The sequence below is a fragment of the Papio anubis genome, chromosome 12 (assembly GCF_008728515.1).
Source record: "Papio anubis isolate 15944 chromosome 12, Panubis1.0, whole genome shotgun sequence".
NCBI classification, from domain to species: Eukaryota; Metazoa; Chordata; class Mammalia; order Primates; family Cercopithecidae; genus Papio; species Papio anubis.
In genome coordinates this window covers 74,863,427-74,935,515 of record NC_044987.1, presented here as the reverse complement: position 1 = coordinate 74,935,515, position 72,089 = coordinate 74,863,427, and positions in this window count along the sequence as shown.

Below are 72,089 nucleotides of genomic sequence, written 5' to 3'. Positions count from 1 at the left end.
AAAGGCTCCTTTATTTTTAGTGCTAAATCAACAAAGCTGTTACTGTCATTTTCCATCAGACCGTCATCTTCCACGGATTCAAAATTACACTCAGCTGCAAACTATTGACACTCCTCTTAACAAAAAAATGGTTTTAATAAATCTTTACATTAGCCTATGAGATAAAAAAAATCTTTACCATGAAATATACAAGTGTATAAGTGTTTTATGAAAGTTTTATTAACTTTACAAAAGAAAAATTGGCAGTGGACCATGAACATCCTGTACTCCTAACACGTGGTTATAAATTACATGTTCTTTCCAATAACATCTGAAAAAGAGACTGTAATTTAAATTTCAAAACCACTTGGCATACCTACTATATAGTGCTGACATGAAGTAAAAGGAGGAACTAGAGAGGCCCAGACAAAGAAGGGAAATATAAAGACGTCCTTAGCTAAAAAGCTGCTGATGGGTACAATCCCCCCTCCAGCTGGACAGGGATCAAGTACTTGCTTGTCATATCATTCAATGCACTGTTCAATCTGGGATTCTTCCTTTCAACAAAAAGAGAACTTAAGTGCTAGTAATCATCGCTTGCAGAACTTTATCTCCCAGATACCTTCTTTATGTCAGGATTTCTCAATGACCGCTGCCGCTGGCAGAGAGATCAAAGTTGTTATTAAACACAAATGCAAACCCCAGCCCATGCAGGAGGTGTGCGCCATGGCGCTCACTCCCTGGGATGTAAGCCTACCACTACCTTAGTGATTTTTCATTTTCTGTCTCTGCTTCTTAGGCTATTAAAGAAACTTCCTGTAGGGTCTGTCCAATACAGGGGTTGGGGTCCAGCTTTTCTTTGCAAGTGAGTGCTTCAGTGTCAACAATATTTTGGGACATTAAGGTTACCTGGTGGGATTTGAAGAAGACCCTCGTAAGTGAGCAGATGGCACAGATCTGACAGTAGCCTGCAAAGTTCACCACTTTGGGGAAATCAGATATCTACCAGGATCTCAGCAGCACTAAGCCTGCCTTCCAGGTAGCAACATTGCAGAAAGGCATAATATAAAGTCATGCAAACCTGGATTCAAAGTCCAATTTTGCTAGTTACTACCTATGTGATTCTGAGCAAGTTACGTAACCTCTCTCTTCTCTTTGAGTCATATTGATAAGGTATCAAAATCTGAAGCAGTTTTCTTTGGCCTTTAAGCTCACCATTTACACAGCTTGAAAATGGGGCCTAGGGCCACCCCTCCCAGATCCAAAAATTTGATATCTGTTGAAAATGGTTAGTGAGAGGTGCGAAGAGTGTCGTGCACACCAAGATGGCCCTGCAAAATACCCTCCCAAGGCCTAAGATTTCGTGGTTCCATTCAAGTGGTGAAATTTCCAGTTTGCCACTGACAAAAAGCTGAGCCTCTAAGACGTGTACCCAGGTTGGGGTGCCATGTCAGACAGCCCAGGCTGGGAACTAGAAAATAATCCTGGGAGACCCTCTTCGTTGGGTGGCGGGTGACACTGCAAAGTTCAGCAGGGATTCTGCATATAGAGCCAGGCCCAAGTCTTAGAAGGAGTGTCTTGGAGTTTTCCCATAGTAGAAAAAACTGAATTTCCACTCAGATAAGGGGTATTTTAATGGTTCTTATAGAAACACCTGAGATGGGAGATTCCTGCTAACATACCTTCCTCTGCTTTCACTTGGCATGGTTAATTTTTGAATGCATTTCCTTAGTTGTTGGATTCATTGATTGATTGAAATCAAATGAAGAAGAAAACCCTGTGCTGGAATGACTTTGGAGATTAGACTATGTGGGATCTAAAAGGCCCCATTTCCCATTACAAAAGGGGAATATGTGCCCTTAATGGAAAAGCACAACAACTTTTGACCAAATAAATTATTTTCTTCCAGTTCAAAATAAGTGACGGTCCTTACAAAGCAGAACTTGCCCTCCTTCCAAATGTGTTGAAGGAAAGTGACATGTGTCTTGGATGCAGAATTACAAGGACATCATGCTAATCTGCTGGGGTCACATCACCCCAGATAAGAAGGCAGCCAGACGATGGGGAGTGGGGGACTTGAAGCTCAGTGCCTGAGAACAGCTGTGACTGCATGGAGGTCACAGTTAGGAACTAGGCAGGAGCTGGCAATGGCCAGCCAGCACCGCCCAAACTTCATTATGTAGAAAAAATGCACCCAGTAGCAAGATGCTGAAGATCTGAGAATCGGTGAGAAAAGTTCATTTGGACTGAAGGGAACTTGATTAATTTTAAGCCTGGTGTGTTGCTACTGCCTCCCTGACTTAGTCTTCAGAATATTAATGAGTGGTTTGAGGAAAAGAAACAGCACGGAAGATGTACCTGAGGATGCAGCCCACTCTTCTTAATGACAATAGCAGCAACAACGGCAATAATGACAACAGCTATAGTGACATGGAAAAAGGCTCAGGTTTATTGAGGGCTCATGATGTACCAGGCCCTGAGGTTGATATGCATTATCCTATTTATTCTTCACAACAGTCCTCTGAGGTAGCTATTATATGTTCTTATCTCCAATTTGCAAATGAAAACTCTTTGGCACAGAGAGATAAAATGAGTTGTCCAAAGGCACATAGCCTGAGGTTTGCACCACATGTGATCTTTCATTTTCCATGGCCTTGTCAAATCTGAACACCCACCATGTGTGCTCACCTGCAGGCTGGGCCTTCACTGGAAATGATCTCCAGGGCTGACTGCCTTCTCCCAGCCCATCTCAGGATTTGGCTAGGCATGTCCAGATGCTCCCTGGCAGGCAGAAAGGCACTGGACTCTGACCTGGAGCTGTCTGAAGGAATGGGCATATGTCAGGGCATCTGACCCAGGGATAGGAGCTAACTTGAGGGGCTCCCGATATCAGGTAAAGCCTGGCATGTGAGGATGTCAGCCTCTCCCACCCATAATGGGAAGGCTGATGTAGTAAGTGGGTGGGACACAGAAGTGGGGAAACTAGGCTGATAGTTGTAATCTAAGAAGCCCTCATAGGCAGGAGGCAGGCCCTGCCACCAGCCAGGGAAGCAGGTGAGAGGCAGAGGACAGGAGCTGGGGAGAAGAATGGAGTTCCTTGGCCTGGAACAAGCTGGCCAGGGTAAGAGAGGGCCCACATCCTGGATGGGGGCTGGAGGCAGGGCAGAGCCCTGTCACAGAGACTTGGAGCCAAGCTCTAAGCCCAAATTCCAGCATCAGACACAGATTACGTGGTACAGGGCTAAGATGCTAGGGCATAGGGCTATTGACCCCCATGGAGGCACAAAGTCAGCAGTGGAAGAACTGCAAGGATGAATTATTCTTAAGTCATGGACTCTGAAGCTGGGACCAAACAAAACCCTGAACTCATTCAGTGATGCTCTTTCAATCTCCCTTGCTCTCTCTCTTCATTCATTCATTAATGCATTCATTCCATAAGTATTATCTGAGCAATTATTCTCTGATAGACATGGGTAAAAAGATAAATTAGATACATGAGAGCTCCCAGTCTATCTACTAGGAGACAGTCCTATAATCAAATGTATATACCAGAGAAAAAAGGTCATAGTTGTGGTTTAGATGCAGGGCTATGAAAGCCTAGAGGAGGGAACACCTGATTCTGCCTGGGGTCATCTAGGAAGGCTTTCTGAAGGAGGTGAGGGATGATTGAGTAGAATCTTAGGGTTTAATTCTTAACCAGGTTAACACAGGGCAATGAGGGAGGTGATTGAGGAAGAGGGGACAGCTTGGGCAAAGGTACAGAGGACAGAGAGCATATGGCCCATCTGGAATTGGCCCTGAAACCTGAGTGCAGACATATGGGGTAAGAAGGGAAGGGACTCACCTCATTTTCAGAGGAGGAAATGGGTTCATGCACCATGAACCAATGGTGAGCCAGTGCTAGAATCCAGGTCTCTCCACTCTCAGTGCCCAGTCAGACCACTTCAGAGAACAGTTAATATTGCAGAAGAGTCTTTGGTTGTAGACAGATCTGATGGGATCTCATACCTCAGCTATGTCCCCAACAAGGTGAGGAGTTGAAATTGCTTATTTCTTTGAGCCTGAGATTATCATTACAAGGGGGAGGGAGAGCTATTAACATGTCCTTACAGATTGGTCTGAAATGAAAATGGAGAATTAAATCAGATAATGCTGGAACTGAATAGCTTGTTGTTAGTGGAGCTTTGCCATTTGTCTTGCTTCGTTCATTTGTTTAGGGGAAGATTAGGGTGACTGCACATGCCAGGGAGACAGTAACAGGGCTCTGGGACAGGGGACCCCACTAGAGGGGCTGAGTTAGTAACCCAGGCATGAGGTGATCAGGATGGCAGTTGCTGCAAATATGCTGTGCAGAAGGAGGGAAGCTTGTGGAGAAGATAGCACTTATTAAACACCTATTGTGTGCCAGGAGTTGCATTAGGAATTTGATTTACATCATTTCATTCAATCTTTACCACAACCCAGTGTCTCAATGTATGGTCTGGAAAATATGGCAGCTGGATGGAGAAGGGGGACTGATGTTTATTCAGTGACAGCTAGCAGGCACCAATTGTTTTTCATTCAATATCTCACATATGCTTTTTACATACACGTGATATGCACTCATATTAATCCTGTGACAGCAATACTATTCCCATTCTGTAGACGAGGAAATAAGACTGGAAGGAGTTAATGGTTTGTTCAAGATCACATAGTTACACAGTGGGCAGGCTTAGAATTTGAACTCAGCTTTCTTGGCTCCAAAGTCAACGTGTTCTCCATCTCACTGGGTGTCAGGTAGGAAGAGGAGCATCTCAGAAGATTTCTTTCCTTCCCACAGTCATTCATTTTCAATACTTTTCTCTGCCCTCATTTTGTCATGTTAGGCCCCAAATAACCTTGCTTTCCTGTCTCTAGCCCACATCAGCCAAGACTTCATAGCCAGGTTGAGACAGAAACGGTCCATTTAAAGACTGGAAGCCCAAGTACGTTATAGCTTCTCCAGGCCCTTGTTAACTGGTTTTCCTACTTATGACTGGTCTGCATGTGGGGTTGGGGCAGTGAGCAGGTAGGAGCTGGGCTTTTGTCATTAAGCCTGTCATTAAGGTGACCAGGAGTGGCTGGGCGTGGTGGCTCACACCAGTAATCCCAGCACCTTGGGAGGCTGAGGTGGGCAGATCATAAGGTCAGGAGTTCAAGATCAGCCTGACCAACATGGTGAAACCCCATCTCTACTGAAAATACAAAAATTAGTTGAGCATGGTGGCACGTGCCTGTAATCTCAGCTACTCAGGAGGCTGAGGCAGGAGAATTGCTTGAACTCGGGAGGTGGAGTTTGCAGTGAGCCAAGATGATGCCACTGTACTCCAGCCTAGGCGACAGAGCAAGACTCCTTCTCAAAAAAAAAAAAAAAAAAAAAAAAAAGACCAAGAGGGAAGAGGCATAATGGAGAAAGCAACCTGGTTTGCAATGCAAAGCTCGTACATTAAACTTTCTATTACTCTCCAACAGAGGTTTGCAATTTTCTATTTTCAACACTCAATTTCATTCTTAAAATGAAATTCTATTTGAAAGCCCAACATATAAAAGATATAAAAGAGATTTTGCTTTTGTTGAATTGGGAGGGGGTGGCCTGAGGGCCTGACCACTGACATCCATCACCCTTGAACCGCCCTACAGGACCTCAGTGTTTCTTCGAACCCAGTTTGAGAACTGTGGATCTGCTCTGTGAGTCTGGATCCAGAATGTACAATATATAGTTAATTACTGCACAGGGAAATAAAATCCCTAATTTTGTAGGGATGTTTAGGTCCTGATGGAGTGAGATTAACCCTGGACACAACAGGTACAGCTCTTCAAGGGATAAAGGAAAGTAAACTCACATCTATTGCACACCTAGTAAATACTAGGTATTTTGTGTATCTGGTAAGTGCCGAAACATCGCCCCAGTTATTTTGTACAAAGGTCACGTGAGGTAGGACTTCTCCAACCTTATGCCCCTATTTCTCAGATGACTTAAAGTCTAAAGGGTTAGGTAACTTGGCTCAAGGTCACACAAGTCAGGAGTGGTCAGCACAGGAATTCAAGCCACACCTCTTTATGAAAGAAGTACATTCAATCTCAGTTCTGTGTTAAGTGACATTTTATGTTAAGGAGGATGCAGAAGGTACCCAGGATCTGGAGGACCTTAAGGTACTTCCTTACAGCACCAGAGATATGAAAGGCACAAGATATGTATAACATAGTGTCACTCACAGAGCCCTGCAGTGGGAACCAAGAAATTGAGATTCTGGTCCCCCTGGCTCTGCCCTTGACTTACCAGGCAAGGGACCTTCCTGCTCAAGTTGCAGGGCTGGGCTGAGGAATGGGTAGATGGGATGGCACTTTGAAGACTTGTAGTTTCTTTGAACAGATGAGGGAATTTTTTAGGGTTGACTGTAGATAAGACCCATTGCTAAATCAGTTTCTAATAATTTTACATCATTCTAACCAACTCAAAAACTGCACAGTATGCCACAGATAAACTCCATGAATGTGCAGCTCCTATGGGCTACAGAAGCCAACAGCAGGGAAAGAGCCAGGGAGTTGGAGCCAAAAAAATTGGGATGGATTTCTGACCCCAGCACTTGGTAGCTGTGTGACCCTGAGTAAATTGTTCAGCTTACCCTTTTTGATCCTAAGTTTCCTCCCTGTGAAAACCCCATCTGAGAGGGTTATCATGAGAATTAAATGTGCAAATGGGCAAAGTGTCGAATGCAGCCTGGCAAATAGCATGTAGTGCATACAAGCACCCTTCTTCTTTCTTTTCTCCACTCTATAAATAGAAAAAGAAATCATCAAAAGTAGGTGGTAGTTCCTAAAAACTCCTGTTCATCCTTCAAAACCTAGATTTGTTGATACTTCTTTCAGCAAATCTTCCTTGAGCCTCCACAACAGAGCTGATACCACCTCCAAGTTATCTGGGGACTTTGTATTTGATTCTATTACCTCTTGTTAAAATATTACTTACATGTTGTCATTTCCTGTTTTTATTTCCATTCTCCCCAGGAGACTGTGAGCTCCCTAGTTGGAGCCTGGCACATATGAGTTTGCTAGACTCATCTGGGGAGTTGTCAATAACCCCTGAGTAACCCCCACATCAACCCAGCCAGCATTCCACTGATGATTGGGAAAGTTGGACAGGCCTCCACCCAAAACTGGACAATTCATTTAATCTGCTCTCCAGAAGAGCCCTGTGCTGTTAGCCCTCTTTTGTGAAAAGCAATTCTGCAGGATCCTTAGGAAAAAACTATAACACGGGGTGTGTGTGTGTGTGTGTGTGTGTGTGTTGTGTGTGTGTTTATGGAAAAACTCCACAGTCATTTTTTTGGCACTGAAATTCTTGGATTTTTAAGGAGGAAGATTTTTGCTCTTCTTGATGCCTGCATCCAATATGATCGAAACATAGTGAAATGTCAAGCACTGCTCCAGTGTTTTCTTTTTATTTTTTTCTTTTTAATTCCTGCTTTACTGGAGTAAGAAACTGGCCCTCGTCAAGACTAATCTGCAGAGAATGCTGGCAACCAGTCATACAGTGTCAGGTTGAGCTTGGATCTGGGCCCTGGGGCAAGCTTGTTTATCTGTAAAATGGGATCCTGGGTACTCACCTTGCAGGTTTGCTAAGGGAGGCTGTGGGTACCGCATGCTTAGCAGAGTGCCAGCACGTTGCAGATCCTTTTCCTATTCCCAGGTTACCTCATTACATTCTCACAATGCTCTGTTGTATATACAGAGCCATCTCTAAGTTCTAGGTAGCTTGTGTTAAATTTAACTAAACTTGGCTTGAAGATGCCTCTGTACCTTGAGTATTTACATAACAAACTGCACCTAACTTAGTATATAAACGAATGAAAGCCTAATTTAGGAGTATGTACTTTTTGTGACAAGTAACTGTGTCTCAGCCAATAACAGACGCTGAGGCTCAGCCAATCACGGGCAGTCAACTCATCACACCACATCCAAATAAGGCCAAGGCTGAGCTGTAACCAGTGAAGCTGTTGCTGTGCTTCACTTCCGTTTCTTGGTTCTGAGGGGGCTCAATTTGCGAATTGTTCTTGGCTCAACTAAACTTTGTTATATTTAATTTGCTGAAAAAATTTTTTTCACACCTGGAAGTGTGTGTAAAGTGCCTCTGTAGGTAGGCAGCAGAGCTAAGCCTGGAAGTCAGGATTGCTGGACTCCACAGCCCATGGAAAATGTAGGGACCTCCTTCATAGAGAAGCCTAAGAATTCTCATTGAGATTGTTCTCTTTAGCTGTGTAATGGGCTTGCCACAGTTGTCCTCTTAACTCATGCCCAGGTGCCACCTTTTGGCTCTCCAGTAACTGCCCCTGTTCCCTGGCTGAGTTAGACAGGAAACTCCCTTGGACCAGATGTAGAAGGATCGAAGAAGTGGAAAAATAAAGTAAGCAACAGTGACTTCTGATGGATATGAAGAATGCAGCTGCAGAGCTGCAGAGATGGCCATGCTGGGGCTGGTAGGAAGCTCGGGCTCCTCAAGGAACTCACTGGTCAGTCTCAGGAGCAGCCTCAGCCAGGCGGCCTCCTCCCCAGCAATTTCTTTCCAGGACCCCCTGTGGAGCCAGTGAAATGAATGCCAATACAACTGCTTCCCAGGCACAAGCAGGTCTCCAGGGGGCTGGAGCCGCAGGATGTGGTGGACGCCATGGTGTGCTGCCCGCTTCCCCTGGAGGACCAAGGCACTGTCTCCCTTAGTTGACAGGCTGCTGCATCCCTCCCTGGGGGTTGCTCTCATCTGCAGGGTACTGCCCCACCCAACATCATGTCTTCTTGCTGGAGGCACAAAGCGTCGGCCCATATATTCATTTGGGACAACCTTGAAGGACCCTCTCAGCTCCAGAGCTCCCCATGAGCTCTGCTGAGGCCGCTGTCCCTCTGCTCTGTCCTGCTTTCTTTCCTCAAGTACTCCTCAGTGAACCCTTGCGTGCTAATCCCACAGTCTCGGCCAGCTTCCCAGGAGCTGCACCTAAGACCAGGGAGAATTCTGACCTGGAAGACTGAAAAACTTTGTTCTACACCCTGTTTTGTTACTAACTTGTTTTGTGACCTTAGGCAAGTCCCAGCTTCTCTCTGGGCCTTCAACTGCAAAATGAGGCGATTCTACCTGAAACTTCCTTTCAACTGAGACTGTCCTTGAATTGGGCTGAAACAGGAGCTCAGGGCAAGTCCACATGATCTGGTTTCTCATGAGTAGGGACCATGAATTGCTGCTTGCCTGTGACGATCTCAGGTAATTCAGTGTAATTGTTGTTAATGTCCCTTTCGTTCTCAGAACTGTCTTGGTTTGGATGATTCATTTTTTTTTTTTTTTTGGTTATCCTATTGAAGATACCTGGGAGATGAGGAGGGAGATGCAGCCAGGAGGAGAAAGCAGAGAGTGAAATCAGAGGGTCCAGAGTGCTGTCCTTGTGTCTTCTGCACCCTCTCCCTGGCCCTGTGGCACCAGATAAGCTCCAGGCCTGCAGATTAAGCAGCTCTGCCTGACTCCTCTGTGGCCCTTTTGTTCCCCGGGATCTGCAGATGGAGGGCACACAGTACAGCCAGCCTTTATGGGGGCAGCAAAGAGTTAAAGCAGCTCCCTGAGCGCCAGACAACAGCCTCATCAGCAGGCCCTGATTCTGATTAAACAGCTGTGCAGAGAGGTATAGAATATATGTGTGAGTGAGCCAATGTGTGAGGGTGAGCAGGGTGGGGGAGACTGTTTGTAACGAAGCGTGTCTGAGAATCCATGTGACATGTGTGAGTATGGCTGAGCGAGTGCACACAGGCACATAGGTGCCACTGTGTGCATTTGTATAAATGTGGGAACATGTGCACATAAAAGCATGTGTTTGAAAAGTAAGTATATATGTATGTGTAGGACTGGGAATGCAAGGATGTGTATCTGCAGATGAGTATATGGCCTATGTGAGTATGTGAAGCATTTTGAAAATCATCAAGTATTTAAAAATAATAGTCATGATTAAAATATGTAGTATGGACACAAGAGGGTGCCTGTGCATACATGTGCAAAAGTCTTTGTGGATGAGAAGAGCTGGGAGGGGCGGTCATGTATGTGGGCATCCAGGGCAACTATTTCATTCTCCAGGTAAGGAAACTGGGGTTCATAGAAGTGACCCGAGGTCACAAGATTACCTGTGAGATGGAGTGGATTATTCTCAGTTCCTCACTCCTTCCTGCCATGTGACTTGCAGAAGAGGAGTATGAACAGTCTGTTTTCCTGCCCCATCACTGTTGGCCTTGACTATGAGACTTATTTTGACCAATGGGATGCGAGTTAAGTGAGGGGTTGCCAGCTAAAATCTAAGATCTTAAGGGGCACTTGCACTTCTATCAACACCTTGAAAATTCGTTGCAGGGAAAGATTTTGCTCCCAGAAATATGAGAGATCTGTAGAATTCCCTCAGTGACATGTCTAGAATGCAATGTCTAGAGTCAGCCTAGAGTCAAACCCAGCTGACCCTGAAGCTGGAAGCAGAACTGCCACCAGCATTTACCTGCCAATATCACAGTTGATCTGCATTTCTGTGAGCATGGTAATAAATATTTTTTTGTAAGCCACCAAGAATTTGAAGTGGTCTGCGATGGAAACACCTAGCTAATACATCTGGTGTGGCTGGAGCTTAGGATGTAGGCCCTATACCTGGGTTTCTAGTTTGGGGTCACCTGAGCAATTAGGTCCCATCTCAGAAATGGTGATTTAATTGGTCTGGGTGCTGGGCTGTGCTTTAGACATTCTAAAAGATCTCCAGGTGAATTTGAATGTGCAGACAAGTTTTTGGACCCCTGACCTACACTGTAGAGATGGGATGAGAGAGGTATAAGCACAGGCTTGATGAAGCTTTAAACACCAAGCCAAACAGCTTGGACTTCATTCTGAGAGTGACGTGGAACCAGCAAAGGGTTTTAAGGAGGATGAGGACATGTTTATATTCATGTTTTAAAAGGATCACCCAGGCAGTTCCAGGGCATTCTGGAAGCCAGGCCTTTATCTGGCTGGGCTGCAGGGTTTCCTACTAACTTCTGCCTGACAAGGTATGGGATGTAGACTTCTTTCTGGCTCAGGACCTGTGTCCCAAGTGCTCAGTACACAGTCAGGTGGCCCCACAGCTGCTAATAACTGTCTTTAAAGAGGAGCAAGAAAACAATCTGCAACTTTTTCCAGAAATCCCATGGTTGCTACTAGAATTCAGGCCTCACCACCTCCTACTTGGAATATTACATCCCCTCCACTGGCCCTGTCTGCTCCCCTTCCACCTCTCCTTCCTCTGTGTGAAGCCCAGCTGGTCCTGTTTCTGCCCTACTGGAGAGGCAGCCCTGGCTCCTATTCCTGTAGGATAGATCCACACCCTTTCCCAGGGAGTCACGGCCCCTCCTACTGCAGCCCTGATCTGTCTTTCTAGCTTCATCTTCCATTGTAACCTTCCGGAGCCTTTGCATGAACTGAAACACATCTGCAATTGTCTTCCTCCATGTTTTTGAACACACCAATCTGTACCATGAATGCTCTCCTCTGACTCCTCCACCTGTCAAAGTCATGGTTGACTTTACGGCCTACTTACGGGCCTCATTCTCTAGGAAATAAATATTCCTTGACTCCCACAACCTCAGACAGAATGACTGCCTCCTTCCTCAGAGCACTAAAGCCTGTCCTTTGTCCCCTCTCATTTTCCACACAGGCAATTGATATCCACATCCTCCTCTACCTTTCTGAGTTCCCGCAACCTGGGATCCCTGCCCTCCCATCTCCTCCAGCACTCTGCCCCTAGCAGTGCCAGGCAGGAAAGAGCTTCCAGGTACATGTTTGCTGAGTTGGCCTGAATTTCTTGCTCCATATCTGGGCTGAAGGGTTAGCAAGGGCAATGGGGCTGGCTCCATGCCCTGGAGAGATCCTCCCACCAGCCTCCCCCGTCCTCTCTCCCTGCCAGATTCTCTGGGATGCTCAGTCTTTGAGGGCTTGAGACAAATGCATCTCCTGGAATGTTCCTGCCCTCCCTTATCAGAGCAAGGGCTGGGCCATTGACAGTTCTCTGGTCCACAGGCCAAAGTGTCCTAGAAGGTCGCAGGCTTTATCTTGTTTATGTCTGTGACTTTTCCTGAGGCTCCTCACTTCTTGACAGTGTCACGGAGCAGGCCTGCTGCCTGGGATGTGTCTGGAAAGTGGCCCACTCCTTCAGGGCCAGGGAAGAGGACCTAGTCATTGATGCTGGTAGGGCAATCCAGGACAGCCTGTGGAAGAACATGGTTTCTTCTTTAACTGCCTGTGATGACTAGCTCCTGAATTTTGTAAATATTTGGTGGGGGGTAGGAAGGGAAGGGAACAATAGGAAAAGAAAGGGCACCAAGAACTAAGAATCCCTGTTGTGTGCCCAACAGTAAAGAAAAATAGCAAGTGCAAAGGCCCTGAGGTAGAAATATGCTTAGTGGGTTCTATGAATGCAAGATGGCCAGTGTGGCTGGAATGGGTAGGGCAAGAGGAAGAGTGTTAGGAGTTGAGGTTAAAAAAGGAAGAGGAAGGCAGTTCATGTAATGCCATAGTAGAGACTGTGGCTTTTACTTTGAGTAGGCAATTCCATGACTCTATTGAGTTTCCTAAAGGATCATCCTGGCTGCTTTGGGAATCACAGTTTCCCCTTCCTCCACAGTGGAGTCCTTTCTTCTGTCTTGTTTCCACCAGTTCTCTAGCATCTAGGATGGTGCCTCTCACAGAGTTAGCACTCAATAATTATTTCCTGAATGTGTTGGCCAGAATTCTGTTTCAAGCTTTTTCTTAGGCTCACGACGAGTGTTGAAGTCATTGTGACTCTCACCCAGAGGGATACCATGTCTAGGAGCTTCTTCTCATGTGGGCCCCATTCTCCAGATGTCTGATGGGTAAGAAATTGGATTACAGTATCTTGCAGCTGGCAAAAGCACAGCTGGATGCAATGCTGTGCACATCTGCTACCCACATGTCTAACCATGGACTTGACAGTCAGCCAGATATCTGTGAACATACTGTATACCAGCAGGATAAATGGGAAGTCCTAAGTACTAGCAACAGATGGTGACTACAGGTGGCCTTCAGGATAGCCTGTGGCCATTTTCCAGAGTGACCTTGGTCAACAGGCAGGGTTTCAAGCCCATGGCACCTCAAGTCCCCCAAACTCAAGTTTATCTAGTTAGGAGGATCCTGGGTGACTCCTTTCCTCGGCCTCAATTTCCTCATCTGTAAAATAGGAGATACCTGAGCTGGAACAATTAAAATCAGTGGGCTGGAGGGCCTCATAGGACAATTGGGTATATTTATGGTCTTGGAAGGGTCTTTTTTTTTTCTCTGTGCTTCAGTTCTACACAAAATAAGAATAATTGCAATAAGATCTCTTCCTCTCCCTAGGCAAAAAGGGGGACGGTATCCCTCCCTCAGAAACTCTGCCTGGGAACAGACTGCGCCTTGCACTTCAGTGGTTTGGGGGGAAAAAAAAACTGACTTATTTTTGGTTTTCTTTTTTGTATCTTTCTCACTTTACTTATGAGGAGGCCACTTTCTTAAATGAAAATGGAGACTCAGGCGCAATTAATATGTACCATAATTTTAAAATGCAACATTATTGAAGCTATTTTTCTCTCAAACTGCTATTCAATTATAGGCATGGGTGAATGTGCAGGGACCTATTTTAAGCCTTGGAGTCTCCAGTACATTTTAGGGATGTTCTTTAAAAGACATGGCAACATGCAAAAATCCCAGATGTTTGCTCAATGCTCTGTCTTTGAGCTGAGTGGGGAAAGAAAATGTCAATCAGGCCTGTTTGGGGAAGAGAAATTTAGGTTGAAATGCCTCACATAGCTCTATATCAACAGTCCCAGAAAGAAAGGTGTTTCCTTTCCGGGAAAGGAGACTCTTGAAATCCAAAGATTCCTCAGGGAGGAGACCATCTAGGGAGTAAGAAGAAGGAATTGAAGGCTGGGAGGCATTTTACCTCAAATCCGCTGCGACTGGCCTTTCCTTTAGTCATTTCACGTAATCCTCACATAAACCCTTGACAGGAGATGGTGTCATCCCCGCTTTGCAGATAAGGAAATTGAGACTCAAAGAGGACCCCCATGGAGGAAGTAATGAAGCTTGAATTTGGACCCAGGGTCATGTTCCTTTCACTTCCTCAGCCAGCCCAGGAAGTTTACAGCATGCTCATGCCACAAACCCTGGAGCTGGATGCCCGCTCAATTGGCTTGAAGACGTTGGGTAAGCTACTTACCCTCTATGTTTCTCAGTTTCCTCCTCTAAACTGGGACTTGTAACTGTAGCTACCTCACAGGGCTGTTGCAAAGATTAAAAGAGATAACGCCCCTAGGGTATTAGGTAGGTGCATGCTTGGCACAGGGTAGGAGCTGCACTAAATTGTCTCTTCTTTTGATAACCCTGACACAAGCTGGAGTTGTCAGCTCTAGACTAGGGAGAAGGGGCGGAATTATCCTCACCAACTTCTCTGTGCTCTTCTCATGGTTCCACCATCCAAGCTCCCTAAGTTCCTTCAAAGTCTTCTTTTAAGTGCCTTCAAAGTCGTCTTTTCTGCCGCACCTTTCTCGATTCCACTCCCCTCCTTTACGGCCTGGGGTGTATGACCTGCCTCCCTCCTCTTCACTTGTCCCCTGTATCATTCAAATATTGAGCATAAGCTTGGCGCATCATTGTGGACTCAATCACCAAACTTGCCACTTAACATCTATATATACCGTGAGCAAGTTTCTCAAGATTTCAAAGACTTGGTTTCTCCATCTGTAAAATGGAAATAATAGTATTATATCTTTTGTTTTGTTTTGTTTTGTTTGAGATGGAGTCTCACTCTGTCACCCAGGCTGGAGTGCAGTGGTACCGTGTTGGCTTATTGCAACCTTCGCCTCTTGTGTTCAAGCAATTCTCCTGCCTCAGCCTCTTGAGTAGCTGGGATTATAGGCGCATGCCACCATGCCAGGCTAAGTTTTTTATTTTTAGTAGAGACAGGGTTTCACTGTGTTAGCCAGGATGGTCTTGATCTCCAGACCTTGTGATCTGCCCACCCCATCCTCCCAAAGTGCTAGGATTACAGGCGTCAGCCACTGTGCCCGGCCAATAGTATTATATCTTTTAGAGGACTGCTGTCATAATTAAATGTTATTAGCATACACAAAAGTCTTAGATGATTGATTGTTCAATTTTAGTTGTTATTATTATCTTTCAATGCCTAAAATGCTAAATTTAATTTCCTTTTCTAATTTCTACCCATCATTTTAAGAGCCAGCTAAAATTCTACATTACATATCTATCCCTCATGCAACCTTCCCAGAATTAATCTTCTTTCTCCCATAAATTCCTTGTGGCAACACCTATCAGAGACTGCTGGGCCTTTTGGACTAGTATCTGTGCACCTTTCCACTTCTTGGGGGAGTACAGACAGACCCCCTTTTGTCCATTGGTAAGCTAAAGGCTGGCTTTTCCAGATGTGATTGCTTTGTATTTTATGGGTACAGTGGTCCTGGATCTTCAACCCCAAAGTGATGTAACTTTAGTAGAGAGGGATACTAGAGATGATTGAGCCAATTTCTCCATTGTACTGAGGAGGCCATGGAGGTCCAGAAACAAAAACAATTTCCCCAAAATTACAAAAGCACAGGGAATCAGCATGGTATGTCTTAGAGCAGAGGATTTGGACTCAGAGAAGAAATCCTCAAATTTAAGCTACCCTACTAACCAATTATGACTTTGGGCAAATCACTAAAGCTCTCTGGACCTTGGCTTCTACTTCTGTTGAATGAGTATAAGAATACATGTCTTGCAGACTGTTATATTTAATGAGCTGACATAGAGATTTTATGGCACAGAGCAGGATAATCATTGTTATTACTCCATAGGGTTGTGGTATACTAGATGAGATAATTTCCTTCCACTGTTCCAAGCTAACTTGCTTTTCCCTGAACAATTGGCTTCCAGTAATGCCTTTGAGGGGGCACTGAGAGCCAACCTCCACCCAGAGCCCTGGTGATCATCCAGCACTTGATACCCAAATCCCAGCATCAGCCCTGTGGGTTACAGCATGTGGTACAAAGACCATGCTGGCCCCTTCAGCAATGTTGTCTCTACACTCATCTGATTTGGGTATTGTCTTTTTCACAGAAAGGATGAGATGCTTCTGTCTAACATATTTAAAATTTTTAAAAACAAACAAAAAGTGTGTTTCCCTGGATATTCTATTAGTGCTGATAACAGCCACCATACCACACCCACAGTGGAGGCCAGGGCAGATATTCTCTTGGAAGAGATATGTTTCCAAGCTCCTTTATGGTTAGTGCTTGGCTGGAAAATTAAGTATGTCTGGCTTAAGGAAAATTTCTAGGCTCAGGTTCCTTTTCTTTTCCTGGGTATGTATAGAGGTGAGCACCTCCTCACTCACCACTTTCCTTGTCACCAATACCCATGCTGGGGAAGAGGTGCTGATCACAGGCAGGTCTGTTTGAGCAGCCTGGCATCCTTCCCTTAGCAAAGGCAGAAGAGGCCATCTAAGTTGGCAGGGTCTAGGCACCCCAGAGTTGAAATGTCCACTCAAATATCTCTGGCAAGTTGCAGAACTTATATTTCATTCCTCCTAATCTGGGAGATGCCAAGAGAGAAATTTGGATTTGCTTTCAAACCCTTGAGCTTCTATGACATTTGTGAAAAATAAGTATTTTCAGTGAACATTTCTGAGGGGCAGCTATAAGTGAGGATCTACTAGACATAATTCATTTATTCCACAAAAGGGCCAGGCCCTCAGCTGAGTGTGTATTCATGCTCAGAGATTAATTTGTGACTATGTCAGTAAGAAGTTTTTCACTGTGAGCAGCAAAATTAACTCTGGCTGATGTAAGTATAAGGGAATTTATTGAAAAGATAACAGGAGCTTAATGAATCATTGGAAGAGTTGGAGAACCAGTCTTGGAAGTGGGCTGGAACCAAATAATGCAGAATGAGTAGCTACAGGTATATTTTTATAGCAGGAGTAGTCAGATCATGGAGCTGTGAGAATAAATGAACTCTGACCACCTCTTTGTATTATTCATCTTTGTATTATTTGCTCAGAAATCAGACTCCTCAGAGAGAGCACCAGCTGGCCCCTGGTTCTGGCAGATAAGCCCTCAGTGACCCCTTTGACTTCTACGGTGGGAGAGCAGGTATATGGATTTACCATTGCACCAAGATTGCAAATAACAGGGGAAAATTAATTTCTGCAAAAAAAATTGAGATCTGGTTCAAATGGAAAATAAAAGCTTTTCAGACAAAAAAAATCCTCTATCTATGTTTTCATAATTTAGAACAGATGTGTGAGTGTGTGTGTGTTTGAATACTCAATCATTCAACAAACATTTCTGACCATCTCTATGACAGGCCTGTGCTAACTACTGGAGATACGATGGTTAAAAAAACTGTGTAGTGGGGCAGAGAGACTCCCCAATAGAACTTCCAATACATTATGACAATGTACTACGTACACAGTGCTATGGGGGCACACCCCTCCTCTTCCTGATATGGTCCAGCAAGATTTCCCCAAGGAAGTAACAAAAGCCAAAATTTTAAGCTCTAAAAAAATGGAAATAGAAATGGATTGTTTGTAATGTTAAGTATTCATACATCTTTCCATTCATTCATAAATTCATTCAACAAACACTCATTAGCTACCCTAGAGTGTACAAAGCTTTGGGTTTAGTTGGGTTGAAAAAAATAACTACTAATACCATTGACATAAAAGACAATCATTGGGTGTGGTAGCTCATGCTGGTAATCCTAGCATTTTGGGAGGCTGAGGTGAGAGGATCATTTGAGTCCAGGAATTTGAGGCTATAATGAGCAATGTTTGTGTCACTGTACTCTGGCCTGGGCAACAGCAAGACCCTTTCTCTTAAAAAAAAAAAAAAAAAGAGCCATAAGTAAGAGGTGACAGAGGTTTTTCTTGAGGCATTCCCTCCTGATTCATGTATTTCTCATTTGCTAAGGTCAGACTCCACTCCAACCATAGCTCCTGTTACCCACTCAGAAGCAAACAAACCAGCCCAGAAGTCACAGGTATTTCTTTTGTATCTTGTAACCAGCTGGACTTTGGAATACCTCGTCTTTCTATAAAACTGCCCCCTCCTCTCATCTTGCCCCAGGGCTGGAGTGAGGCCTTTTGAAGCACAGTGAGGTGATGGAGAAGAGGAATTGGGGCCCTGCGTTTCCCCATCTTCCTGTTTTCCTAGCTTCAGCACAAATGGCCTCAGCAGCGTGCTCCATTCGGGGCCTGCTGGATGAATTTGGAAGACCAGACCTCTCACCCAAGCTCCGGTTGTCATCACAGTGTGTGGCTTTGGAGGGGCCACTCCCTCTCTAAGCCCTTCTTCCCCATCTGAGGAATGGAAGATCAGCCCCCCACGGATTGCTATGTGCCTTCCAGTTCTTGGATCCCTTTGGCCCTGCCTTCTCCTCCCTCATGTTTTCCTGGGCTGAGTCTTTGTCTCAGATACCACTGTTCTCTCCACCTTCCTAGGGATCTGATCTAGGTCTCCCTGAGATCACTGAATCTCACGTCTTAGCCTCAGAGTCTCAGCATTAGCAATGTCCCGTGAGGCCCAGGCTTCCCTACGCCTTCACTAAAGGAGCAGAATCAGGGAACGGCATCTCCCAGCCCCGCCTCACCCTACACAAATGTGTCTTTTCTCCACCAGCAGCAAAAACTTTTAGAAAACTTCTAAAGAGGTAGCTTCAAGGATAGGAAGAAGTGATGCAAGGTAGAGGAAGGCCTGCAGAGATGGAGCCTCATTCTCTGCTCCCTGGCCCTGTGAAAACTCCTAAGAGCATTTGGCCCTGTGGGGGATTTCTGAAAGGACCCGGAGCAACCCCACCTTGGCAGAAACCCTCCCCTCTCTGTGCTCTCTTCCTGTGTTGTGACAGATGCTGCTCTGATATCCTTGGTACTCAGCTCCCAAAGAAGAAAACAGATCACCCATCACTGGGTAATTATAGAGCAACTGAAAGGCCATTTAGCTACTGTGTGATAAGCAATAGACTATTTTAATAATAACCAATTACCATACATTATAGTATATCATTTGGCATTTGATGATCTACTGGGGTCTCACCTGTTCCTTCCTTTATGGAGCATTTTGTGGCTGTTCACACTTTCCCCAACAGAAGTTGTGTCACTTTCTAATTGAAGCACTATTTTTAGGAAAGAGTTAGGAAAAGTTTGTAGAGGTGGTGCAAATTATATCATGCCAAGTAGAAGGATGCAGTCTGCCAAGTGTCTTCTCTGACAGCTCTGCCATTATACTGTGCTCAGCAGGATAGAGAGTGAGATTTGTTTCATGATCTGCATTAGCCTTTTGACATTAAGGGAGGTGTAAACCTGGAGACCTGCTGTCCAGGCAGACATGTGGGCAATCCAAACAGACACCCGCTCTCTACTGCTGACCATTCCTTCCTGGCGGAGCTGCATTCTCACTGCCTGTGAGCAGGAAGTCTTGAGGCCTAGCAGCCCACTCCAAGGTCTGCCATGGATGCCAGAGCAGGCCCTGTCCAAGCCACAGAGGTTCTTCAAGGGGCCAGGGAAGATGATCTTCTAATTGCTAAGATCTGCCCAGCCCATTCCCTTAGACTGGGCTCCCCTCTTTTCATTCACTCACTCAGCCACTTCTCTAGGGCACAAGCCTGCCGCCGAATAGATAGCCAGGTTGGTACTGGGTGCAGTGACCACCCTCACGTTTATGTATCCACTGTACTCTTTCCATGATCTCCCTCATCCAGAGGCTTAGCTCTGAATCCTTTCTTCCCAAGAAGATGGTTAGAGTCCTTATGAAAATTGTCAACCCTTTTCACACACACATACTTAAGTTCAACCTCCAGTGAAACCCCCTGTTATGAGTTGCCAGATTTATAAAGCTGTAATGGTTTCTGTTTGGGACAGGCCTTTAGGATATCACAGTTTACTCTTCTGCCCTCATAAAGCAGATATGGTTTAATCCATTAGATGCTGTCATCATTGCCAAGTCCATTCACTTTCCCCACATCCATGTCTACCATTCGGGCTCCCACCACCCCTCACCTTGATTACTGCAGTATTCCCTGCTCCTGCCTTGCCCCCAACGGTCAATTCTCCACACAGCAGCCAGACAGGTTTTGTTAAAAGTATACTCAGATCATGTCACTCTGCTGCTCAGACTGCCCTAATGACTTTCCATCTCACTCAAAATAAACAATAAATAGGTATCTTTTTAAAAACCCACAATAAAAAAAAAAGGCAAAACTTACTAATTACAAAGCCCTATGTAATCTCTCCCTTCCCCAAGCCACCCACTTCCACAGTTACCTTGTTGTCCCTCTCCCTGAATCATCAATCGGTTCACCTTGCTTACTCCATCCAGTCCCACTGACCTATTTGCAACATGATTTGCAATGTCTTTGGACACAATGAGGCAATTTTATTTGAAAAAAAAATCTTTAAATCATTTGTGATGCTTTTAATAAAGAAAATAAAGAAGCTTTATTCTTACTCTTATCATTATTTTCAAAAGTTACCTTAGAACTGAAGTAGAATTTAGAATAACCTTTTGAGTCACTGAGATGTTTCAGATAGGGATCTCTTAGTTGTGGTAACAGAATCTCATTCAAACTAGGACCTAGCAGAAAAAGAAGGTCTTAAAATAAGAAGGCATTTCATGGACTATGAAGACACAAGGTGCGTCCAAACCTATGGTGAACTGAACCCAGGAGCTGAGAGAAATCTAGACCAGAGCTGGGCATTTGGGTTGGGGATGAACAGGGAAAGCACAGGTTGTCTTTCTTGCCCCAATTAGGATGACACTGGAAGGGGTAAAGATGGAGACACAGATAGAGACAAGAATAAGCCTGAAGGAAAATATCCAGGGGGCTAAAGAGCTGGAGAAGATAGAAACTGGAGAAATGAAAGAATGACTGCAAGGTAGGGATTGCAGGGCTGATGACTTCTCCTTCTCTTGGGAAATGGGTCCACTCCAGATGAAGAGCAAAGACATGGTGCATGGTAACTGAGAAATGAAAGTAATACGCCTTGAAACCCCCTCAAAATTCCCTACTCAAGCTCAAATGACACTTGGTCCTTTGCCACAGCCATATTTTTGTTTTTAAAAAATCACAACCAGATACGTCTCCATTTTACCAAGCATTAGTTACCATGTTAAGCTCAGTGAAAGATCCAGAGAAGCGTAAATTACTTTCTGTTAGCAGCCAATCCAATGAGAAAGGGAAAACATCTGTTGGTGGATTACTTAAATAATAATGAGAGAGATAGCTTGGTGTATTGGAAAAAGTATGAGTTTGGGGTCAAGAAGATCTAGATTTGGACCCTGGTTCCCTCGACTACAAAATGTCCCCTAGGTAAAACCCTCAAAGCCTCGGTTTCCTCATCTTTAAAAATGGGAATATATTGGCACACCCTGTGGTTGGGTAAATATAGGTGTTGAATAAATTGTTCTTTTTTTTTTTTGAGATGGAATCTCACTCTGTCACCCAGGCTGGAGTGCAGTGGCACAGTCTTGGCTTCCATGCAACCCTGCCTCCTGGTTCAAGCGATTCTGCCTCAGCTCTCCAAAGCAGCTGTTTAGACTATAGGTGCCACCACCTAGCTGGAAGTGTTGTATTTTTAGTTGAGACAGGGTTTTGCCATGTTGGCTAGGCTGGTCTCGAATGCCTGACCTCAGGTGATCCCCCCCTCCTCAGCCTCCAAAAGTGCTGGGATTACAGGCATTAGCCACCATGCCCAGCCTTAATTGTTCTTCTTTTGTAATGAAGATCATAATGCAACTGATTGGAAAAAAAAAATTAGGACAATCAGAAGTAATCCTCTAGTAGTTTGGAAAAAAAAAAAAAGAGTTCAAGATCCCAGGCAGTGGAAGATGTGAGTGGGTCTCTCAGGAGGAGGGGTCCTTGAGCCACCTGTGATGGTTAATTGTATGTTGCACTGATTCTGGCCATAGCACGCCTGTGACGTCTGGCCACGCACACATTAGTCTGGAGGCTTCTGGGGAAGGTGTTTTGGGTGAGAATCACATTTGACTGAGGAAAGCTGACTGCCCTCCCTAATGTGGTTGGGCACCATCCAGTTAGTTGAAGGCTTGAATAGAACATAGAGGCTAACCCTCCGGGTGTAACAGAATTCCTCCCTCCTGACTGCCTTCAATGTGGGACGCTGACGTTTTCCTGCATTAGGACTTGAATTGAAACATCAGCTCTTCCTGGGTCTCAAGTTTGCTGGCCTTTGGAATAGAACTAAACCATTGGCTCTCGTGGGTGTTCAGCCCGCCTGACTTACCCTGCAGATCTTGGGACTTGGCAGCGCTGTAATCATGTGAGTCACTTTCTTGTAAGGAATTAATTAATTAATTAATCCTATTGGTTCTGTTTCTCTGGAGAAGTTTGACTAATATACTACCTTTGAAGGATAGGTTAGGTTTGGATAGAGGTAGAGAGGAATTGGGGAGAAAAGAGCAAATGAAAATGAGTGAAAATCAATTGGGTGTGTTGACAAAAACTGGAGGATCCTAACTGACAATATTAGCCAATGTTTATCAAGCTCGTATTACAAGCCAGCCTCTGCTTTACCTGCACTGTCTCATGTAACCCTCCTACGAGTCTGATGACAAATGCTATTCGCATTGGATACAAATACTATTTCCTTTTTAGAGATGAAGAAAGCTAGTCATGGAGAAGTCAAGAATGTTTTCCAAGGTCCCGTGTCTAGCAAGTTGCAAGATCAGAGTTCAGACCCCACTAATCTGACTCCAGGGATTATGCTGTTATATTATGCAGATAAGCATTTACTGAGCTTTAGTGGATTAAACTGGATAAAGCTAGCACATACACAGCTAGGTTTTAGATGCTAGACTAAGTGGGAAGAGACCTTAGGCTCAACTTCTGCATTCTGTTGAGAAGGAAATTGAAGTTCATAGATGGGAAGTGACTTATCAGGCTCACACAGGCCAGAACTTGACCTTGGACCTTTGTTCAGCTGTGTCAGCTCCTTGGACTTGCCTCAGTCAGGGTCTCTGCCCATTTTGGGGCCACACTGCAATGTGAACCTCTCCTAGGACCGGGCCTCTCTGGGGGACCTCTCCTGCTGAGGGTCCCTCCAGTCCAGCCTCAGCCTTAGAAAGCCAAGAGGAAGAGGGGCTCTTAATCTCCCACTAACTCAGGCTGTGAGAGGACATTTCAGTCTCTCCTTTCTCCAAACGCCCTTTGTTGCTCATGCACCTCTCCCTCTTGGAGACTCATTGCACACACTGCCTTTTCTTTGCTCCCATGGTCCCAGCTTTTCCACATGATACTAATTAGAGTCAGCTTCAAACAAGCCTCAAGGACCAGTCCTGTCCCCAGCTTGTGGTACTTTAAGTATTATTGGGGACACAGGGTGACTTGGCATGGCCAGCCTGGCTGCAACCTGACACTAACCTCAGGGCCCAGTACCCACTGGTTCCCATTCTCATGACCTGGGCCTGACTGACTGACCATTTCACTGAAGTCTTGGAACAGGTGCCGGTCCCACTGCATGATTTCCTAGGTTGTTTTCAGTCAAGTCAGATTCTACTTCTGTCTGCTCTGAGCCCATCTTGAGGGAGGCTCTTGAGTCCTAATGATAACCCAGATATAGAGTCCGAGTCACTCTGGAAAATAACTAGTCTCAGGACAAAAACATGGAGGCCACTCAATCATTCAGCAATGTGGATTAACCACTTACTGTGTGTCAGGCATTGGTATACAATGATGAGAATGATAAAGTGCCTGCCCTTACGGGGCTGAGAGCAAAGGTCCATCATAGACCAAAATACCATCACAGTCCAGAGAACAAGTGCATGATACGGGAAATACCGGTTGCTAAGAGGAAATACAGCCAGGACATTGAAACGTGGTGTGGTCATTAGGATTGGGGTGGGGTTGGCTAAGAAGGGCTCCCAGCAGCACCGATATCTGAGCCAAAAAATGAATAATTCTCCAGGCAACAGGGCACAGGTGTAAATGTATATAGTGCAGCTGTGGCCAGAGAGGTAGAGATAGTTTCCCAGCAAAGGGAATCACAGGTACCTGATAGAAGAGGATGAGAGGAAACCTACTGTGATGTGGACTGACAGTTGTGTTGTTCTGATAAAACAAAGCTTACAGGAGGAGATGATGGATGATGCCAAAGGTGTCATCCAGGACTGGATTGTTGTGGGGGTCCTTGGAAATTATTTTTAGGTGTTTGGGATTTATCCTGTACCCTTACAGAGCCATTAAATTTTTTTTTTTTTTTTTGAGACGGAGTCTCGCTCTGTCGCCCAGGCTGGAGTGCAGTGGCCGGATCTCAGCTCACTGCAAGATCTGCCTCCTGGGTTCACGCCATTCTCCGGCCTCAGCCTCCCAAGTAGCTGGGACTACAGGCGCCCGCCACCTCGCCCGGCTAGTTTTTTGTATTTCTTAATAGAGACGGGGTTCCACCGTGTTAGCCAGGATGGTCTCGATCTCCTGACCTCGTGATCCGCCCGTCTCGGCCTCCCAAAGTGCTGGGATTACAGGCTTGAGCCACCGCGCCCGGCCTTAAATTTTTTTTAAGCTGAGGAACGACATGGTTAGCTTTGCAACCTAAACAAAGAAGTAAGTGTGACAACAGGGATGTGGTCAAATGCTAGGGAGCCAGAGAAGGGAGTGATTGATTCTGCCTGGTTTGAGAGCCACACCGGAGAGTCATCCTCAGGGCCCGAGGCCCTTCTTCTGAATACATTCCTGATTCTGGTCCCGAAATCGATGCCTCTCAAGCCTGCCCTCCAGCTCCTGGCTGAACTTTCCAGCAGCTTCCAGACCTATTATAGAACCTGGTCCCTGCCCTGATACCTCCCGCTGCTGACAAGGGGCTTGGATGTTGTTCTCTCCTGTTAAGTGAGATGTACTCTCCCTGCCAGCACCAGGTCAGCCCCCAAGCCCAACCCCACCACAAAGCATGTCCAGGCTTCAGGCCCTTCTAAACCTGCTTCACTCCACAGCAATCTGTTCCTTAACTCCTGATACCATAGCTTAAACTGTAGGTGATTTAAGAAGATCAGACCATGGCTGGGCACAGTGGCTCATGCCTGTAATCCTAGCACTTTGGGAGGCCTAGGCAGGTGGATCATGAGGTCAGGAGATTGAGACCATCCTGGCCAACATGGTGAAACCCCATCTCTACTAAAATACAAAGAGAAAAAAATTAGTTGGGCGTGGGTGCCTGTAGTCCCAGCTACTTGGGAAGCTGAGGCAGGAGAACTGCTTGAACCTGGGGAGGCGGAGGTTGCAGTGAGCCAAGATCATGCCACTGCACTCCAGCCTGGTGACAGAAAAAAATAATAATAAAATAGGGTCAGACAACCAGAGGAGCACAGGAATGATGCCCTTAAAGAGATATGCCTCTCACCTCACCCTTTAAGGATTCTAACTTAGCTATGATGACCTTGGGCAAGTTTTTTTTAGCCTCTCTGCCCTCAATTCCCTTATCTGTGAATGCTTATAGGAACAAGACCCACTGCATGGGTTTATTGTAAAGACTCAATGACTTAACACACGTAAAGCTTTAAAAAGCCCTTGGCATATTGAAAAGTTAGACACTGTTGTTACTAAGAGCAGTCTCCTCTGCCCAGAATAAACAGAAACACCATCCTATGAGATAATGCAGAAAGCAGAAAAGGGGAGGGGTCAGTGAGTCAGGGAAGGGAAAAATTAGTGGTGTTCCCCTCCAACAAAACCACAAAATGTCTGCATAACTAAGTCACATTTTTAACAGAAACTGCTTCTGTAAGGTAGGCAGCTGCTCAGTTTATCCATGCCTATTGGTTTCTCAATTTTGCAGAATCCTCGGGCTTCCCTCACTCTGAACAACTGGGGCAGAGGAAGAAGTTTGGCCTTTGGGTTTGGACCAAACTGAATTTAGAAAATGACACTGCCACACCCTGGCTGTGTGATCTTGGGAAGCTCACTCAAATTCCGTGCGCCTCAGATTCCTCCTCATCTGTAAAGTGGGCACGATCCCACCTGCCTGGAAATGCAGAGATGAGAGAGTCTTTCTAAATAGGCTGGCATGATGTAGTCAAGTCAAGGGAGTCTCCTTCCTCCTGGAACTCATATCCTGACATCCTCAGGAGAAACACACTCCAAGCAAAAGGAAGACAGAGATACCCTGTGACATGAGCAGAGACGAGCTCTCAGGAAGTGAAATTTTAGACAGTGGTCACTGAGGATGCCTCCTGTACCCTCTTCCTTGAGGATTTGGGGCATTGTCATTCTCAGAGCCAAGTCTTTTCCAGGACTGTGAGGGTCAGAGGAACTCACAGGAGAAGCACAGACCTCCTTCAGTGTTCCACATCCTGCTGCCCCCAAACTGGGCTGTCAGCCCAGGAGTCATTAGCAGGTAGTAGGGCTGAGCGTGGGGCCATCAGTCAGAGGAGAATGTCTGCTGCCGTTCCTGAGATGCAATGGTGCCCTGAGGAGCCATTGGCAGTAATGATGATGGGTATTTAAGCAAATGAACTGTTAATGACCAGGCAGAGGTGAGCTGCCTCCCAGACCAGCTGGAGCCCAGAGTTGGCAAAGGAGGGTGAGGTAGGAATGAGGAGAGACTGGAGAGGAGAGACTTCATTTTCTTCTCAGAAATTGGTTCCCCTAGGGAGTCTTGGTTAACCATGGGGCAATGCCTGCTTTATGTGCTGTCCCCTACCCTGGGACTCCCCATCACTTCCATGAATTATTTTTTAAAAACTCCTGGCAGTCCTGCCCAGTTATACCCCACACCACCCCTATTCTTCTAGCTCAGTCCTTCCTGACATATAGCAAAAATGAATCTTGCTGAAAGCCCATATCAGCTAGAAGAGAACAGCAGGGATGCTGGCTGGCTGGCTCAGGTCTGATAGATCCTGGGCGCTGAGGACTGAGTGGCTGAGGCAGATGAAAATGGTCATATTAACAATACACCATCTACTGATAATAATACTGCTACCACAGCCGTGTATGAAATGCCAAATGTGTGCCAGACATTGTTCTAAACTATTTTTTTGTTTTTGTTTTTGTTTTTGTGATGGAGTTTTGCTCTGTCACCCAGGCTGGAGTGCAGTGGTGCAATCTCAGCTGACTGTAACCTCTGCCTCATGGGTTCAAGCAATTCTCTCGCTTCAGCCTCCTGAATAACTGGGATTACAGGTGTGTGCCACCACGCCTGGCTAATTTTTGTATTTTTTGTAGAGATGGGGTTTCACCATGCTAGCCAGGCTGGTCTCTAACTCCTGAACTCAAGTGATCTGCCCTCCTCAGCTTCCCAAAGTGCTGGGATTACAGGCATGAGCCACCATGCCCAGCCTGTTATAAACTCTTAATCAACATTGTTTAATTTATTACTCACACAATCCTTGAAGTGAAGATTGATGCTCCCATTTAACAGAGGAGGAAACTGAGACTCAAACAGAAGAAATAACTTGCTCAGAAATTAGGGAGCCAGAAGGTTTGTCTATATAGTCAGCAGAGAGAGTGAAACTAGAGAATTTCAAAATTCCAACCTTTTATTACCCAAAGCACAAGTAGCTAGAGTAAAGAATACTCTGACTTGAAAAGTCTTTGAACTGAGAACAGAAGGTGGAGCCAAGATCAAGACATTGTTCCCTTCAGATTCACACAGATTCAGATGGACAGGAGGCAGGTGGCCTCAACATTCTACAGGTTCATGTGCTTGTTCCAGCCTTCACACCTTTATACTCTCACTTTGTCCATTCCCTTTAGACCCATCCAAATCCACAATGGTAAAGAATGTGTTGTCTGGCAAAAAGCATCAGCTCTGCCCTTAGACAGAACCTGCCACATCCTTGCTGTGTGGCCTTGAGTAAATTACTTAGCCACTCTGAACCTGTTTTGTAATATGTAAAGTGGGATAGTGATTATTTTGTAATTGTTAAGTAAATAAATAAACAGACAAAAACGATCTTGGCGTCAATGTGGTATAGGAAGCAGATCACTTTTTATTTGTTGGCTCTGATTCCTGACAGCAGGGTGGATTGGGTAATTGTTTCGACCTTCTGTTTTCTAGTTTGCAAAATGGAATAATTTTTCATACCTGGCAGGATCATTGTACATTTTAGAGATGATGTAAATAAAATGTCTAATACATTTTATTAGTCACTAAAAATAGTAACTGCAGTTAGCCTTTTTATCAATTAGATGTATATTGTGCCTGACCCATGCCTGGGCTCCACAGTTAGAAGTTCCTTGTCCCTCATTCTTCTCTTCTACTCTATTATTTGAGAAACTTTCTTTGTGCCTTCTCCAGGAAGGCTTCTTCTGTCACCTACAGCACTCTATCTCCTCTGAGCTCAAAAATTTCTTTCACAGTTAGTAATTAACCAAAGTGCTTCTTGTATTGTCCACTGATGCTTCATTTGTCCACTGGAACTTCATAAGAAGCCTTTAATTGGCCATGTGAATTTGGACACATAACTCTTTTCTCTGAAGTTGAGTTTCCTTATGAACAGATGGAGGCTTGGACAAGAACCTGGTCTTCTGTTTCCAAACCACAGGATTTTACAGGACCTCAGGCTGACCCTGAGCACAATCCACTCCTTCTCTCCCCCCAGCCTTTGCTCACAGAATCCATTCTTCCTTAAATGGCCTTACCCCATCTCCATATTCCAGGATGCATCTTAAATACCACTTCTTCCATGAAGCATCCTTAATCCCCTCCAGGCAGAAGTGATTTCCCCTTTGTTTTTTTTTGTTTTTTTGTTTTTTTTTTTTGAGAGAGAGTCTCGCTCTGTCGCCCAGGCTGGAGTGCAGTGGCCGGATCTCAGCTCACTGCAAGCTCCGCCTCCCGGGTCTACGCCATTCTCCTGCCTCAGCCTCCCGAGTAGCTGGGACTACAGGCGCCCGCCACCTCAGCCGGCTAGTTTTTTGTATTTTTTTAGTAGAGACGGGGTTTCACCGTATTAACCAGGCTGGTCTAGATCTCCTGACCTTGTGATCCGCCCGTCTCGGCCTCCCAAAGTGCTGGGATTACAGGCTTGAGCCACCGCGCCCGGCCTCCCCTTTGAAATTACAGAATCTTTAGACCCGCTAGCCCGTGTAGATCTTCCTGACCTTCACCTAGAGCTGCCATTCCTCCTATAGGAACTAAAGTCTCTAATCACAGAAGTGTGAGTCATGCATTCCCATATGTCCTATAGCCTGAGCACTCTAAGCCTTGCTCTATAAGTGTTCCTGAATTTTAGGGCCCTGTTCTCAGGACTACAAAGGGACCCAAAGATTTACTATACAAACCTTATTAAGGAGCTTATATATTCAAGTTACCATCTCTGCTAAAAGGGGACAAATCCTCATGGGATCCCTGGGTATCACTTTCACATAGACGCCTACCTTACTGCACCCCATCTTTCTCTGTTCCCTGATGCCCTTTCTATAGCAAGATTATCTTCATTTCATCATATTTCTTTTGACACCTGTGCTAGGAGCTCCAGACCACAGCGAATTCCCTGATTCCAGACACTATTTTTCTTCTGCTGTAACTGGCATCTGTTCAGGCGGATGAGTGAATATTTATTAGATCTCAGCAGGTTTCGGTCACTTTAATTGTTTTCTAGTGAAACGTGCCCATTGCTGAAACCAGACCTTGTTGGCCATTTATCAGGTCAGCTAAGTGAAAGGGGAGCTGCGTGGAGACGGGAGTTCAGGCAGGTCCAGGAAATTTTGGCTGCAGAAAGAAGTCACGCCAAAGAAAAATGAGTCCCTGGATGGTGATCTGGAACTGATGGATTAAGAGATAAGCACCGGAGTTGTGATCTCAACACACAGAATCACTGGACCAGCCATTCTGATAATTAGATGCAAGTGGCAAGCATTTAGTGTATTTTTTTTTTTTAACTTTAAAAAGTGCATGGAGCAAAAGCCATTGCAAATGGCAATTGCCATTTTTTGAAAAAGAGATTGGGGGAAGGAAGTGAGCAGTATTTATTCAGAGCCTAATATATGCTATGCACTTAACATAAATTGGTGGTTTCCTTATTTGTTTATTTATTTGTTCAGAAAAACTTTTTTTCACATGATATTTCTCCAGAAGTCCAACATGTAAAAAAGAGAAGAGCTGCTCTTGTCGAAGCTTAGGTGAGACATCTGAAGCCCACCTATTCCTTTTGTCCCTTCCTTACTCAAGTTCCCATCCAATTAGTCTTTGAAGCCCATGAGGCCCCTTTCACAAACATTGCTTATCTCAGCCCTGGCAGCAGCTCTGTAATGATGATATTATTTACCGATGGGTTAACTGAGAATGAAAGCAGTATAGTCACATGGCTGGGAAGTGGAGAGGAGTCAGGCTTAGAACTCAGCTATCCTGACTACAACAAGGTGAGTGCTCCTTTCCACACCATCAGGATATCACCTGGTTGGAAGAGGATAGACTGTGGTCTGGCTATGCCTGCATATTAGTCCATTCTTGCACTGCTATAAAGAAGTACCTGAGGCTGGGTAATTTATAAAGAAAAGAGGTTTAATTGGCTCAAGGTTCTGTAGGCTGTACAGGAAGCATGACTGGGGAGGCCTCAGGAAACTTACACTCATGGCAGAAGGCAGAGGAGGGAGGCACATCTTACATGGCCAGAGCAGGAACAAGAGCATAAAGCAGGAGGTGCTACACATTTTTAAACAACCAGATGTCATGAAAACTCACTCACCATCACGAGAAAAGCAAGGGGGAAATCTGCCTCCATGATCCAATCACCTCCCACCAGGGCCCTCCTCCAACATTGGGGATTACAGTTCAACATGAGATGTGGGCAGGGACACAAATCCAAGCCATATCACCCTGTAATCCATGTGAGAGGGGCAAGGGCTGAGAAAAAGAGAGACACTGGAAAAGACTAAGCAATAGATCTTTGGCCTGACCAGAAATGGAGTAGAAAGGGGAGGCAACAGAGATGAAAGCCGATTTTGCTTTTATCCAGATGATACCCCCATGACAGGGGTTCTGTGTTCTACTCTGCCTCCTCTAAAGTAAGAGGGATCCCCTCAAGTTTGCTGCCCTCCATCTTGTCTGACTGTCCCTGTCACCAGCACTGCCTTGTTTGGGTGATACAGCCAGTTGTTTGCTAAGATCCAGTCCTCAAAGTCAAAAGAGGGCTCTGAACCTTAGAGCCTCAACAAGAAAGAAGCTGTTGCAGCACCTGATGGATGGTAAAATCCAATGGTAAAGATGGTTTAATGTCCCCCAAATGCCAATTTGCTTGTGGACATGTTGAGTGTGACCAGACTGAGGGCTGAGATCCAGATACAAGTGTCCAGCAACCCAGCCAAGGTAGGGTTTGGTGGGATGTCTTTCTCCTGTCTAGTCCTCAATAGTCGTCTCTCCCCTTACTCACCAGGTAGTGCTGATTTCCAGACCACCGAGGTCACCTGCATAAGCAAGTCTGGCAACAAATAGTCATTTCCCAGGAAATGACCAGAAACTCAGCCTGCTTTTTGTCATTTCACCAGCCCTATAATCTTTCCTTTACTCTAGAGCTCCTGGCACATTTACATGAATCTCCTGAAAGAAGAGAAATGAGAACATTCATTCCATACTAATATAGTTGTGCCCTATGGAAAGGCTTTTTGCTGGCAGACATAGTAGATTGATCATTTCCCAGCTTCTTTTTCTTTGCCAACTTCTAGCCAGAGGTGTCCGTATGACACAGCTCTGGACAGGATAAGTGGAAGTCTGTTGTGGGATTTCTGAGAAAGTTTTTGATTTTCTGACAGAGGCATTTTTGCTTCCCCTTACCACTTCCTACTGGATTGCATATCTGATGGAAAGAGTTGCAGTAGCCATAATGCAACCATAAAGGAGAGGAGAAGAGAATTGCAAAGGCATCAACCCACATTGAATAGAACTGCTAAGTTAACACTAGCAGTTACTTGCCTCCAGATATCTTTGTGTGTGAGAATATTAAATCTGTATGTATCTAAATCAGTATGGGTGAATATTTCTGTCACTGAAGTCAAAAACATTCCTGAAACAGTGCATGATTCTATATGACCCTTACCACAGCCCTGGTAAATAGGTATTATTATCCTTCATTTAAACATGAGGAAATTAAAGTTGGGAGAAACTGACTATACAAAAGTCATTAATCGTATGAGTGGTAGAATCAGGATTTAATTTCAAGCTTTTCACGCTATACTCACAAACCCATACCAAATAAGCAAGAAGTTAATATATTACATAAATTAAGATAGTATATATCATATCTGTATTATATTTACTTTCTTACATACATTTTATATATTTATATGTACTTTTACATATATACATTTATATATACTTATTCCTTATATGTATGTCTATACACACACACATACTTTTTAATCCTATTGCCTAATTTCCTTGGAGTCCATGGTAACAACACCCCCTTTATCTTGGGCCTGTGATGATTTCTCTCCTAGGCTAACATTACTCTCAGCCCACTAGATACAAGTAAAAATCATCCAGGAGAAAATACAGATGATTTGGAAGTGCCATGCTTCCTAAATATCAAGAAAGAAGAGAGTCTGAGTGTGGGAGGCAGCGTGTAGAGCATAAAGAGCAGAGAATCTGGAGCGGACAGATGTAAGTCATAGCCCAACACTGTCTAACGCTAAGTTGTTGTGAATCCTTTGAAAATGCACTTCCCCCTCCATGCAACTGGGTTTTCCCATCTATCAAATGGAATGAGTATCTGGTGGGGGGAATGGAATTTTTGTGTGTGTATTGGTGGGGGGGTGGTGGAATAGAGGGAGTTGTTAGGTGACACTTAAAATCATTTTAATGTGAAAATGCCATAATGGGGAGATATACAAACATATATGTCTACCGGCCAGCAAACTCACCTCGACCAGTGTTACAGATTCTTTCATAATTTGTTACCTGTGAAGAGGAGATGATGGTGTAGAGGATGGGAATGCACAAGAGACAGCAATCAGCAGAGGGCCAACACCTCCTAAGAGCCACCAGGGCCCAGCTTTGTCACCTTGAGGTCTCTGAGCTATGGCCAGAGACTTGAGTTGGCTCTTTGTTCCCACTGTAGACAGTTTGCTTTCAGAAACCACCTCTTTATGACCCCCACCCCATCAGGGCGTAGCAGGGAATGTATTCCTCCAGGACATCGTCACCATTTTCTTACATCAGCTTTTTCCTTTTCTTCTTTTTGCAATGAGTTCTAATGCCCACTACCCATTTTGTGCTGCTATAACAGAATACCTGAGACTGGATAATTTATAAAGGCCAGAAATTTATTTCTCATAACCCTAGAGGCTGGGAAGTTCAAGGTCAGGGTGCCAGCCTCTGGTGGTGGCCTGCTTGCTGCATCCTCACATGGCAGAAGAGCAGAAGAGAGCAAACCCACTTCCATAACCCTTTCTTATAGTGGCATTAATCTATTCATGAAGGGCTGTGCCCTCGTGACCTAAATACTTCCCATTAGGCCCTACCTCCCAACACAGTTATATTTAGGATTAAACATCCAACACATGAATTTTGGAAGACACATTCCAACTATAGCAACCATGCTCTGAAATCGACAGAGGCAAAGCAGTCACTCTGTACCCCACCACTTGTAGGCTGGGGGTCCCATCCCCTGCACCATAACATCATAATTTGGTGGATAGAATGGGCTTCTGCACATGATCATGCCTGTACTGGACAAACAGTTTCCTCCGCAGACCTCACTTCTATCCCCCTGTATTACTGAGCCATGCCAAGAACAGGCGTCTCACGGAAGCTGCTTGTTCTTGGATTACACTTTCCTGACATCAAAATATTTGCTGAGATTATGCAAAATAGACTGAGATTAACATGTGTTGTTCAACTGAATAGCCTCAGGCTCTTGGCTTTCCTACACCACTTGAGCTGCCAAAATAAATTCCCACCCACGGATATCCTGAGTTTGTCTGGCTTGCTTAGAGTAAAAGCATGGAGACAGAGGAGCTGTTACATAGCAGATTCTCCTACATTCACAAAGGAAGCCTCAACGCAATTTCATACAAAGCAACCCTCAGGCCCTTCCCAGAGTGGAGTTTCTTTCCTTCCTGTCCTAACCAAAAGGACATTTTTGCCTAAAAACCAAAGTGTCATCACCTTCTTTTGTGGGGGACAGACTTCTAGGATCCCCACAGTTTTTACTTACATCACTCCTTTATTCTGCATTCAACAAATATTCAATAAGCAAGCATATTACTTACTTAAACACTCATTATGCCGGGCATGGTGCTAGGCCACAGGGAGCCAATGGCAAAAGAGATCATGTGGTCCTGGCCATCAGTTTACCCTGTACAGTTAACACTATAGTCTCGCTATCTTCCTCTAGAAGGTCATTGCTTTGTCTGCAAAGAAAGAATCATGAAGAAAAACGCTTGATTACTTAACCCACGAGGGTTTCAAATTTCAACTTATCTAATTTTTGGTGAAATTCTATGTGACAGACTCAGCTATAGGTAATTTCTCAAGTGTTTCACGTGCTCAGTAAATAACTGTGGAATTTGATTGTTTGTTAACATCATCACTGCTGTGAGAGAAATACCATTTGCCTCAGTTTTTGGGTAAGATGAGGTATAGAAACTTTTCCAAGATATATAAGTGGTGGAGCATTTCAATGTTCCTTCTATTACTACCATTACCACTGCTAACGCTATTATTACTACCATTACTACCAACACCACCATTACATCATATCCTATATTACCAGTGTCACTATTATTACTGCACTACCATTGCCACTGTGATTACTACATCATCATTACTACTGTCGTACTACTGCTACTACTGCTACTTCTACGAGCAGCTAAAACTTAGTGGGCTGTAAGTGTCAAGCCCTCTACTAATATTTTAAATGCATTAATTGATTTAAACATCACACTAGCCCTTTCAATTAGAGATTATTGTCTCCCATTTACAGATGAGACAATAAAGTGACAGTTAAACATCTAGAAGTGACAAAATTCGGCTCCAACCCCAGGCAGTCTGACTTCCAAGTCCATGACCCTAACCACCATCTTATACTTCCCCTCTAGATCCATGTCTAGCACCCACATGTGTGTGATTCCAAAGCCATGCTCCTAAACAAGGGATTAGTAAACACTCAGAAATCCAGCGAAGTAGGTTTTATGAGACATGCAGGTGTTGAGAGCTGACCCTTACCCTTGTATACCTTCAAGGCTTCAAGTATGGCTCTACGCCAAGCTTGTCCAACCTGCAGCCTGTGGGCCCAGGACATGCGGCCCAGGACAGCTTTGAATGCGGCCCGACACAAATTTGTAAACTTTCTTAATGCATTATGATTTTTTTTTGCGATTATTTTTAGCTCGTCAGTTATCGTTAGTGTTAGTGTATTTTATGTGTGGCCCAAGACAATTTTTCTTCTTTCAGTGTGGTCCAAGGAAACCAAAAGATTGGAGATCCTTACTCTATACCTTTCAGCAGGAACATTCCCGAACAGGGACAAAGTGAACACACACAAAGGTTTGGTTGAGGAAGTAACAGCCTCTGACAAAAAAAGCAGGGCAAAGATTTCTGACAGAGAGCAGAGGCCCACTATGAACCTCAGATCACTGAGTTCTAGGAGGTGCCCAGAGTTCTAATGGCAGCAGCATCTGAGCTAAGGCACTGCTCTAGCCACATCAGGAGAAGCCAGCAAGTTTTTGGCATCTCAGGCCAGGCGGGACTAATAACAGACATTCAGACCAGACTCCTGCCACATACCCGCTTTATCTTCTTATGCCATGTCTCACATCAAATGTCCATTCCAGCACTGCTACTCCTTAACATAATGCCACTGAGGGGTCCAACCTACATCAGTCCTCTCTCCAATCCTGTAACCCTCATTTTCTATTAACAATGGGCCCATGACAGGCCGGGCGCAGTGGCTCACACCTGTAATCCCAGCACTTTGTGAGGCCGAGGTAGGCGAATCACGAGGTGAGGAGATCCAGACCATCCTGGCTAACATGGTGAAACCCCGTCTCTACTAAAAATACAAAAGAATTAGCCAGGCGTGGTGGCAGGTGCCTGTAGTCCCAGCTACTTGGGAGGCTGAGGCAGAAGAATGGCATGAAACTGGGAGGTGGAGCTTGCAGTGAGCCGAGATCACGGCACTGCACTCCAGCCTGGGCGACAGAGTGATACTCTGTCTCAAAAAACAAAACAAAACAAAACAATGGGCCCATGACAGGGTGAGACCAGTGACTCAAGCCAGGTCTGGATTCCTGTCTCCTTTTTTCCACCTACAAGCGTTTTATACAACCTTCATGATCTACCTCCATATGCACCTCCCGCGAAATCTTTGTCTATGTCAGGACCCAAGCACTTTGTACGTCCCAATCATATGGCAACAATCAAGTTGTTTCTTTTATTTTTGGAGGCATATCTCTTTTGGACTAGGCTTGTTGAAGGCCAGGAAGTTACCTTATTCATATTTACATGTCCCATAGTGTCTAGTCCAATGCCTGTCTAATAGTAGGGGCTCTGTAAATGTGGAAGGAAGAAAGAAAGGGAGAAAGGGAGGAAGGAAGGAAAGAAAGAGAAGGAAAGGGAAGGAATGAGGGAGAAAGGAAAGGAAAAAACAAAGAAAGGGAGGAAGAAAAGAACGGAAGCTGGGCATTCAGTATGCCACACCTCTGAGTTTTCCTAAGTCCAGTCCCAAATCATGTAAACATGGGTTTCCAACACAGAGACCACAGGAATTCGTTCTTTGTCACGGGCTTAGTTCATTACCATAGACTTAGAAGCTGAAGTAAGTAGATGTCTCAGGACCTCCTGCCAATCTGGGAGCTGATGGAAGTCACTGGAACAAAAAAGGAGACAGTGGTATGGGGAAGGGCATGGAATTTTACATTCGAGGATTTATTCCATCCCAGCAGGCTTTAGCTTTGGGTGTGTCTTCTGACAACCCTGCACCTCAGCTTCTCCCTCTATGAAACTGAACACTATCACCTCCTTCCAGAGAGTGTTGTGAGGATGTAACGAAAAACACAGAGCATGTGGAGGTGTTTTGTGGATGGCAGCGTGCCTAGTGGATGTTATTTCTTACCCAGATCAGGGTGTCTGTGTTGATGCTATTCTCCTTACTATTTGAGTTTTCCTCTTGCCCTGACCCTGACCTAGGGGTGTTGGTCGCTGCTCTCAGAGAGAGTCTGGCCCTGGGGCTCCACCAGGCCTCGCCACTGCCTGTTTCCTTGTGCGTCCCCATGGTGGCCTTCAATGAGGAAGCCAACCCAGGATGCGTTTTGTGTAGTGTTTGGAATTCACCTCAGCCTACCACTAAGGAGAAAGAGGGAAGGAGAAGAAAAAGGAGATGCAGCAGCCGCCACCACCAAAGCCTCCCAGGGAGAGAGCCACTCTAGAATAGTTCCTCCTGAGCTCTGCAGAGGCCTCACCACTGAGGAAAATGCCAGAAAAATGCCGGCTAATTTCAGAGGCTCCACGTTGGTGGGCCAACATCCCAGGGAGAATGAGCAATTATGATTTCCATCTAAGCAACATATGCTGTTTGCTGGCCTCTTTCGAACAGCTGTAGGTTAGATGCTGTTAAGATTGGTCTCCTTCTCTCCTCCATATTTCAGAATTCAAATTAAACTAAAATAACAGCACCTGCTGAACAAAAACCCCATTGGAAATGTGTCCTCGTACACAATTACTGTAGGGAGGCTGGTCACCATTGTTACCCGCCTATTCTTCCTGAATGGGAACGGCAGCGAAGTTTCCCAGGCAGCTGCAGCAATTCAATTGTATAACTGGAGCTGGCCCCACGCCAACCCTCAAGAACTCAAGTGGCACCAAAAGATACTATATTGATTTGCAATCGAACATAATAGGCCATCAGCTTAATTATTACTGAAGTGACAAGGTTCTGGGTATTTCATATTTATATTTCAGGGCCTGTGAGGGATGAATGTAAATCTTTTAAATGCACGGATTTGCATATCTTCAGAAGGGTTGAGTGCTCTTATTACATTCATAGCCTTTGAAAGACCAAAAGGACTGGCTATTGAACTCAGGTTGCCAGATCCCACCGGCATTTGCTTGGATGAAAAGACAAAAGGCATAAAATGGAAATTGCTTTTAATCCAAAAAAAAAAAAAAAAAGGCCAAAAAAAAAAAAAAAAAGCCCACTACCCAACTCCATCAAGCTCAGGCCTCTTCGGGGGCCTTCTGTGGGAAATTGGTTATAGGTCTTATTGGACAGAGGCATTTGGATATTGGGAAATGAAACCAATGACTCTGACTTGTGATGTCCCCTTTGCTTTCTCCTTCCCAGCCTGCATCCTGGACTCTGCAGAGCTCTGGTCACTAGAACCTTATGAGCTGCTGAGATGTCAGCAAGGAAGGCACAGGGAGAGACAGAGGAGCATTTTCCAAATGTCCACTTCACATATGTATCACACTGAGACCAAAGACGCAAAGACAATGGTCTCATCTTTGTCCACTCATCATCATCAACCCTTCTCTCTACATCCTTTCTAATAGGACCTGTTACCCTAGCAAGAAGTTTTAAAACCATTCCAGATTTCTCCCTATCTCTCACCCTCTAGATCCAGTAAGTCATTGCAAGTTATAGATGCCTCCTCTTCAGGCCCCCATGAGTATTGCTCTCTGGCCTGTCAGTCTTATGTCCTGCCTCTGTCAGGTCTCATTATAAAGCCTAAGTCTGTAAGATTTTCCTGCCACACCTTCCTGCCTCCATCTTCATGGATTGCAGTCCATTTCCTACCCTGCCATCATAGGGCTTTTCTGAAAATGCTGGAAACTCCTGCCTAAAACATTTCCATAGATGCCAGATGATAAAGCTCATCTCTCTTCACAGTCAGGCATCAGCCTTCATGCCAAACCACTATTCCCTAGGTATGTACTTTCACCCTTTACACATGGTGTTTCAATTCTCTTTGCCTGAATGCCTTTTTCTTGTCAATGGAAAGACAAGAATCATCTTTCAAGATTCCCTTTAAAACACTGCATCCTAACTTATACTTTACACAAGTCCCCTCCTCAGCAAGCCATTTCACTTTGTTCATATGTACATTATGAAAACTTGTCATATTGTGCTTTACTTACTGGTTCATACTGGGAAGTAAACTGCTTCCACTAGCAAGGCCTCACAGTCAGAAAATGTGCCTTTATATCAAGACCTGGCTCAGAGCCCAGAATGTAGAAATGTTCAGCAATTGTTAGTTGAGTAAGTCTTCATTCCTAGGAAACATCAACCATGTATTGAATGTCTATAATGCGTGATATTGTTCCAGGTACTGAATGAACCAAAAATAGTTCATATGGGAACCTAAACCCAAGTCCAAGACACTACAATAAGTATAGTAGTCAATGCTAATGACCAAGAGGATGGTTTAGACATCAAACATCCTCCAAACACAGAGAAACAGGAAGTTTGTGGCCTAGAGTGTCTGGGAGAAAGTAGGACTAGAACTAAGCCTGAAATCCTGAAATGCTATAATTTAAGACGTGGCAGGACTATTTTAATTCACCTTCTCCAATCCCCACATTTTATAGATAAGCAAATTGAAGACCAAAAAAGGTAAGATTTACAAGGTTGCAAGAGCAGTAGGAATTCTGGCTTCCAAATCCCCCTTCTTTCCATGATGCAGTGAGATGGGTAGGACTTGATTAGAAATGAATTGTGGAGAATATTCCAGATGATAGCTCTACAGCACTCTCACCATCCTCAGTAACCTCAGGAACCACAGTATTATCACTATTGCCACCACTCCTCTCCCCAATACCACCATCGACACCACCTTCATTGTCTCCACCATTATCAGTACCCACCTGACAGCCACTGTTCCAGCCCCACTCTCACCAACATTCACACCGCCACGATCCATATCAGAGAAGCCTCTCTGTTTAGTGGAGAGAAAAGGTGCTTTGTTCTTGTTTCCATTATCTGTAATGCAATTTCTGCCCCTGTTCTATTCCATTTTCCTACGCCATTTAGATGGCCTCTGTCCTTTCAGATCCTGGGCTCTAGCACAGAGCTGTCTTAGCACTGCCAAAGGGCATTGTGATAATCTCCCCACTCAAGGAAGAATCTTTATTCCCTTGAACTGAGAAGCTATTTCCAAGGATGCTAGATCCATAGGAATACAGGAAAGAAAATAAAAGAGTTAGAAAAAAAGAGAGAGTATTATAAAATTTAGGAAACCAGAATTCTGTCTACAAAGGTAATGGGCAACAAGATTTATGATCTAATTCTTTGGAAGGGGACAGTTCAAAAGTCTGAACAGGGAGATGCCCACTGTTACCTTGATCAGGAAACCTAGCGATATTCTCTAGGACACAGCCGAATCCCCCTTTCCCTGACTCTTGATGTCCTGTCTTATCATCTGGTTCTCCCCCCCACCCACCCTGTTGCCATCTCTGGCTTCTATCTTGTCTGGGGCTGCATTTAGGTCCACTTCCCTGGTTTATGTCCTTTGGGAAGAGCCCAGCACCTCCACTGGAATCACCCAGGAGAGAAATCCGAGGGTTGGCAAAGACTCAATCCCTGGAGTCCTCACGCAGCAGCATCCCCACAAGGGCCTCTCCTGCCAGGCAGAGCACAAAGGAAGGCATTATCCTGCGAGGAGGAGAGGAGCCGAGGAGAACCACCTGCTCAGGCAATTCTATGATAAAAGGAAGTGAGGCTGGAAATTGGACAATTGTTACTAAGTAGCTGAGGACCCAGCTGAGTGGGGTTTTCTCTAATAGAGATGATAGAAACTAGCTTTAAAGGCAGATGGAGATTTTCCAGAACCTAGGGGCTCATCAAGAGAAGCAGAGGAGAGAGCTAGGCCCAGGAAAGGGCATCACATCCTTGTGAGGAGCCAGAGGAGTGGGGTTCTTTCTTACAGGGATAGGAAGCATTTCACATGTGTCAGTATTTATTTCCTGCTCTCCTTTTAAAGGCACAGTCTTTGTGAGCACCTGGGAGGGAGAAAGTGATTCCTAAGACTTGGCGAGGGTTTGCCAAGAATTAGCTACAAAGGACCAAACATTTCTTTCACCGCTTCCTAGGCTGGGAAACTGTGGAAACACTGGAAAGCAAGCAAATCTGGGCTTCAAGCATTTGACAAAGTCTTTATTCTCGTGGAAAAGATAGGCGACAAGGTACTTAAGTGAATATGGAGTTGGTTTGTATCTACAATTGATTGGGTGCTTACCATGTGCCAAACACCATTCTGGATTTTTCACACATCGTATCACTGAATCACCTCATTCCCCTTTCACACCTTTCACAGATGAGGAAAGTGGCTCAGAGAGGTTGACACATTTAGGCCCAGGGGAGCCTGGGAGCATCTCAGCCACCTCTCTATAGCACTTGTCTGCAGGCTACAGTGGAGCATGCCTGTGTATGCTCACGAGGCACACTATTCCATCGTGCACAGACAAACACCAATCAACACGCTCTTGGTTGCAGTCACATAGAGCTCTGACTGCCACTGATGTCATGGATGTGTGAAGGAGCACACACAGCCCTATAGGTACGAACATGCTCCCACACCAGGGATACCTCTCAGAGGTCTTGTCTCTTTCCACCTCCTGTCTCCAACTAATGGATAGCACTCCTCTTTTTCTGCATCTCAAGCTTCAGAAAACAGTGCTGATTATCTGGGGTAACACTCTAAAGTCCAGTGGGCTGAGCAGCATCCTCAGGGAGAGGTTGTGGGAAAGAAAGGCAGAAAGACCCTGAGGGATCCATGGGTCAGATCTGCGTTCATATGCCTAACCTTGCCCCGTGTTAGCAGTATGGCCTCAGGGAGTTCCTGCATGTTTCCAACACTCAGTGGCCCTTCTGTTAAGATGGAGATAGAAATACCCATCACAGACCATTGCTCTGAGGACTGAGAAGTCCTGAGACAGTTGGAACAGAGTGCCTGTGCCTGCCCATGGTCAATCCCAAGCCATTCTGCCACGTTCTCATTCTGCCACCTTTTGATGCCAAAGCCATTTCCGTGGCATGCTGCACTGCACCCTTTCAACAGCCCCCAGGAAAAAAGAGGTGGCAGAGAGTCAGGGGGCGTTGAGACCCTCAGCTGCTCCTGGAGAGGCAGGGCTGACAAGGTGAGGATTGTTTTTCTCCCATGTTGTGAAGCATGTTGACTTGCTGTTGATAGATGGTGGGATAATATTCATTAAAATGCAGGCAGGTGTGAGGGTGCCACTTAGAGTTCTGCTGTCTCTCGGGGGAGGGGGAAGCCATCCGACTCTGTTCTGTAGCCATAGAAGGAAGAGTGTCCTGTCCTCCTGCCCTCCCCTCCCCCTTCTGACAGCAGGTGTGACTTGGAGGAAAAGGTCTGGATTTCCCTGTCACTGGCAGAGGCAGGTCACAGGAGCACCAGGCTCCAGGTAGGAAGCACCATCAAGCCCTCCATCCTGGTGGGTGCAGGGAGGGGAGGGGCAGACCTCTTAACACTCTTCCTCAACCATAAGGTCTTCTGATATTCTGCCTTTGGAGAATGTGCTCCAGGGAGCACTTGTCTTTTCTGTTCCTTGCCAGCTCTGCCTCTGGATCCCCTAGGCAGGACTGGGGTGCAAAGGACTTCCTGAAAGGGAGGAGTTCAATGTTCTAAGGCAGAGCCTACAGGGAAGAGCTGAGACCAAACACCACAAATCACAGTGTAGGGTCTGTGTCCAGAGGTCCAGGGGCTGGGGTTTGAACTTGAGACAAGAGCAAGGACAGGACAGGAATAAGAAAGCCGAGCAAAGACTGGTTGTTGCACACAACTACGCAGCCACGGGACATGCCCAGCTCAGCCCTATGGCCAGAGTATTCCTGTCCCTTGGACCAAGATGGACTGCAAGAGGACATAGATGAATGCCAAGGTCCTCCTTCTTGTCTCTTCCTGCAGAAATGGTTCCTGAGGATTCCTAATTCTGAGGTGTTAGTATTGGACATGGTAGGAACTATTGAGGATCCCTGCAGTCAGGTGACATGATTGAAATGTTAGAGCTGAGATTCAAACACCTCATTTATGCAAGCTGAAGCCCCAAACCACTCCTATGTTTCCTGAAACTTTATTTGAATAGGAGTCAGTGAGACATCTCAAGAGAAAGTCCCTCCACTGCCCTACCTCTGCTAACCTCTCAGAAGAAAATAGGGAAATATCTGTGAAGGGAGAATAGAGAGCAAGCTATAGGCTCAAGACTTGGTCCCTGAGCTCACAACCCAAACCACAGAACTTAATCTTCAACTTTTCAGGACTCTGTTTACTTGTTTGTAGAAAGGAATCAATGAGATTGTGAATTCTCCCTCTCTTCTTCTCTCCCTCCCTCCCTTTCTTCCTTCTGTTTCTTTCTTTTTCTTTCCCTCCCTTTCTTCCTTCACTCTTTCTCCCTCTCTCCTTCTCTCTTTCTTTCCCTCCCTTCCTTCCTTCCTTCCTTCCTTCCTTCCTTCCTTCCTTCCTTCCTTCCTTCCTTCCTTCCTTCTTTCCTTCCTTCCTTCCTTCCTTCCTTCCTTTCTTTCTTTCTTTCTTTCTTTCTTTCTTTCTTTCTTTCTTTCTTTCTTTCTTTCTTTCTTTCTTTCTTTCTTTCTCTTTCCTTCTTTCTTTCTCTCTTTCTCTCTCTCTCTCTTTCTTTCTTTCTTTCTCTCTCTCTCTCTCTCTGTCTCTCTCTTCTTTCCTTTCTTCCTTCGTTCCCAACTTTCCTCCTCCTCCAGCTACAGGGATACAAATTTGACAATCTGCATTTGGGGTTCTTAAATATGTATAATCATTTCTCCACCATCTGACCTGTAAATAATAGCTTTAATGAGGATTGTTGGAAAACATTCCCCAGGGATGGCAATGAATTATAATGCAAATTGAACCAAGCTTTCATGCAGGCCTAATAGCGAAAACTGTTAACAATGAGGATTATTTTAGAAGTGTTGAAGAAGAGACAAGGTAAAACAATAAAAAAAAGTCTCTGCAGACTCAAACAGTAGCCTCCTCTGTGCCCCATATTACTTAGTAACACATTTGTTAATCCAAAAAGATCAAAGCCCTTCCAACAACACAATCAGAATGTCCCATATCCTTGGAATATAATGGACAATATCATTCCAAACTATGTTTCTGGAAATAAACAGTCAATTCAAACAAATAGGACAATGTTTTCTAATATTTACATATTAAGAAACATAATATATATAAAAATGCATACATATATGTTTCTTAATCTGTAGATATGAGTTTTAGTAATTTTTGTTAGGGCAATTCTAAGTTCACAGCAAAATTGAGCAGAAAGTTAGTAGTTCCTCTATACCTCCTGCTGTCACATATGCATATCCTCCCTACTACCAACATCTCCCACCAGAATGGTACATTTGTTACAATTGAAGAACCTACATTGACATGTCACTGTCATCCAGAGTTCACAGTTGACATTAAGGTTCACTTTTGTTGTTGGACATTCCATGGATTTTGGCAAATGTATAATGATATGTATTCACCATTATAGTAGCATACAAAATAGTTTCACTTCCCTAAAAATTCTGTGATCCACCTACTTAATCTTTTCCTTCCTCCTAACTCTTGGCAACCACTGATCTTTTCACTGTCTCCATAGTTGTGCCTTTTTCAGCATGTCCTATAGTTGGATTCACACAATATGTAGTCTTTTCAGATTGACTTCTTTCATTTACTAATATGCATTGCAGTTTCCTCCATGTCTTTGCATAGTTTTATAGCTTATTTCTTTTTAATACTGAACAATAGTCCATCATCTAGGTATAGCACAGTTTATCCATTCACCTACTGAAGGACAGCTTGGTTACTTCCAAGTTTTGGCAATTATGAATAAAGCTACGGTAAACATTCATGTATGGGTTTTGTGTAGAATATAAGTTTTTCCCTTTTTGGCTAACTACCAAGTACAGCAATTGCTGGATCATATGGTCAAAATATGTTTTGTTTTATAAGAAACTGCCTAATTATTTCTCAAAGTGGCTCTACAGTTATGCAGACCCAGCAACAATAAATGAGAGTTCCTGTGGCTCCATATTTTTGCCAGCATCTGCTGTTGTCAGTGTTCTGGATTATGGTCATTCTCCTAGGTGTGTAGCAGTATTTCATTTTTGTTCTAATTTCATTTCCCTAATAACATATGACATGGAGTGTGTTTTCACATCTTATTTGCCATCTGGGCATCTTTGTTGGTGAGGGGTCTATTGAGGTCTTTGGCCCAGTTTTTAATTGGGTTGTTGGTTTTCTTATTGTTGAGTTTTAAGAGTTCTTCTATATATTTTGGATAGCACTCCTTTATCAGATATGTTTTTTGCAAATATTTTCTTCCAGTTTGTGACTTGTCAAAAACCAACTGACAAGGTGACTTGTCATCCTCTTGACAGTATCTTTTACAAACCAGAAGTTTTTACTTTTATAAAGTTCAGCTTATTGGTTATTTTCATTGATCCTGTCTTTGGTATTGTATCTACAAAGTCATCACTAAGCCCAACATCATCTTTATTTTCTCCTATATTATCTTTTAGGAAATATAACTTTAACCTCAACTTTTTGTTAAGAGACTCTGCTATCTCTTTTCTGAAATTTCTACCACCTGTGTCAGATTTTGTTACCATATTTTAACTAATGGAAAAAAAAAAAAAAAACTGAACAAAGTAAGAGAAGGCCCATATTCTCTTGACCAAGTTTTTTCATAGCTCCTTTGATACAAAACCTGACCTGACTGAAACCATCGTTGTAAAATTGTAACTGAAACAGTGAAAGAGATCTGACCTAACCAACTCCATCTTGCTTCTAACCTCTAAGCTGTCCTTGTCATTCCTGGGTGTAGGCTGAGCTAACTTTGGGAGGAACTTAGTTTATAGTTTAAAACAAAGGCCTTTCCCAAGCAAACCCACTTCTTGCCTAGGGACTAGACTGCCTTTGTAGGACTAACAAATTATCGAAAAGATTAGAAATTATGGTTTAAGGGTCATGCACCTGGAGGCTACAAGGTTCTGACCCTTCCCAAATTGCTCTGGGAAATAACATCACTATTGTAAAGCCTAAGGTCACTGCTTGAGATATTTTGCAGACCCGGCACTTGATGGCTCAACTGGCACAACCCAGATCGATAAACTGGCTCATCTGATCTTGTGGCCTTCACCCAGGAACTGACTCAGCACAAGACAGCTTTGACTCCCTATGATTTCATCCCCAACCTGACCAATCAGCACTCCTGAGTCACTGGCTTCCCCCCACCCACCAAATTATTCTTAAAAACTCGTATCCCATAATGCTCACAGAAACTGATTTGAGTAATAATAAAATTCCAGGCTTCTGCACAGCCAGATCTGTGTGAACTACTCTTTCTCTATTGCAATTCTCCTGTCTCAATAAATTGGCTTTGTCTAGCCAGCGGGCAAGGTGAACTCATTGAGCAATTACATGACCTGGGAGAGGCTCTTCATCTTTATTCCATTCAGTCAGCACTCATACATTTTTATGTGTTTGATCATGTAACACATACTGCATGCCCTTTATCAATGTTCTAAGATAATTTTTTTTAAGTGTAATTCTGAATACATCTAGTCCCAAGTGTTTAAGAAAAGAGTTTGTGGATTTGGGCTATGTAATCTTCAGAGAGAGACACAAAGTTAGTGAGTTCTGAACAATAGTAAACAACAACAAGTCTCAATATTACTTTCATTAAAGAATCTTTAGACTAATATGCTTTTTTTACATTTGACATTTTTGTTTCTAGGAAGGTCAATAACTATCTATTTCAGATGATGAGATATTCCTTCTCTGGAATTAAACTGGAATACTGAACTGGCCTACTCATGTGCTAATTAAAATGCTGTAGTATTTGTTAGAACTAAAAGCAACACAAGTGTCAGTAATGACATTGGAGACAGTTGTTGCCTTGAGTTGTGGTCATAGTCTATTCATGCTGCTATAAAAAAATACCTGAGACAAGATAATTTATAAAGAATAGAAATGTATTTCTCACAGTTGAGGAGGCTGGAAAGCCCAAGATAAAAGGGTGGGCAGATTCAGTGTCTGGTGAGGGAAGCTCTCTACTTCCAAAATGGCACTTTGATGATGACTTCTTTGGAGGCGAGAAACATTTTGTTCTCTCATAGTAGAAGGTGGAAGGGCAATAGCCTAACACTGACTTTGTAAAACCTCTTCTATAAGGTCCTAAGTCCCATTCAGAAGGGAGAAGCCCTCATAGTCTAATCACCTCTTAAATGCCCCACCTCTTAATCCTATCGCATTGTCAACATCAGAATTTTGGAGACACATTCAAACCATAGCAGTTGTCTTGAAAAAACCAACAGAAAAATTGAGAATTTGCATTAATCCTGTAAAGAGTCAAACTTTTAGAGAACATGCCAAAGGACAGGACCTAGAGCTAAGTCATGAAGGAGGGAAGGGTTCAAATAAGTAGACCATAACAATCAGCTATGTTCAAGAGCAGCCAGGTCTGGGGCTAGGCTAGAGTGGTTTTCTGCTGAAAGGTGTGGTATAATTTGGGCCATTTTTATTCTTCCATCCTGATCCCCCATCATGGCTTTACTCTCAGCTATAATGTAGTGACCCAAGATTCTGAGCATTTCACTCATTCCAAGTGACTTCCAAATAGTGTACTCTTCCCAAGTACACCTCATCCTTCAAAAATTAATAAATTAAAGAAATATCAAATGCATATAAAAATTTATTGGTCCAAACATAAGGAGATTGTTCCTAAGAATTAGAATTAATATTTCCTTTTTAATTAAAAAAATAGAAATTGATATTTCCCTATTCCCTATTAAATGTTCCTAGATATATGTAGTCACATATTTGAATTTCAAGGATCAAAAACATCTGAGAATTTCTGGCTAAAAATGGGTAATTGAACACATGCCTTTAGCTTAACTTCCCCTTAAAATCTCACTAAAACGATAGTTAAAAAAATGTTTAAAGGCAACAATTGAAAATGGCAAAGAAAAATAGAACGTCAGAAGCAAAAAAAAAAAAAAATTTGGGAAGCTGAGCAGTAGATGAAGTGTAACTGACACAGCTGACTGACAAAAGCAGGATTCTAAGCTGCAGGCAGGAAAAGCCAAGAAGAACACATTCCCCTCACAGAACTCAAACTCTCAGGAATCAGTAGCTCCCACACTGATGGGGGCTGGGTAAATGGTGTTAAGAAGCTAAAGTAAGGACTGGTTAAATTGTGTTGAGAATTCAAATAGCAGTATAAGCCTGCTATTTAGAGTTACAGAAGTATGTTTTTCAAAATCAGCTAAAAAATTTGAAAGTAGTTGCCTTTGTGGAGCAGTAAATGGGAGAGGGTTTATATTAAGTTACAAGTCTTCTAGAACTATTTGGCTTTTCAAATTATCATTATGCATAAGGTGAAAAAAAATAAAAACCTAATTGAAAAGTTCTTTAAATAATTAAGGAGGGGAAAACAAAATTTGTATGTAAAAATAAAAATAATTAAGTTGGCAACGGTCTCTTGTTCTGCAATTCTAAATGCCAGAAGACAATGGAGCAATGTCTATAAAATTTTCAAAGAAAATTACTGTGATCAAAAATTTCTGAACCTGGAAAAACTGTCAATATAAAAGGGCTGGAAAAATGACTTAGAAAGTAAAACTACTGCATGTCTTTATTAAGGGGAGGGGGGGAAGCAACCTCAAGCAATTCTCTGCCTGTCTGAGAAATTAAGAAAAATGAAGCCCTTATTTATGGGAAAAATGTAATAAGAAGGAAATGAATGATAAAGATGGTAGTGTTTCAAATATAAATGTTAGCATCTTAGTATTTGTAAAAGGTATATATAAAGCCTAATGCTAATTTTAAAAAATTCTTAAAAGGGTAGAAGTATAATGTATTATGGAATTACAATTTTAGCATCTAAATTAAAAAACCCATAATCTATCACAAATATGTGTGGTATAAAGGAGAAATTGCAAGAAAAAACATGTATGTTTCAATGGTTAAACAAATAATTCTTTATTTATGTGTTGATCCTTCTCCTCATGGTTACTAGAGTTTTTGGGTGAGGATGGGGTAGGAGACTCGATAGATAATGCTTACATGTTTCACTGTAACAGAGAAATTAAAGTTTAATATGTTTTAAGAACAAACCATGTAATCATCAGCATAAAAGAGAGTAAATATTTTTCTAATTAATATAACATTTTTAAAAAGCATATAATATGCAAAACATAAAGTTATCTACATACTGTTTATAGCAAATGTTTTAAAACTAAGTTGATCTAGAAAGGTTCACAGGAGTACACATTTATTAAGGAAATGCCCCCCCAAAAAAGAGGCAGAAATGCCTATAGTACTATCAGAACTCAAATTAAAATTCATAGAACAGCACATAAAGGAAGTGGAATGTTACTTAATATTGATTAGGGAAGATTACCTAAAATAAAGTTATAATTACTGATGTTAATCTACTAAATAACAGAGCATTAAAATACTTTAAACAGCTGTTAGAGAAATTGATGAAAGTACAATTGTATTGACAGATTTAAAGACCCATCTTATTTTTCACGGCACAAATAGAGAGTGAAAAAAGTGAAAAATAAGTTGAAAATTTGCCTTAAATGATCAAATGGAGAATTGCATACACTACAAACAGAAAACACGTTACTTTCCAAAGTTCATGACATTTTCACAAAAATATTTATATCCTAGGCCATAAAAAAGTGCACAAATTCTTCACATTTGAAACCCTACATTCTACATTCTTAACAATGCAGTGCAATAAAAGTAGAGATTAACATAAAAGGCAAAGAGGAAAAACTTAAATTCGCTTGAAAATGGAAAACAAAAATCTCCTCTCCAATGTAACTTCTATGTCAAAGAGTTAGTTAAAACCGAAATTACAAACTATTTAAAAAACAATAAAATTACAGCAAAGGTGTGAAAATAGGAAGAGCAGTAATAGAGAGAGGAGTACTATTAGTGTATTGTTAAATAATGGTGGAAGAAATCAAACAAGCTACACATCAGCTTAAGGAGAGAAAACATATAAGTAGCAAATAAAACCTAAGAAAAGCTGAAGGTATAGAAAATAAATTAAATAAATAGGAGATAAAACAGAGTTGACAAACTTAACAGATTTTTTTTTTTTTTTTCATTCAGTAATATTGACATCCTTCTGGCAATGCAAATCAGGAGGAAAAAAGATAGAAAATAAAAATGTGCAACAGTAGGCATGAGAAAAGGGGGTAAAACTAAATATACAAAAGAGTTTTAAAGAACTAATAATACCCTGTACATCTCCATGGAAAAACATTTAGACACAAAACATTTAGGTACAAGATTGAACCAAGAGGAAGTTAAAAAAACAGAATAGGGACTTTGGTTTTAGCTCTAACATGTAAAGAGCTTGGAAGATGCTACCTTCCACCCTTATGAGAAAACAGTTGAACAAACTGAAAATCAACAGCTTTTCTCAGATAAATCAGGGAATAAAGTTGCAGGGGAAACTGCTGCCTCAAAATTTGGAAGTAAAGGTAAATCCAGAGAATCAAAGCTGAGATCAGCTTACCTGAAGCAGAAGCTGCTGGAGTCAACAACTGGTAAAAACAGTAAAACGGTAATTTTGATGAATTTCTGGAGGTGAATGTGAACTAATTAGGGAGTGAGAAACTTCTGGGGGTCACAGTCTTAGGGGTCCTGATGTGCTTCTGAGTCTTACTTCCAGAAACTCCACAAGATTCTCAGGATGAACCAAGAAAGATCTCGTGGCTCTGGCACAGGGAGGGAACAGTAACCACTGTGAAACATAAACAGTGAATTCTCCTTAACAAAGGCCTCCTCTCCAGGGGGAAGGAATTTGCCTTTTATCAAACCTGGGGAAAGGCGTTTCTCCCACTTCTAGGCTTCCTGTCTCACATAAGTGGGGAGAAAAATCTAACACACACTTATGAAGGTCACCACTAGGAACACAGGTCCACCAACGTACTGTGATTTAATAATAAATTATAGAAACCTTCCCCTTCCCCCTGAACTGTATGAACACTCCAACAAGGTTCTAGTGTAATAACAATGGATTATAGCTAGAAGGGTTGTACGCAACTGACTAAATTGAGGAAGTGTTCACAGGGAAACCCAAAGACAATGGCAGAGACATAAACAAGGACATAAAAGAAATTTGAAGCCTCTAGTAACTACATTAAACACCGCCTAATTCCTAGCCAGATTAGTGCAAATGCTTAAACTGAGGCTGATTTACCTCAGTTTCTAACATATAATATGCCTGACTTTGAGTAAAAAGTTATAAAATGAGCCAAAAAGCAAGAAAAATCACAGTCTAAGAGATAAAGCAAGCATCATCAACCAGACACAGATATAACACAGATGTTGGAATTATCAGACAGGAAATGTAAAATAACTATGATAAATGCATTAGGACCATAATGGAAAAAGTAGACAACATACAAAACAGATGGGTAATGTAAGCAGAGAAATGAAAATTCTAAGGAAGGTTTTTTAAAATTTCTGGAAATAAAAAACGTTGGAGTGGAAATGAAGAATGCTGCCTTTGATCATCAATAAATTGTCATACTTCATCAGTAGACTGGACCTTGTCGAAAGAACCAGGGATCTTGAAGATACATCAATAGAAACTTCCCAAACTGAAGTACAAAGAGAAAAAAGAATGAAAAAGAAGAGGATATCCAAGAACTGTGAGACAATTTCAAAAAGTGTAACACACATAATTGGAATACCAGAAAAAAAAGAAAAAAAAGAGAGAAATCAAAGAAGTAATGGCTTGGTAGTTTCAAAAATTAATCAATAAACAAAACCACAAATATAGAAAGCTCAGGGAACACCAAACAGGATAAATTCCCCCAAATTGACACCAGGACATACTCTATTCAACCTACACAAAACCAAAGACAAGAAAAAAAATATTTATAAGAAACCAGAGGGAAAAAACCTACCTTACCTATGGAAGAACGGGGTAAGAATGATCATAAAGTTCTTGTCAGAAACTATGCAATCAAGGCCAGATGTGGAGGCTCATGCTCATAATCCCAGCACTTTGGAAAGCCAAGGCGAGCAGATCACTTAAGTTCAGGAGTTTGAGACCAGCCTGGTCAACATGGTAAAACCTCATCTCTACTAAAAATACAAAAATTAGCCAGGCATGGTGGCACACGCCTGTAATCCCAGATGCTCAGGAGGCTAAGGTGAGAGAATCACTTGAACCCAGGAGGCGGTGTTTGCAGTGAGCTGAGATCACGCCACTGCATTCCAGCCTGGGTGATATATGCAAGACTGTCTCAATACAAAACAAAACAAAACAAAAAACCATGCAACCAAGAAGAGAATGGAGTAAAATATTTAAAATGTTGAAAGGAAAAAAGCCATTAGTATAGAATTCTGTAGTTAGTAAAACTAACTTTCAAAAGAGACAGAGAAATAAAGACTGTCAGGCAAAGAAAAACTGAGCAAATTCACTGTCAGCAGAAGCCTCACAAAAGAAGATATACAGATGGCAAACAAACATGTGAAAAGATGTTCAACATCATTTGTCATGAGGAAATTGCAAATTAAAACAACAATGAGATACTACTACAATCCTATTAGAATGGCTAAAATCCCAAAGTACTGACAATACCAATTGCTAGCTAGGATACGGAACAACAGGAACTCCTATTCATTGCTTGTGAGAATACGAAATGGTACACTCAATTTGAAAGACAGTTTGGTTGTACTTATAAATCAAAATATAGCTTTATAACACTATCCAATAACCTCACTGCTAGGTATTTACTTAATTGATTTGAAAACGTATGTCCTCACAAAATCTAAATGCAAATGTTTATAACAGCTTTATTCGTAATCAACAAAAGCTGAAAGTAACCAAAATGTCCTTCAATTGGTGAATGAATAAACAAACTGTGGTACATATGATAGAATATTATTCAGCAGTAAAATGAAATGAACTATCAAGCCATGAGAAGACCTGAATGCTAAATGAAAAGGCTATGTATTATATTACTCCAATTATGTGACAGTCTAGAAAAGGAAAAATTATAGCATTGGTCAAAAAGGTCAGTTTGCCATAGGGAAGGATAAAAGGGTAAGGTTAAATAGAAGAAGCAGAGGAGATGTTTTAGGACTGTGAAACTATTCAGTATGATACTGCAATCGTGGATATCAGAAACTACGCATTTGCCAAAACCCATAGAATTTGATAGCACAAAGAGTAAATCTTAACGTATGCACATTAAAAAAAATTACTTGTGAGGTCTGAAATCCCAGGACAGAAGTCAGAATGTCATGGAAAAAATCTGCTTTACAAATATATGAAACAACTGCACTGGAGGAGGTAGGAAAAAAAAAAAGTGCTGATCTGACTAGTTTTGGAAATAAGTGGAGTCTGTAAGACCAAGGGCAAAATAAACTGTACATAGCATTGTACTCTATTGATAAGATTATTTCCTTTGTCATATGATCACAGTTAATAACAACAATGGTAAATCATGTTGATATTGTATATACCTTTGATATGATGTGATCAAAATTGTACTATTACCTCTAGGGTCTTCCACCTAAAACCCATGACCCAATTCTAATCATTAGAAAAATATCTGACAAATCTCCATAGAGGGACATTCTACAAAATGCCTGATGAGAGCTCACAACTGTCAAGGTCATCAAAAATAAGGAAAATCTGAGATAGTGTCATAGTCAAGAGGAGCCTAAGGAGATATACTGAGCAAATTTAATGTGATATCCTGGAAAACATTCTGGAAGAGAAAAAAGACATTAGTTTTCTTGTACCACTGTAACAAAATACCACAGACAGAGTAATTTATAGAGAACAGAAATTTATTTCTCACGGTTGTGGTGGCAGAGAAGTCTAAGATCAAGGTGCTGGCAGGCCCAGTGTCTGGTGAGGACCCTGTCTTTTCTAATATGGCAACTTGTTACTGTATCATTGGGAGAGGATGAGCACTGTGGCCTCGCATGGCTGAAGGCAGAAGGGAAAACAGGGCCCAAACTCACTCTCTCCTGCTCTTTTATAAGGATACAAATTCCATCCATGAGGATGGAGCCCTCATGGTCTAATCACCTCCTAAAAGGTGCACCTCTAAACATGATCACATTGGCAATTAAGTTACAACACATACGTTTTGGGAGACATGCAGACAATGCTAAGTAAAAATCAGGGAAATGTAAATGAATATGGACTTAAAAATGGAGTTTATAATAATGTAAAATATTAGTTAATTAATACTAATAAGTGTACCATACAAATATAAGGGGTTAATAACAGTGGAAACTGGGTGTAGGGTGTATGGGAACCGTCTGTACTATGTTAGCAATTTTTCTGTCAATGTAAAATGTTCTTAAAATAAGTTTATTGTGCCAGGTGCAGTGGCTTTATGCCTGTAATCCCAGCATTTTGGGAGGCTGAGGCTGGTGGATCACCTGAGGTTACAAGTTCGAGACCAGACTGACCAACATAGTGAAACCCTATCTCTACTAAAAATACAAAATTACCTGGGTGTAGTGGCTCATGCCCGTAATCCCAGCTACTTGGGAGGCTGAGGTAGGAGAATCACTTGAACCCAGGAGGCACAGGTTGCAGTGAGCTGAGATTGCCCCATTGCACTCCAGTCTGGGCAACAAGAGCGAAACTCCATTAAAAAAAAAGTTTATTAAAATAAATAGAGTAGATTAAATCACTATAGTAGAAACTGAGACTCTAGGAGCCAATAATTTCTCAGGTGGGGTCTATCAAACTGAAAAGAATCAAATATTTATATGTTCTGAATATATTTTCACACTGAGCATGATGATTGGAAATGTATTACTGTTCTCCAAAGCACTGAAAAAGACAGAAAACCTCTCAATTCATTTTATGAAGCTATCATAAACTTGATAATAAAATTGAACAAAAACAGTACATGTACCACAAATGAGAAACCACAGAACTCTGGAGTACAATTGTATTTATGGCTGCAGATGAGAAATCCTACAGCACACTAACAAAATGAATGTGTTGGCATTAAAAAATAATAAAATACGGTGCTATAGACTATTTGTGCCCTCCCCAACCAAATTCAGATGTTGAAGCCTAGTCCCTAATGTGAGGGTGTTTGGACACAGAGCCCCTGAGAGGTAATTAGGTCATGAAGGTGGGGCCCTCATGAGTGAGATTAGTGCTCATATAAAAGAACCCCAAAGAGATCACTCATCTCTTCTGCTCTGTGAGGTTGCAGAGAGAGGAAAATCATCCGTAAAAAAAAAAGTAATTCCTTACAACAATTGTTTTAGGTAATATTATGGGTTGAATGTTTATGTTCCCCCAAAATTTGTATGCTAAAGTCCTAACCCCCAATGTGATAGTATTTGAGGGTGAGGTTTTGGGGAAGTAATTAGGTTTAACTAGGTCGCTAGGGTGGGACTCTCATGATGGAATTTGTGCCTTTAGAAGAAGACAAAGAGAAAGCGAGAGATCACATAGGAAGAAGTCAACCTTCTGCAAGCTGAGAGGAGAGCCCTCCCCAGAAACCTACCTTGCTGGCACCCTGATCTCAAACTTCCTGGCCTCCACACCTGTGAGAAATAAATGTCTGTCCTTTAAGCCACCTGGTCTATGGTATTTTGTTATAGCAGACTTAGCAGATGAAGACCAGTAGGTGCTATAAATTGAGTATTCCTTAGCCGAAGTGCTAGTAGGGAGTGGTGGCTCACACCTGTAATCCCAGCACTTTGGGAAGCCAAAGCAGGTAGATCACTTGAGGTCAGGAGTTTGAGATCGGCCTGGCCAACATGGTGAAACCCTGTCTCTACTAAACTACAAAAATTTGGCGGGCACCTGTAATCCCAGCTACTCGGAAGGCTGAGGCAGGAGAATCGCTGGAACCCAGGAGGCAGAGGTTGCAGTGAGCTGAGATCGCACCACTGCACCCCAGCCTGGGTGACAGAGGAGCAAGACTCCCTCTCAAAAAACAAACAAAAAAAACCAAAGTGCTGGACCTCAGGAGTGTTTCAGATTTCAGATTTTTTAATATTTGCATATACATAATAAGACATCTTGGGGATGGGACCCAAGTCTAAACAGGAAATTCATTTCCATTTCACGTATATCTTATTAACATATCATGAAGATAATTTTATACAATATTTTCAATATTTTTGCACACCCATCATATAGGATAAGATGTGGGATTTTCCACTGGTAGCATCATGTTGGCACACAAAAAGTTTCAGATTTTAGAGCATTTCAGATTTCAGATTCTCAGATTAGGGAGGCTCTATGTGTATTATTACTTCCGTTTTACATATTTGAGAACCACATGCAAGTGAAATAATTAGCCTAAAATAATAATGACTAATACGTAACAAAGGCAGTCTTGGAACCTAGGCTATTTGGTTTCAGAGTCTACAATTTGAACCACTTTAATCTCAATTTCTTTCTTTCCTCCTCGTTGTTACAATTTTAAAATAATTTAATAATAAAATTCAGTGTGAAGTAAATCCCTGGTAATTACAGTGGGAGTTAGGGAAAATTTAATGGGCAGCTGAATCTGTTACAAATAATATTTACTTTTAAAAAAGTAATGATTTTACATTTTATTAGAACCACTTTAATATGAGTTTTTCAAAAATTCTCCTGCTCCTAGAAGTTTCCTATATTAGACATATGTATCAAAAGAATTATTTAACTAAAATAAGTCCTACAAGTATTACAAAGGAGATAAAGTTAACATTGTTTATTGAGGATTAAGATTGTCTTTCTAGAAAAAAGAGTAGAAACATTTGAAAAGCAATAAAACTAATAACAGCATTTACTGAGGTATCCAGTTATCAAATTAATATAAAAACAAGTAGCTTCTCTATACAGTAGAGATAGCTACTTAGAATTATATAAAGAGGGGGAGGAGGCAAAATAATAATAAAAAAATACATAAAGAAAATATAATCACATTAACATTAGCAATGAAAGTATAATAAGAACAAATCTTAACAAGAAATATAACAGATCTCTTAGAAATATCACAAACTTGACTTAGGGACATAAAAGATGTTAATAAATCAGGAGGCATTTCATGTCTCTAGATTAGAGGCTTCAATATTTTAAAGATGTCATTTCTCCTCAAATTAATTTATATATTTAATACAATTCCAATTAAAATTTGATGAGATTTTTGTTTGGAACTTGACCAAATGACTCCAAAGTTCATTTAGAAGAATAATTGTATTAGAATAGTCATGAAAAGACTAGGAAAAATGAGTAACGAGATTGACTTTTCCTATTTGAAATTAAATTATGACTGTGGTGTAGTACCAAAGTAGTCAGATTTATAAAGCTAAAAAATAGTCCAGAAACTGAGCTAAGTATGTGTAATAATTTGGTATACATTAATTGTGGCAGTTAAAATATTAGGGAAAGAATCACCTATTTATTAAGTTGATTATTCAATAAAATATGACCGGTAGCAAGTGTACAGGCTTTAAAAAAAAAACACACACACACACATTCAAGCTTTGTACCCATAATAGCTACAAAAATAAATTTTGGATATCTCAAAGTTTTGAACCAAAAAAAGAAACTGTTACATGCCAGAATATATAAATAAGTATTTATCTAATCCTGTGACGGTGAATAACTTAAAATGTACAGACCCAATGGCTTAAAGAAAAAGATTAATAATGCCTTTGACTATATAAAATTCCGTAATTTGTGAATGGCAAAACCAAACCTTGATCCACTTATCCATCTAAATACCATAAGCAACATTAAAAGGCAAACTATAAAAATATTTTGCAAGAAATATTACAAACAAAGATTTAGTTTTCTTAATCTTTTAAGCGCTCCTACAAACCAGTAAGATAAAAAGGATATTCCAATAGGAAATGATCCAAGGACAGATTTGGCAATTCATAGACTGCTATATACATAAGGTTTTAGCATTTAAAACATGCTAAACCTCACTAGATATCAAGGAAACATAATTAAAACATCAGTGAGATGACATTTTGTTATGAGGATTATTCTAGCAAACTACTTCCTAGAAAGTTCGTTGTACCAGGTTGAATTCGGTACCAAAGTATATGAGAATACCTATTTACCCATGCCCTAGCCAACACTGGTTACTATTTCAATATTTTTCATTATTTTAAGCCTAGTAGGTTAAAACTGTTCTTGTAAAGCTTGAATAAAGATTCACCGCAGGTACTGTTATGGACATATTCGCACCTGAACTAGTTAAAACTATGCAAAGTTGGCATAGCTGATCCAATTTCACAATGGTCTGTTCTATTTCTGTTTTAGATGGTTGCAACCATTTCTAAACTGAGCTCCCGACCAGAAAACAGGTTCTTCTTCTGAGACATTCATTCTCTTAGAGAAAAGGAGTGACATTCCGGATGCCCACCAGCAGCAGATGAACAGCAGGATCTTGTTTACCATGGAGAAATGTTGATTTCATATTTGTCTGTATGTGTGAGATGAATGCTGGGCATGATTTACTTACTCCAGAAAGTGTTGCCTGTAACGTGGAGACACAGGATGGTTTAAAAGGCAGAGTAATCACAGCACACACTATTCATCTTCGGCTGCCTCTGAGAACTGTGAGGGAGCTGATTAACTCTTGCAGAGGCTGGCTGCTGGGAGAAGCTGTCAGCTCCCATCTCTGTGTGGCTCTGTTCTCCGTAGTTTCTCATTGGCATGAGGTTTTCTGATCCCTCATACCCAACTTTAACCCAGAACCTCTTTGGATGGGGTTGAGAATTAAGTCATTCTCTTTTCTGAGTTAAGACTGATGATATTCCACATTGCTCACCCTCATACCATCGCCACTTGCCACCAAATCTGGAAACCTGTACTTTCACATTGATTGAAGGTTAGTTGTCTTGCCTAAGACAAATCCTTATTTTCCTCTTTTAGATAGGCCTGTCTATTCCATGATTCAACCTTGGTTCTTTCATCTTAGTTCTGATTGACTCCCTTGGTAAATACCAGTCTTCCTGTGGGCTGAGACCACTGTCATCCTTATTTCAGAGCGAGAGACTTGTTGCCCTGCATGGTCCATTCAAGAACCCAAGACTAATCCAAGGGGCCGAAATCTTGTTGCCAAAGGACAAAATTGCTTGGATAACCTTTGCCTGTCTAACTTTCTGTCACTTCATTTGAAATCTTTGCTGCTATTTTAGTTGTTCGATTCGCCCTTTAGTGTCAGCCAGTAACTAAAGGGGCCAGCTGTGCCTCTCAACTGTGAATTGTCTATCCAGATAATGTTTTGGTGACCCTCTATGTGCCATTCACTTGTCCAGTCCCTGACACCACAAAAGTAAATAATACATACAAGTTGCACTCTTCATTGTGATGACATTCTAGTGGAGGACACAAATATGAAATAAGTACATCACTGTAAATAATATCACATCAGAGGAATAAGTGTTATGATGAAAACAGAACTGGTTAAGGGTTTAGAAAGTGATGGGGTAGGTAGGTAACATTTAATAAAATGATCAGGAAAGTTCTCTGGCCATTTGAAGAAGCATGACATTTGAGCCAAAACTTGAATGACAAGAACAACTCAACTATGAGAGGGCCTAGGAGAAGTGAATTTCAGGGAGAGCAGACAAGAAGTGAAAGCCATGATCTGCAAATGAGACAAAAGCAGTTAGAGGTACAGAAAGAAGGGTAGCATGGCTGAAGCCAAAGGAGTGCAGAAAAAAGTGTGTTAGATTAGTTTGGAGGGGTCAGCTAAGGCAGGTCATGCAGGCCATGGGAAGAAATTTGGTTTTTCTCTCAAGTGCCTTGGGAAATCTTTGGGGGAGTTTCCAAATAGAAAAGTGGTGCATCTGATTTACCAGCTACCTACTGACTTCCTTTCCCCATTCAGCCTGGAGGGTATCATCATGTCCAATGCCCTGCACTCAACCTATGACAGTGGTTTGTTTTCATATATGGACAGGAGTAAACAGAGGTATCATTGAGGAGGGCTCGTGACTCATTTCAGCTTATACAATTACAATGCTGTCACCATGGCACATCAGTCGGCGGTGACTGTGGTCCATTAGCTGGGGTTCAGTTGGAGCTCAGAAAATCTTCAGAGAGGAATGTAGTCAGACAGGAGAGTCAGAACTAAGGAAGACTGCTGACTGGAATGCAGGGAAGAGGGTGGCTATAGAAGAAGATCATGGATGGGTCTGTGGGCAGTACTAACTTGCAAAGGTCAAGCTAGTATTGTCCAGCAGGCAAATCCAGGCAAATGCAATGCTAGAGGCTGAGACAGGCCACGGAAGGGTTATAGTGAGCCTACTTCTCTGGCAAGAAATAACAGCAGATTGCCATCCTCTTACTGGGAGAAGCGCATTTCCCAGAGCTGCTCTATCCTATGGTCTATTAGGGGTAGATACCCAGGATAGTGCCTATGTCCCTACTTCAGTTGTCAGGTCACATGCACTTCTTCTTGGCCTGAACTCAGCTAAAGGTGTGAAAATAGTGAGTGTAAGGTAGGAGTCAGTGAAGGTTAGTTTTACTTAGAGTTGGATGGAATGTGGCTTTTTTAAAAATCAGAATTTTCCATCTCAGGACTAGGAGGAATTACAACATTTCTGGTAGCTGGATTCTGGCCTGTTGTTTCTTAGGACTTAAAAGTCTACATAAAGTCTCTGTGATCCTGAAACTTGGAAGACAACATATGTGCAGATGGAAGAAAGTGAATGACACTGCTTGAATACGTATTATATGTCATACTTAATACTAGGGATTTTACATATATTATTATAGTAATTTTCAATATTTCTAGGTGATGGGTAAAATAAATTCATTTTGTACCTAAAGAAACACAAGCTCAAAAATATTAATAAACATACCCCAGAAGAAACAATTAGCTAGCTGCCAATAAGTGATGGGTCAGTAGAAAATTTGGACTTGAAGATGGGCATTCTGAAAGATGTGGGCCATCTGACTTTCACACCTTTGACACTGCAACGTTGATTCCTATGGTTGGTCACTTTGGCTGGTGAGAAGAGGGAGAATGTTCTATCCACCCCCTCTGGCACTTTATTGTGTAACTCATTATTATTTTTTTTTTCATATTTAACTCTCCAAATGGTGATGTCTTATCTCCTCAAGTTGATTATGATAGCTTAGAACACAGTGACATTGTCTTTCTATCCTTAGTAACGCTTTTCCTTGAATGAAATCTCAAAAATGTTTCTTACTGATGGATTGACAGTTCCTAAGTATGATCAGTTAGGTCAGTTTTGGTGGTGTATCCTAGACATCAGGGGAGGGGAAGGACTCTCAGGTGCCTAGAATACATAAACCAGTTCCCAGAGAGCATCTAACCCACTAGAGACAGTGAAGTAGTGGAGTTAATTGGATGCATGCATTGAAATGCCCAATAATTTAATTATACTCTTGCTACACTAAGAAAAACTAGAGAAAAAGCATAAAGGAAAAAGAAATTATTATCTTAGTTTACCATTTTCTGGCCTTTTCCTATGTTTAAAAATCTTTTTAGATCTTGTCTTTTCACTTCCCCATTTATCCTGCTGAATTCTGGGTCCCCGGAGGTTCTCCAACAATGTTCCTCTCTAGAGTAAAGACTTGTGGAATAGTAGGGCTACACTCATACCTAGACTGTGTTTCACCATGAATTGCTTATTTGAGAGGTTTGCTTTATACAAATATGAATCTGTTAGCACCTAAAGGCCAACAAAATGTTAGCCATAACAGGATATGCTATGTAATTTTTTGGAAAAGAAAGAAAACAAGCCCCTTCTACTTTTTTATGCATGATAACTAAGTGATTTCAAATAGTACCAGAATTTCTGTTTTTAAGATTGGTTAGAATATTTTCTCTTTGTCACTCTTGATACCTAAGATGATGGTTTAATATTGTTCACCCTGTATACTGATGAAATTTTTTGTTTGATTGGCTTTTTGTCTGATATTTGGTTTTGAAAGAAAATTTTATGGTTTTGTTTCACGAATAAATTATTGTTTGATGTTCCACTTTTCAGAAGGTTGAACAAATAACCATTCCAGATATTGTACTCTGGCTTTTTCCATGTTCGCAACTACCCTCTCCATCAAAACTCCTTCAGTTTTAGTTTAAAAATTAATTTAGTATCCCAGGAAAGATGAAAGGTGAAGGGGAGCCAGGAAGAAATATAAATGCCTCTTGTGTTCTAACCATGACCTCGTGTTGCTGGGACCATGAACTCACAGATTGGTCACTGTGAAATTAAGCACAGGGAGGCCTGGGACCTCAGTCTCCCAGTAAATGGGCGTAAGCCAACACCACATCATTTCCTAGGAAACTCAAGGCAAGACAAAATGCCTTAGAATGGCCCACATGTGGAGTTGGCCCACAACACACACAGACTTACAGTCCTATCTGGATTTTAATGAAGAAGTGAATTTCTAGACAAGAACAGGGAACAGCTGCTCAATGTTACTCCACAGGTTGGTGTGAAAAGAAAGTGAACAAGTTAGGGAAAGCAAATACAGGGAAGACAGGAAAAGATTTAAGCAGACACAGGCCTTGGAAAGACATTTGACTTACTTAAGAATTCTGTGTTTCTGCATCGTCCCCCTACGGCTGGAGTCTCAGGGCCTGCTCTGTCACACATGCAAAACCAATCTGCTCCCGTGACATGGAGCATGAAAGTTCATCTCCTAAAACTTTACACCCTATTGAAAGAATATAATAGTGTTAAAGAAAAGCTAATTCTGTGATCCTTTCGCATCGGGCTACAGATGGGATGCCATTTTCAAGGGACATTTTTTTGCCCCAGTTCCCATCAAATAGCTCCTGAAATAGGCATGGTACAGCCCCCTTGAATAAAATAAAATACCTTATTTAATTGCCTGAATGACACTCGGGATTGTGCTGCCAAAGCAAGCCCAAACAAGCCCAACCAGAGGCAACATCAAGTGGGGGGAACTTGACTCTGAGGCAGCTCCAGCCCCAGCCCACACTGACTGCCAGCCCAGGCTGATGGAAATGAAAACAGGTCTGGGAAATGCAAATGAAATCTGTAAAGGAGCTGAAAGGAGAAGAAACCATTTCCCAGGGTAATGAGCTCGCTGATTGCAAGGATGGCACCTCGGCCTGGCCTTCAGAACTCAGCCTTTACACATGGAAGACAGGGTCAGGGACTGGTGAGACAGGAGGGGCATCTGACCAGCCACAGCCACCAATTCTGCTTACCCACGTGCTGCCTCTATATGCCCCTTTGGCTCCAGAATTCTGGGTCCATCTTGGTTTTCTCTGTATATTTCTGCCATTTGTGAGGATTTGCCCAGGGTCCACAGCATTTTTACTACTGCAAGGGCAGTAAGGCTTGGATCTTCCAGGAGACCCCCAATTTTATTTATTGGTTGAGCTCATCCTAATTTTAAACACTGTTAAAATCACAAGACACCATCTACCTGTCCTGTCTGTGTCATCTGTTGCTAGTCTCCAAGGAGCTTAGATGAAGAAGTTGTGAATTATACTGCTTTGTGGAGGATACATTTTTTACATGGAAACATACATTACACTAAACCAAGTGGTGATTTTTGCCCAGAACATATATTGCAAGAACTCCTGCAACAGAATTATATTAAAAAGATTTGTAATCAAAATGCACAATATTTCACATTAATCAAATATTTAATCAAAATGCACAATACTCCTCAGTGTATAAAGCTGGTACATTCTCTGCTCATCCCAGCCTTCTTTAGAATATCAGACATTATCAGACATTTTTAACATGGGCTTCCTCCTGGTCCTTCCTTTTTCCAACAAGATGCTTTGGCCCCTCCCCACTCCTCTGTAATTTAAAGGCTCTTCTATCCACTGATTTAGAGTAGCTATTTCATCTGCCTCATATTTTGGGACAAGAATTTAGAACAAGTAGTTATTTGGGAAGTAATCCCAGGAAACACTAACAAAGGATTGAGGAAGTAAGACAAGGAAAGGAAAAGGCTAATAAAAGGTGTGTTACCAAGTAGATAACTACTGTAGATAACTGAAATGATTCCTGCTGGGGAACTCTGGGAGCCTGTGTAGAACACCTGCTGCAGAGTTATCCCACTTGAGAGGCCAGCCACCAGTGCTACTTTTACATCAATCCTCATTATTCATTAGTTAAGGACTGCTGGAGAAGGAGCATTAGTTCTCCAGCACTTCTGACCCAATGAGCACATGGGCATAGTAGAGTTTAGTCACCAAGAATGATCCTCAGGCAAAGAGATTCATTTTGCTGGTGGTTGGCTGTCAGGCATGATAATGTAAAGCCCAGGGGAACGAGGGGAAGCACTGATAAACCTACTCTCATAATCCCAGCAGAATTCTCTTTGGCAGACAAACAGGGGGAAGAACTTTATTTCTCTACATTTGCCATCTAATTTCCTTCTTTCTTATCCAGTCGTTTTTTGCTGTTCAGAGATATCCTCTGAGAAGCATACCATCACTTGCATCAATGGACTATTGAAAGGAGGTTCTTAAATGTAGATTCATATTGAGAGTCCATGAAAAGTCTCTGGCTGGGAAGACAGTGTCAAGGTTCCCATTTCCATGTAGATCACCCCAGCCCTGAGGTGCCCAGCTGAGAAGCTGGTGAGGGCAAAGCTGCAATGTATGCTGTGTTGCGGGGCTGCATCTTCTTGTAAAAAGGTGTGCGTTGCTTTTTCTCAAAAGGCGCTGTCCACTCATCAAGCATGTGTCCAGACAGAGGAGGTGTTTGTTGTAATTTGCATAAAGTTGGTGCTGTATCAGCTGCATGCTTACACCACTTTATGACCCAGGTTCTTAGGGTAATTGGCTATTAGCAATGAGCTCTTTCCAATGCGATCAGTGGAAATCAGAGAATGAAGTTCTGAAAATATTCGCACAGACATTAAAACATCACAAGCCCTGCCATGACTGCAAGGCTTCCTGCAGGATTTTACCTGAAAAAAATAAACAGTTTCACCAAGGTATTAATGCAAAGGGGTGAGGCAGGTACAATCTAGGTATAGCATGGACACCTTTGTTTTTCAAATCAGGACACGTGAGTCTCAGTAGGCACGTTATGGAAAATTCTGAAGAGACTGTTATAGAGTGTCTATGGCTTCAACTGTGTGCTGTTGAGGATATTGTGACAGGCCGGGGAAGGAAACATCCCATGATTTTTTCCCCATGGATTTTGACAAAGGAGAGTAATAATTTGCCAAAGTGGAAAGAGCCCTGAAATAGAAGTCTAGAGGCAGGACTATTCCTAGTTTGGCCTTAAAATAATCATAACTTATGAACCAATGATTTCATAGCTAAGTATCAGTCCTAGAGAAAGAAGCTAAAATGCAGACAGGGATTTATGCACAAAAATGTTTATTACAGCATTATGTGCAATAAAAAACCTGGAAACAGTCAAAATACCTGGTGGTTAAGCTATGGTTAATTAATGCAATTAATGGCTGAGGGGAAATGTGCCAAAACATTAAGATATTTTAGCCTGTAGATAATGGGATTTTGAGTGATTTCTTTTTCTGCTTCTTATTTTTTTATACTTCCATTTTTCTACGATTAAGTATCCTGCACAATCTGAAAAAAATAGCAAAAGAAAATTACTGTTATTCTAGCTGTGGAATGCCGATTCGGATTCTTAGCTCTGATACTTGTGGAGTATTCGAGCCTTTGGTTCAGTGCAGAAAGGGCCAGGGCCTGTTTGAACCCATGCTGTCATATGCAGTTTAGAGTTTTTAGGGAGTTACCAGTGCTTCATCCTCATAATGAGCAGCACCAAAGATACTGAGTGGGAAAGAGCCTTCATTATAACATATATGGATATGATATCTAATTCTGGTTACCCTTTGATTCTGTTGAGTTCTTTTGGGCATTCTATCTGAATGCAATCAGTTCTAATAGATCTGCAAAAATTGAGTTCAGGGATCTGTAAGAGGGAAGAGCTTTCATCAGGTCATGGTGAACTTATTTAGATATTGCCTGATACCATGGACTCTCTGGGATACCAGCTTGTACCTATCTATGACATCTCTATTTTAGCTCACTATAGTTGCAATGTTGACAGTTGAGTTGGGTTTTGAAGGGCGAATAGGAGTTCTCCTGTTCAATAGAGAAGCACTGGGGAGCAGGCATTTCTGGCAGAGAATTGCATTTGCATAGACAAAAGGCTTTATTCAAGGGACACTGCGGGGATGAGTAAGGAGCTTCATGTGACTGTGTAGGCTGTAAGCTTTGGGGAATGGAATGGGAATAGCAAAAGATAGCTAGTTGGAATCAGGTAAGAAGAGAGGACTTCCAAGTTCCACTTAGGAGCTTGAATGTTATCTTCAAGGTAAAGAACATCTTTTAGCAGAAGAGGGACCCTGATAGTTGTTTCCTACATTGGTTATTCACATTGTGTTATCATAAATTTTTATGTTTGCAGCCCACATTTCCTTTTTATACCCATGAACTCACTCTTTTAAATTTAAATACTGTATATTTAGCTTGAACCTAAACAATAAAGTATCATAGGCTTAATAGGCTAGTTATTCCTTTCAATATATTTGCTATAATAATATACCTATTAACATAAAGACAATCTTCTCATGTACTACCTTAACTCACTTTGCATATATATAGCACTCTGGGGAAATACTGTTACTGCTCATTCATTCATTCATCCATTCATTCACCCAATAACAATTTTGAATACCTACTATATGCCAAGAGATGATAAAATAGCATTAGAGACTATGAAGATGATTTTTAAACCATTATGAAATTACAATACAGTTAGATGAGTATATGAATAAAGGGACTATATTTTTTAAAGATTCATGTAGAAATACTGTAAGACATGGTTTATAGGTAACAAAACTGGAGACAGAAAGATTTGTCAGAAGGTTCCTGCAATGGCCCAGGTCGAAATATGACAAACACTTGATCTAAGATGCTGGCAGAAGAAAATGAAAAGAGGAAACACATGTGAAATATTTTTATACGGTAAAAATCAACAGGCCTTGATGAGCCATTTGGTGCGTGATCTCTCCTGAGGGGAAGCAAGAGAGGAAGGCATAAAGGCTGACGAAGTGTTTTAGTTCACATGTTCTCTTCTTTATCTGACACCCCTAAGGGAGCTTGTCTGGCTCAGCCTCCTTCCCGTGTATCTTCCTGTACTTCAGAGGCCTGGAAAACTAACAACTGCATGTCCCAGACTATCTTGAAGTTAAGTTTTCCAGCAGCAAAATGCACTCATGCAAGACTAGAATTTGGAAGTGAGTTAAGCAGGGGGAAAGATGTGGCAAGGAAACATCCATTTTCTTCTGGAGTGGACCTAGATGCCACAGCATGGCTTTGGAGCTAACACTCCTGGCCAAGGCTTGTGCCCCATTATTGCTGCTCTATGGGTATGAGGCTAGAGCTGGCAATTGGCCCAATAATTTCCTGATTTTTCTTCTTGCTGAATGACACAACAGACAGAACAGTTCTCTCAGTGGATCACTTTGGCATTGTCACTCTAGAATCATCTTTGGAGGCCCACCTGGGGCCCGGTCCTCTAGCCCTTCCACTGATTTTGTAAACACCCTATTTCCTTTATTAAATTTCTCTCTTTAAAATAGCTAGAATGGGGTTGGGAGTAGTGGCTCACACCTGTAATCCCAGCACTTTGGGAAGCTGAGGAGGGTAGGATCACTTCAGCCCGGGAGTTCGAGACCAGCCTGGGCAACATAGTGAGATCCTATCTCTATAACAGAAAGCAAAGCAAAACAAAACAAAACAAAATCTCACAAATTAAAATAGCTAGAATGGTTTCTGTTTTCTGCCCCCAAACCTTGACTGATTCCACTACTCAGAGTCAGATTTAGTCAAAGACTGTCTTACACAACTTAGTATTTGTGTGCATGTGAATCCCTTATACTCAATTAGTCTATGAGGTCCTTGGAATTTGCCTTTCTTAGCAACTATCATTAAACTTATTTTGAAGAAAGCACTATTTGTCTTCTTGATTCTGATTCTGAAAAGAGGTTAGAGTCACAAAGGCAAAATAGAATATTACTGACTCAAGAGAAAGCAGTCCTAGGACCACTAGCAGGAAAAAGATGCTCACTTTGTGGGTATAGTCTTGGTCATAGAAGAGAAGCCTCCTGTTGTTTAAGCATCATGGTGACATTGGATTGAACCATAGTGGAGATGAGGGGAGGACACATGACAGATTTTAGAGTTCTGTGAAGTCTGCTGCACATCTCTTGTTGGAGAGAGGAAAGGGGCCCTTCCACGACTGTTACTTCCAAAGGCTAACATCTCAGCAGGGTAGGAGCTTGTCTAATGAGCCCATAACAACTAAGAGCAGTGTGGTTCTTGACCCTGGCTGCCCATTGGAACTCCCTGCTGGCACTAATGACCTGCCCTCAGAGATTCTCATTTATTTCATTTAGGAGAGGTCTAGGAATCACTAATTTTAAAAGCCCCCAACATGTTTAATGTAGCAGGGTTGAGAACAACTGACCTAGTGTTCAAATGTTTTGCCATGCAGACAGTCATAGTGGCGTTTTGTATTTTGTAATAATTTCTTATATCTCTATTGGACTTATTGGTTAGTCTGCATTTTCATTTGTGGCATTTTACATTTATACTTTCTCATTCTCATTTTTTTCCTTGTTCTATCTTGTCAGAAAAGTTTTTATTATTAATGTTTGGGTTTTGTTTATGCTATAATTTAGCTACATCTCACAGATTTTGACATGTAGCTTACTTGTAACCACTTAGTTCTAAATATTTTCTATTATTATAATTTATTTTCTGACTCATGAATTATTTTTTTAAATGTGTGCATGTGTTTATTTAAAGTCTATTCATATGGGTGGTTACCTTCCCTTTTTCTTTCTTTTTTTTTTAATTATTTTTGGCCTCTTTGACAAATATCTCTCCATTTTACCCACCCTCCAGCCCTTGCCAACCACCATTCTACTCTCTGCTTCCCTGGTTCAACTTTTTCAGATTCCCTGTATAAATGAGATCATGTAGTATTTGTCTTTCAGTGACTGTTTCATTTAGCATAATATCCTCTAGGTTCGTTTATGTTGTTGTAAGTAGTAGGATTTCTTTCTTTTGAAAGCTGAATAGTATTATATTTTATTTATATATGTGTGTGTATATATATATATATACACACACACACACATTCGCACATATATATACACAAGCACATACATATACACATATAAATACATATATCTCATATTTTCTTTATCCACATATCTATCAGTGTGCACTTAATTAAATCCATATCTTGTCTATTGTGAATAACACTGTAATAAACATGGGAAAGCAGATATCTCTTCGAGATACTGATTTTATTCTCTTTGGATATATACACAGAAGTAGGATTGCTGGGTCATATGGTAGTTCCATTTTTAACCTTTTCAGAAACGTCTATACTTTTTTTCACAACGGTTGTATCAAATCAGAATCACACAATAGTGTACAAGTGCTCCCTTTTATTCACATTCTTGCCAACACTTATCTGTTCTTTTTTTTATCATAGCCATTCTAACAAGTGTGAGGTGATGTCTCATTGTGGTATTGATTTACATTTTCCTGATGATTAGTAACGTTGAACATTTTTTCATATACCTGTTGGCCATTCATATATCTTTTTTAAAGAAATGTCTATTAAGGTTCATTACCATTTTTTAAGTGGATTATTATTTTTGGCATTAAGTGGCATTTTGATATTTGGTATTAATATTGAGCTCCTTTTATATTTTGGATATTGACTCCTTATCAGCTGTATGGTTTATAAATATTCTCTTTCATTTCACAGGTTGTCTGTTCACTATATTGATTGTTTCCTTTGCTGTGCAGAAGCTTTTTAGTTTAATGTAATCCTATGTGTTTTTATTTTCTTTTGTTGTCTGTGCTTTTGGGGCATATCCAAAATAATCATTGCCCAGACCAATATCATGGAGCTTTTTACCTATGTTTTTCTTAAAATAATTTTACAGTTTCAGGTCACATATTTAAGCCCTTAATCCATTTTTAATAAATTTTTATAAATGATGTAAGCTAAGGTTCTAATTTCATTATTCTGCTTGTGGATAGCCAGTTCTCCCAGTACCATTTATAGAAGAGACTATTTGTTCCCCTTTGGGTATTCTTGGCAGCTTTATCAAAGATCAATTGATTGTAAATGTGTGGATTTATTTCTGGGCTCTCTATTCTGTTCCACTGGGCTACATGTCTGTTTTTATGTCATTAACATACTGTTTTGATTCCCATGGCTTTATAGTATGTTTTGAAATTGGATAGTGTGATGCCTCCAGTTTTGTTCTTCTTGCTCAAGATTGCTTTGATTATTTGGGATCTTTTGTAGTTCCACATGAATTTTAGAGTTGCTTTTTCTATTTCTATGAAAAATGTCATTGAATTTCTGGAATACTTTGGGTATCATGAACATTTTGACAATATTAATTTTTCCAAACCACCAACAATGGATCACTTTCCTTTTGTTTCTTCTTCAATTTCTTTCATCAATTTTTTATACTTTTCAGCATACAGATTTTTTCCCTTGATTAAATTAATTCATAAGTATTTCATTTATTTTTGATGCTATTGTAAATGGAATGTTTTCCTTAAATTTTTCAAGTAGTTTGAAGTAGTTTGTTGTTAACGTATTGAACCAATTGATTTTTGTATATTAATTTTATATCTTGCAACTTTACTAAACTCGTTTATTAGTTCTAACAGGGTTTTTGTTGTTGCAGTCTTTGGAGTTTCTCTATATAAGATTTTTAAATCTGCAAACAGAGACAATTTAACATCTTTCTTTCTGATTTGGATGCTTTTTTCTTCTTCTTCTTTTTTTTTTTTTTTTTTTTGCCTAATTAATCTGGTTAGGACTTTCAGCAGTAAATTGAATAGAAGAGGTGAGAATGGGCATCTTTGTCTTATTTCTTATCATAGAGAAAAAAGTTTCAGCTTTTTACCATTGAATATAATGCTAGCTGTGGATTTTTCATATATGGCCTTTATATGTTGAGGTACATTCCTTATATACCTAATTTATTTACAGTTTTTGTTATGAAAGGAGTTTCGAATGCTTCTTCTGCATCTATTGAGATGATTATATGATTTTTATTCTTTATTCTCTTAATGTGGTGTGTCACATTGATTGATTTGCATATGTTGACTATTCTTCTATCCTAGGGGTAAATCCCACTTAATTATGTAGTGTTGTGTTGAATTAGGTTTGCCAATACTTTGTTGAGGATTTTTGCATCTATGTTATTCCGGGATATTGGCCTATAATTTTCTTTTCTTGCAGTGTCCTTATCTGGCTTTGATATCAGGGAAATGCTAGCCTTGGAAAGTGCATTTGAATGTATTCCTTCCTCTACAATTTTTGGAAGAGTTTAAGAAGGATTGATATTTATTTGTTTTTAAAAGTTTGGTAGAATTTACAGTAAAGCCATCAAGTCCTAGAGTTTTCTTTGTAGCGAGATTTTTTTTTTTTTTTTTTTTTTAGACAGAGTCTTGCTCTATAGCCCAGGCTGGAGTGCGGTGGTGCGATCTCAGTCCCCTGCAAGCTTCGCTTCCTGGGTTCAAGCAATTCTCCTGCCTCAGCCTCCTGAGTAGCGGGATTACAGGTGCCTGCCACCACACCCCACTAATTTTTTGTATTTTTAGTAGAGACAGGGTTTCACTATGTTTGCCAGGCTGGTTTCGAACTCCTGACCTCAAGTGATCCGCCTGCCTTGGCCTCCCAAAGTGCTAGGATTACAGGCATGAGCCACCACACCCAGCCTCTAGGGAAATGTTTGATTATACTGATTCAATCTCTTTGCTCATTATTGGTCTGCTCAGATTTTCTAGCTTTTCATGATTCAGTCTTGGTAGGCTGTGTGTTTCTAAGAATTTATCTATTTATTCTAGGTTATCCCATTTGTCGATATGTAGCTGTACAAAGTAGTCTCTTTTGATTACTTGTATATCATAAAAGTATCAGTTGTAGTGTCCTCTTTTTAATTTATAATTTAATTTATTTGAGCCTTCTCTCTTTTTTTCTTGATTAGACTAGCTGAAGGTTTGTCAATTGAGTTTCTTTTCAAATAACCAGCTCCTATTTCATTGATCTTCTGTATCTTTCTTAGTTTCTA